Here is a 71,907-nt window from a genome sequence, read left to right as displayed (position 1 = left end):
TATGAGTATTCGACAGGATTAAAACCCGATGTGTTAAATTTTAAAGTTTGGAGGTGCAAAGCACATGTGCTTATCCCAAAGCCTTATAGGGATAAGTTAAGAACTAAATCATGGAATGCAAATTCATAAGATATGTTGAGAATGGAAGTGGTTATAGATTTTTTCATACTAAAAGAAAATTGATTGAAAGTAGGGATGATGTGTTCATTGAGACCACCAATATGACTACTCCCATAGAGGACATAAAACTCATTAAAGATATGCAAGATCAAATATCTGATACTATGGATATAGATATTGACTATAATATAGTTAATTCTCAATCTGATCCAACTCTTGAGAAAGATTTTAGTAATGAGTAGGATATAGAGATTGAGAATAGGGGGAGGAAAAGAAAAAGGGAACCAACTCATAAGTTAAGGGATTATTATGTTTTTAATCTTGACACTGAATCAAACATTACAAGTCTTAATAATGATCCTGAGGACTTCTTTAAAGCGATGAAGGTTAGTGATGCAAATCAATGGCTTGAAGCCATGCAAGAAGAGTTAAATTCAATAGCTAAAAATGATGTTTGGGAGTTAGTTGATCTCCCAAAAAGAAGGAAAGCCATTAGTTGCAAATGGGTCTTAAAGAAAAAACTCAAAGCAAATGGATCCCTAGATAAGTACAAAGCAAGATTGGTAGCAAAATGATTTACTCAAAAATTCGGAATAGACTTTGTGGATACTTATTCCCAATTGCTAAGTTTATATCTATTAGAATAATCATGTCTATTGTAGCTAAGATGAATCTTGAGCTACATCAATTAGATGTCAAAACGGCCTTTCTAAATGGAGATTTAAAGGAAGACATCTATATTATGCAACCTGAAGGATTTTAGGTTGAAGGATATGAAGACAAAGTTTGTAAATTGAAATGATCCCTATATGGTTTAAAGAAATCCTCTAAACAATGGTATTTGAAGTTCCACCAGGCTATCCTTGAAGTAGGATATGAGATAAGTCCACTAGATCATTGTGCTTATGTTTGTTAGTGCCAAGATAAGCTATATATTTTATCTCTATATGTAGATGATATACTTTTAGCTGAAAATTGTTTAGATATGATGGCAAAATGAAATCATATCTAGGATCCAAGTTTAAAATGAAGGACATGGGTGAAGCCACATATGTTTTTGGAATTAGAATTACTAGACATAGAGATTCTAAATTATTATACTTAGATCAAGTATCTTGAAAAGGTGCTCAAAAAATTTAATATGGATCAATGTAAAGCATTGAGCACACCTGTCTGCACTAGGCAAATATTAAGTAAAGATATGTGCCCACATACAAATGAGAATATTTCTGAAATGAGGAAAGTCCCCTATGCCCAAGCAATTGGCAGCCTCATGTATGCAATATGACAAGTACAAAGCCTAATATTTATTATGCGATAGGATTGGTAAGTCGTTATCAAGCCAATCCTGATAAGGCATGTTGGCAGGCGATCAAAAGAATTTTTAGATATTTGAAGGTCCTACAAAAATGAAGCTTTGCTTCAGTTTAAATAATCTAAATATCATCAGATATATAGATGCAGATTTTGCAGGTGATGTGAATAATAGAAAATCTATAAGTGGCAATGTATTTCTGTTCGATGGAACTACTGTTTCTTGGTTAAGTAAGAAATAAAGTTGTGTTGCTAAGCATACAATAGAGGCCGAATATATATCATGCAGTACTGCGGTAAGCACTGCGATTTGAATTAAATATTTTATAAATAGTTTGAAATTAGGTATACTTGATAAACCAGTCAATATTTTTTGTGATAACAAATCTGCCATTTCTTTGATAAAGTCTAGTGCAAACAATTCCAGGGGTAAACATATTGACATAAATTATCACTATATACAAGATATAATGGAAAGGGTTGAGATTAAAATCAATTATATCCCCTCAAGTGAGATGGTAGCCGACCCTATAACCAAGAGGTTGTCTCTGAAAAAATTCAGAGGGCATATGATTGCAATGGGATTAAGAACTACTTAGACATTGTAATGTCACATGGTTAAAAGGTATCTTTCATGAGAATTTTAAGGATGCTAAGACGAAAGATAAAGATGCGACTCTACTCTGATGAAAAAAACTTGAAATTGGTCAGATAAAAAGTAGAGGGCACTAGCAAGCAGGCTAGGGATTATTGGGAACTCATGAATGTAAATTTCACTTTGAGGCATCATGAGGTTAGACGAATAATTTCAAAGGCGCTAGTGTATATAAAGTCGTTGAGAAGGTGTATCAAGAAAATCCTCGGTATGGGTCTTAGAGGAAGTACTTGATCAAAAGTTCAGCATAGGTCGATACATTATAGATGTGTGTGGCTGAAGTCGTTGGTTGTATTGAGGGTGTGGACCTTAGCTAGGTTCCTTCGTAACGATATCGTTGCCGCTTAATTAAATTGAGTAAGTCAAAGTCACCAGAGTTGAGTTACGTAAGTGACAACATATGTGGATGGGTGCGGTCAAAATGGCTTAAGCATGCGCACATAAAGATCTTGTTACGTTTCTGACACCGATCTGTAAGTAATACAAATGAGAGTTAGTATTGAAAATTTATTTGGTACCAAAATTAATACTAACTAAAAGTTCACTGTAAAATATGATCAAGTGAGAGATGTTGGTATATGATCATATGTAAATATACCTCTCTGATAGTGGCTTCCCATGCAACGGATAAAAGTGTGACTCTTGGATTATAATTCCAAGAGTTGTCTATGAAGGAAAGAGACACAGCTATTCATTAATGGCTGTTTAATCCAAAAGTTGTGTCTACAAAGGGAAGGACATAACTATTCATTAATGATTGTTTAAGCTAATGGGCGTAACCCCTCGTAGACATCTTTTCAAATATTATAAATATATATTCATGACATTCAATTTTATCATAGTCTCTTCCTTCCTGTTTTTCTCTCATTGTATACGATTACAAGTCTCCGACAAATATTTCGTCATCTGTTTCATGAATGTTATAAATCATCAGTTCTACAATCCAGTAAGTTCCGACACTTCTACCGTAGGAAAAACCAGCTGCATCCCTGTCTCAGCGGTACATGACCCACGGCTTACTTGTAACATGAAACTGCGGTCGGACAAAATCCCAGCTCGATACTTTCATAGTTGTACTTCCAACATGCGGGGCCGGAAACCATATTGCCTATATTCTATGGTTCATCAAGCTTCTCCATCTGATCTGATGGGGGAGCGAATCCTTACCCATCGATGAATAGAATAGAAAAAATAATATTTATTTGCCCAAGACCGAGGGAGTGAGCGAGCCCTTGGCCCCGTTGGTGCCCCTCGGCCTGACGCCACCCATTACCATCGATGGGGACAGCCACGAGCGAGTGTGATCCACATATACGCACAGACAGAGAGAGAGAGAGAGGGAAAGGAACGGCAGGGAGTTGCATCATGTGAGATGGGGTGGCTTGCATCGTGTGAGATGGGATGGCTTGCGATGGACGCTTTTTTTTTTTTTTTCCCGAAGATTAATGTGACGTCACCTCCCGTTGGCAGCGGAAGGTCTTACTGGCGCCAGTACCATGCTTGGAACAGCTAATATTGTGTTGAATGGAGATTCAAGGACGCAGATCAATCGGATAACCAAACCAGCGACTCGGATTGAAGGTGCTCATCCTGTTCTGATATTTGGGGGATCAGTCCCACTCTTGTCCTATGCGAACGTATCCAGATCTACGGAGGAGGGAGGACATCCGCTGCACATATTTATGCCGTATTTGACTCGTGATCAAAATTAAAATCAAAATAAATTAAATTAAAAATTAAAATTATCTTATTCTTCGATGTGTCAGATCATGCATAAAATTTGAATACCGAATGTCGTGGGAATAGAAATTGAATTTTGAAATATTAAGATATTTTCATCTTTCTTACTTCAATCAGATAATTGGATCAATTTTGAAAGATTAAAATATTTTTCATCTTTCTTACTCCAATCAGACAATTGAAATTGAGTCTATCGTCTTTATCTTTATTTCCATCCAAGAGTCCAACTCGGGAAACCAAATTGTATTTCTTAAAATTATTTAAGATGGCCGCTCGATCGGAAAAATAATTGATATGGAACCTAATGATGATTCTCGGTCAAGCTATCGGGCTCTCCTCGGTCCGCACCCTTCCCCCTGCAAATTTCCCAAAGGCTGTTCGGCTCCAACAATTTTGACAGCCGTGTAAAAGCAGCCACAACATATCCGCAAGCCTTCATCATCATACTCCACCGCTCCAACTTGATTTTCTGAAGCAGGAATTCACCATACAAAGAAGTGTTCGTTCGGTACATGACAAGCAGTTTTAAGGGCACAAGTGCTTGTCCCTGCATCCAGTCCAAGCACGGCCGGTCAGCCGACCGAAGCCAGACAGCAAGAGCAACAGATTCTCCACTCTCTCTCTCTCTCTCTCTCTCTGTACAAAGAATTGGGGGTTAAACTTCTGGAACGCTGAAGAAGGGAAGAGAAGGAATCAGTAAGAACAGGCCATTCGGTGCAAGCGATCTTGGAGAATTCCGTTGTACAGGGCCACCCGGTTCGCCGGCATTCCCCGTCCCCGTCGGACCTCCTCCTCCGACCGCACCAACTCCGGTGGCAGGGTGGCGAGCTCCTCCTCCGCCTCCTCGTCGCTGCTGCCGCTGGTCTCCCCAAGGAGCTCCACCACCTGCGCCGCGAAGCGGACCTTCTTCTTCTTCTTGCTGCTCGCTCTCTCCCTTTTCCTCTCCTCTGCAGCACATCATCATAATTGATAATTGATAGTTAAACAATTGATACAAGAGAAGGGAGGAGGAATCTGGGCTTTCTTTTGGTCTTTAGAGCCAACTGAAAGGAAATTAAGAGTATAAAATGGGGGAAGAATCTAAGGAAGGAAAGAACCAGAGGAGATGCAGGAGCGAAGATTGCACTGCCGGGCCGGGAAGGGCCATTGCCGGCAGACGGCGAGGAGAACTACGGTGCCGGAGACCGCCATGGCTGTGGCCAAGGCCACCCCGTGAGGCCCCATCAGAGAAGACATTATTTTGCGTTTCTTCCCTCTTCCACTGGTTGCCGGTGGAGAAAGAAAGAATGGCATGTGGTGATGTCAAGATTATATATATATATATATATATATATATATATGGATGGAGGGACGTCAGCATGAGCTATTTCCGTTGGATGGATGTAGAGCGACGGGCGAGGAGGAATTACATCTATTAATTTATTGGCGTCAGCATCTGGATTTCTCGTTGCTTTCAAACCTCGGGCTTGGGTTTGGCACGGCAGTGAGGAATGTTGGGTGCGGTCAGCCACTTATTAGAGCGAAAGGAGGAGATGCAGACGCCACCGTTCATCTCTTTTCAGAGAACTTGTTAGATGGGACATATCCATTCTAAATCTAAATAGATTTATTTCACCGTAGGATGAAATTAGTAGATCGTGAATCTAGATAGATTCATTTTACCATAGGATAAAATTATTAGATGAATTTGTATCATTCCAAATCCATGATGGATCCGACACACCAAATAATTTTTCTGTGAACTAGCTAGCTAGCTAGCTAGCTGCGCATGTAGCTTCTTTCTCCAAATTGGTTTTGGAATCCAAGACTGCTTTCTATTCGTGCTAGAGAAATAGTCCAGATCGCCAATTTCTCTGGGAGCGCCATTCAGACAGCAGGCGATTCACCAACAAAATTAAGCATGCTTCAGCAAGAAAGAATAACACTTGCATTTGATATGTATCGTACTGGTGTCTCAAAAGCAGTTCTACTGTTGGAACAATGGTTCGATAATGATTTTAAAAAATTTGTCATAGCCCGTAGGTCGAAAATTGTACTCGTGCTAGTGAAAACTCTTGGCGAGAAGAATTCTAGTACAATTTTGTCACAACTTGCATCTGACCAACCGGCCATAGAGGACGAAAAAAGTGGCACACAAATCACGTTGGTTCTAGCGTGTAATGGCATTCCTTTCGCGATAAGGCATATATATATCATCGACTTGATCCTGACTGCTTACTGCCTATCCGTAATCGGCACAAATCCAATTTAATTGAATAAATACCCGTCTTTTATATGGATAGATCAGGTTGTGACATTGAACCTGCTGCTCTGATTGCCATGGGGCCAAATAAGAAAAGAAATAAAGGAAGAAAGAAAACGGGTTACGTGCCCACGCCACGCGGAGTTTCCGTCGCGAGGGTAGGTTGAGGCATTTGATGAGTGAGTAAAGCGACGGAGACTCTTCAAGAAAAGTGAGATAATGATATACCTGAATGGAAGCTGCCAAGCGCAAGGGTACTCGACATTGATTATTGTTAAGAATCTGGCAAAGAATATTCTGGGAACTTCCGGATAAGACCGGATTTATCTGCTCCACGACAGTTTTCTTTAACATTTTTGATACAAGATGGGGAAGAGAAGGGGCGGATGAAATAAGTGAATGGAATGGTCGGAGGCCACCTCATGGGGCCTGGTAAAGATTCTTCTCCCCCTCTTTAAATAACATATATACCTAGGCTGAGATTATAATAATAATTATTATAATAGGAATAATAATAATTATTATAATAGGATGAAAGGGCAGGGGTTGATCTCATCTCTCTTTATAATTAAAGCAAGTGGCCCCTCTCATTCTCTCTCCCTCTTTCCTAATACGACTTTTTGTGTCGCCCTTTCCGCGCATGGCATCGCTGAGAATTCATAATATAATATATGTTGATCATCGCTGAGAATTCAATGGTTTTAACCTTTTATAAAGGCAAAGGTGTTGGACTTGTCGCTGAGAGGTTGGCATCAAGGTCCTTGTATAATGAGAAATAGGTGTCGCTTTTGGACACTTGTCGTCTACGGACAATATCTTAGTAATAAAATATTTTTTTAGATAAATTACAGAGATATCCCTTCAACTTTAGCTCAATTTCACTGGTACCATCTATACTTTAAAAATTATCAATTGATCCTTCTAATCATCGATATATTCTAATATGGTCTAACCATTGATATATTCTAATATGATCTAATCATTTATTTTATCAATAAACAGCATTAGATTTCTCTCTCAATGGACAAAAATACATTTTATTCATGGATGGACTTAGAAGAGGAAGAATATAGAAGAAAAGATAGATGAAGAGGAAGGAGAAGATGGGAGAATGGTCACAGGTAAGGAATGGGTTAGAGAAGGAGGATAAGAAGGAGAAGAGGATGGAGAGGAAGAAAAGGAGAAAAAATGGATTATCGATAGAAAGAGATAGAGGTGGAAGAGACCGTGGTAAAGGAGATGGCTTATGGGCAGTTTGGAGGAAAAGAAGAATGAGGAGGTGAAATAGATAAGGAAGAAAAGGAGGTGGAGGGAGCCATCATGAAGGAAGAAAAATGAGTGAGGAGGAAGAGAAGGAGTAAGATTTTTTTATCGATGAGGAGTGGATTTAGAGGGAGCCATCTCAAGAGATAGGGCTCATGGGTTGGTTTGGAAAAAAAAGAGAATAAAAAGAAAGGAGAGGAAGAGAGAGAGGCCACCGGCAAAGAATATGGTGAAGGAGGAGGAAAGAAAGAAGAAGAAGATGGGGAGGAAGAAAATGAAGGAGGCAAAAATGAACGAAGATAGAGGAGGCTGCCATAAAGAGGGATAGTTTAAAGGATGAGAAGAAGAAGTGCATGAGAAGGAAGGGGAGAAAAAAAGAGGAGGAGAATGGATGGAGAAAGTGAAGAAGAAAGAAGAGGAGGAGAATGGGTGAAGAAAGAGAAGGAGAAGAAAGGAGGAGGGAGAAAGAGGAGGAAGGGAAGGAGGAGAAATGGGTGAAAAAGAAGAGGACGAGAAAGAAGAGGAGGAGGAAGGAAGAGGGAGAAAGAGAGATACCGGTCATAGAGGAGAGGATCAATCAGAGAAGAGGGAGGAGGAAGGAGATGAGTATTTTTATAATTTTAAAAAATTTTATTAACGGAGATAGACGATTGGATCATATTGGAACATATCGATAACTAGAAAGATCAATTTGATACTTTTTAAAGTACAGGAGTATATGTGAAATTAAGTTAAAGTTAAGAGGGTGTTCTTGTAATTTATCTTTTTTTTTTTATAATAAGTGGTAAAACTTTACTATTGCACTAAGTTGGCAGCCCAGAGATTCCCACCATACATGCAACAGTACACTACAGGAGATCGGCTTGGAAGGTTTTGTTTTTTAATCCTTTAGAATACCAACTTTGAAGTATTCCTTCCCTCGGGTTGGTGTCATAGTGTAAAAGATGTCATTATTAATCCCATATTGATTGTGAGTCAAAAGAGACTCTGATTTATATAAGAAGAGGCTATTCTTCCCACGTGAGGTATCTTTTGGATCGAAATCTAGTGAGACGAAACTATGAGGTCTATAGATCAGAACGAACAATATCTCATATACTGAGCATGAACTCTTGGCCGCAACAGCTAGTAACTTCACCTATATTGATGATCCCTTAAAAAATAAAAGAAACAAATCTTATTCTGACAATATTGAGAATAGAGAGTGTAGGGACTTTATTATGTCAAGCTATGAGGGATGCGAAGGGCCACTAGGTTGATGGTGACAAGGTTAGGTGGGAGATCTTGAGCTTCTTCGGGTCAAGATGGATGGCCAAATTAGGGGGTGATGGCCCTTTCACATCCCCTGCCCTAGCTAGCTAGTAGGATCTCACCTCTCTTTGATTGGGCCAATGTCAATAGGTGAGGTTCAAGGGGCAATCTGATCTATAGAAAAAGACTAAGTGCCCAATTAGGATGGTTTCTCTCCCCTCTTCTTTAGGCAGTATTGGGCCATTATGCGAGATGAGATTGTGGAGGCTATTCAGCTATTTTTTGTTATTGAGTTGATGCCAATGGCCTAAAAGAGGATTTCCATGGATGATATCTATTGCTCTTGTTTTGAAGCAGCAGGAGAGCTCAAAGTCGAGTCATTATAGATCGCTTAGCTTATACACTATCTTATACAAAGTTTGTGCTAAAATCCTAATGGATCGGATGAAGTTTGTTCTCCCTTGATTGGTAAGCCCAAGAGTAGAGAGCCTTTGTGGGTAGTCATAGTAACTCCAATAATGTATCGATCATCCAGAAGTTCATGTATAATTTGAGGAGAGCTCTAGCTCGATGGTGTCTCATGGCTATCAAGCTCAACATGAAGAGAGAGCTTATGATCGCATCTACCAGGAGTTCCTCTAGCACACCTTGAAGAGCTTCGAGTTTCATGGTCAGTGGATCAATTTGATCATAGGGTACATTTGTGCCCCATCCTTTGTCATCCTAGTCAACGGCACTCGATAGAGTTTGTTCAATTTACCGTTGGTCTGTGCCAAGATCTTTCCCTCTTCCCTTGTTCATTAATTATTTTTTTGCTCTTTCCCAAGATCTACAAACGGGGACCCTTGGATAGGCCTTAGACCCCTGCATGCTAGCCGTAGAGGGCCCACCCTATCTTACACCTACTCTTTGTAGATAATCATATTCTGGTGGGGTGGGCATCTATCTAAAATGCCAGTCTTCAGGAAGACTTTGAAGGAGTACTTTGCTATCTCGAGTAGAAGGTGAATCTTCTATAGTCAGTAGTTACTTTTAGTCTAAAAAACAAGGCTCAACATAGGCAGACTATCCAAGACCTACTGGGTGTAATGGAGCATGGGTATTTTGGTGCTATTTGGGCATATCCATGACAAGGTGGAAACTGAGGGATGAGGGTTGATAGGCCAGATTCCTATCTATGATAGGCAAGGTGACTCTTGTTAGATCAGTTCTTAGCTCCATTCCAATCTATCTGCTATCTAATACCATCCTGCCATGAACCTCCCTTAGTGAAACTTGAGCAGCTATACCGTAACTTCTTGTGGGGCTCGCACCAAAGAGGGGGAGGGGTGCACCTTTTGGCTTGGGACGTAGTGTGTCAACCGACCAGTGAGGGGGTCTTAGTCTACAGCCACTGCTGGTCAAATATAATGCCCTAATCATTCGACATGCTACTAGATTTCTTCTTCAACCTAATAGTCTTTGGTGTTCAACAATGAGGGCCAAGTACGGCTCATGAACCTTGGGTGCTGATATTATGGCTGGTAGAAATAGATCCTTTATGTGGAAGGAGATTTGCACTCGAGCTCAATATGTGATGCCTTGCATAAGATGGATGGTGGGAGATGGGCAGACAGTGGATTTGGTGCGTGATCTTTAGGTTACTAACTTCCCACTCAACCAGTGGCCGACACAGGTTTGTGGTCATTTCCAGCCTCGAGGGAGGGGTTGGAGCATTGACCTAGTGACCCATCTATTTAGAGATCAGTTGGCAAAGAGGTGTTACCCCAAGTGGTTCCTGTCTATGGGGCCTAGGATGTCAATGTTTGAAAGTCTTCCTATTTCTTAAGGCCAATTTTGGTAGGGATATTTTCGATGTGTACAAGATAGAGCCGACTGGAAGACTAGATGCAACCTAGATTTGGAGACTCACGGTAAATCCAAGAGTTAGTCTTTTTGTTTGAAAGATCACCTAGAGTCACCTCTCGATCAGGACGGTGCTGAGTGCCCATGGAATAGAGCTCCTGTCTTTCTGTTGCTCTTGCAATCAGAAGGATGAGATGATGGAGCACGTTCTCTTTCTTTGCCTAAGACTCTGAGGCATGTTTGGCATCTGTCCAATTTCTACCCAAGGATTGCCAACTCTAAATGACTGACTCGGGCCTTCCTTGAGACTCTACAATAAAGTAGAGACTAAGACCTCTAAGATGATCAGTATCCAAATGGCTTACATTGCTTATCACATTTAGTTGGTCTAGAATATGAGTGTCTTCGAGGTGAGCTGGCAGCCAGCTAGATTCACCCTAGAGAGAGCCTTATCTCAGGCTGCTGATATTGTTTACCCAATGCCCGATGGCTTGACTTTGAAAACTTGAAACACCTGGAACTCTCTGTACACTCTAATAGCGACTCCATAGGTGTTCATCACTTGGGAGTCCCTAACCCCAGGCTTCCTTAAGATCAATTTTGATAGCAATATGAGTGGTAAGAGTGGTGGAGTGAGGTTTGTGATCTAAGACTCGAACTCTAGACTTGTGGTGGTAGGATGGAACCATATTTTTGATATTACTATTTTAGGTGTTGAATTGCATGTAGCTTGGGCAGACATTCGCATGTGAGGCAGATACTAGAGGCCATCCGCTTGTTAGTTGAGGGAAACTTCACCTCTATAGTGGCCTAGATACAGATGCACATGAGGGCGACTATTATGCATCAACTCTCACAGGATATTGGAGATTGGTAGGAGAATGCACCTCTATAGACATCTGGTATGTCTACCGAATAGTGAATAGCACTGTCGATTGAGTGGCCACCTTCATCACTGAGCACTCAGGAGAGGTCTTTTGAGATAACACTGCTACTGTACCTATGGTGCTTCGAGATTTTTTTTTTTTATTATTACTTTGATTGTATTTATACTAGACATGTACGAGAGCTTCACTTTATCCAAAAAAAAGCCTACAAAACTTTTATTTGCATTTAGTCAACCACTTTAATATATTGGATGCAGGTCCAAATATCATTGTAAATAGAAATATATCACACGCCGTGATTATAGGAATTTAGGATTGTAAAGAATAAGCACTCTTTCATCAAGGCCATTTCTTGATATTTGCACGCAATCTACGTACATTATCTTTCTTGTACTGTCATTGGTGACTGAATTCCGCTCTCTAATTCCATTCAGGACACTTGTTGAGAATGGAAACAATTAGTTTATATAAGAAACAAAAGAGAAACAAAAATATGTAAACATTGAACTAGAGTTGTTAATGAGCCAAAAAAAAAAATTCATGTTTCGTCATATGCTATTGTTTCCTGGAAGCACCCACAACCAGATTATCTCAAAGTGAATTTTGATGTTTCTATTCAATCTAAATCTACCGGTGTTGGTTTTGTTATTCGAAATCAAATGGGTCGAGTATTATGTGCTGCATCTATTCCAATCAATACAGAGTCTGTTCCTATAGCTGAATTAGTAACTCTTTGGAATGGACTTAAAACAACTATATCTGTGTTTCGGAATGATAGAATCATATTGGAGAAAGATTCAAAGACAATAGTAACATGGTTTAGTGGTAAGGCATTTTCACAACATCCAGTATTAAGAAACAACAAGCATGTCCGTTCTATCTTGTCTAACTTCTTCTGCACCCACATGCTTCGAGAAGCTGATCAAGTGGCAGACTGTTGCAAGCTCAGGCAAGTCCAAAGGATTTGGTTGGAAGACTTTTCTCCCAATTTATCTCATGAGAAATACTTTGTGCATCACGTGCAGTGATTGGCTCATACATGGAGCCGAGCAAAAAAAAAAAAAATTTATATTTTTGCGCTGCTGCCCGTTCTCATGCATGAGCCAGTCACTGTGCGCACCACGTGCATTCCGCACCCCACGCGGTGCACAAAGAATTGAGATATATCAAAGTGGATGCAGGGGGCGTCCCTTTAATTCGGTTGTGATGAGTTTATCTCACTTTCCTATTGCCAAAAGATACATGAGTCCAACTTGGGCCAACCCCCGACAAAGTCAACCTGGCCCAGAAAAAGAGTGGCACGGCCCAGGGCTGGGCCCATTTGGAAGTATTGTTATGGCTACCCCGGCCTCTAATCACGCAGTGAGCAAACGGTGTACATGATCTTCCCTTCACCGGAAGGCAATAAGTGGTAGAAGAAAGCTAAACCTAGGCCAGCCCATCTCAAGCCATTAAGAATCCTGACCCCAGCCCTAAGTTGTTCTTAGGAAGCCAACCCCCACTACCCGCCATCGCCATGTTGTCGTCTGGCAGTGCCATGACTCGAAGAAGGGAAGGTCCGCGGCATCTGGGTTGTATCTCTGGTCGGAACACCCAGCACCTAGATCTTAAAGCTCTCCATACTCCATCGCCCATCCGACCGCACAGCTCTCAAAGCAACCAGGGGATGATCCAACGGTGGATCCGCGTCAAAGGAAGGTGACAAACCAACTCAATAGAAATGGTTTAGACGGCGCATGCATTTCAGAATCCCAGGGACTTCCACAAGACAAACCAAATCCGCAATTCCTTCCGGACGCAGACGCTAAGAAGAGACGCCCTTCGCAACGATCAAAAAATTCTTTTCTGCCATTTTCTTAATTGTACTCTCGCAGTACTTTAATCACCAAAAAAAAAAAAAAAAAAAAAAGGTAAACAAGAATGAAGAAATGCAGCCCCACCCACAAAATAACTAAAAACAAACAATTAAGAAAATCAATATTGCTCATTGATTGTAAGTATCATTAGAACTTACAGCTAAGCTTCCGCACACAAACCTGGAACATATTAAAGGGAGAGAACATATTCAAGGGAGACATGACAAGCTTTTTAATAAACGGTAGTTATAGCTCTCGTTATTTGGCAAAACTTTTATTCACATATTCCTCCAACTTACTCCTTCCTATCTATCAAGATTGTCAAAACCTAACAGTTTTGAGTTTGTATATTTTAATAATAGAACCAATTGACATTAATTAATGAAATTAGGTTCAGCTGCTATTAACTAATGTAATCAGATTCAGCTAAACTGTCTTGGATGATAATTCTAAAAAACAATGGCTTTATGTTTGAATTGCTATATATACAAAGGGAAATTAAGCCCACGGACAATCTGACATTCCAAATAGCAGCCTACAATGCTTTCCAGGTAACATTTCAGAGGAAAACATACATTTTATCAGCACCCTTTTTGCAAGGGTATCATGTGTGGAGTCGGCTGGCCCCTAATCAAGTTGGGGACAGAGAATTTTGTTACTTGAAATACATGTCAAAATAGCCTCTATGCACGTATTATACAGCAGTATTATTAAATATGCTCCTGGAAGCCAAATCATTGTGGATGAACTGATTTTGATCTCAACGGTTCCAGCAAGGCCGTTCACTGTAAGAACGAAACCAAAACACATAAGCTACAATGGCTAAGAAACTTGTGAATCAGAACTTGTTAAATTCAAAAAAATAGAATCCAATGGAAATACTCTCTGAAACATGATAAGCTCTCCATATTCAAATTATACAGCAAGGAATTTTCTTAAATTCAAAATAATACACTAGTCAGCTGCTACCGTAAGACTCCTAGTGGCATCAATGGGCAAGGTTGACCCGCCTAGTTCAAAATTGTTCCTACTACCATCAGTTCAAGCCAATGATCCACATCACGTAGCTGTGGGAGGGGATGATGACTTAGTAACCTATAGCAACCTGCAGTTGTCTTGCATCGACAGTAAACATTACCATACAGCATGTTCATTAATTAACAAATATGCGAGACATGGTTTGGCATCAACCCTATCAGTTCACTCCGAAATCATTTTCCTCATGATGGAAGTAAGAAAATTTTATCAGCATCATCATACACCTATCAAAATCATTATTACATGTCAAGGTTATTGTTCAGACATCAAGAACTAGTGTTTAACAGCCATAATAAAGCTCTCAAAAAACTATGATCAACAAAGAAAGCTAACTGGAACAGGGAGATGATTGTAGCTGAAGATGATCCACGAAAATCTCGATAACAATCTTACAGGGACTCCTGGCAAGGCTAACTACTCAACGGTTCTTCCTGTCACTAGCTACCGGCAGTGCACGCATCCTTTCAAAAATCTCCTAGCCAGGCAATTGGAGACTTGCAGTTACAATCTCAGATATATAAACTACAGGTCCATGACTGAAGTGACAAATTTTTAACATATTTTTAATATTAAAATAATACTCTTGTTCCATACAAGGTGCTTTTAATTATTCATGTCTACAAGGAGCAATATTTAGATGCTACAAGCAGTAAAGGAATGAATTCATGCATATCATTTATGCTAGCATCTCAAATTCTTAATCAAGATTTGCCTCCATCACTTTTTTTTTAATTAAATTCCCAAAATTGGAGAGAGGAAAGTCAGCTCCTGAAGACTCTGGAGAATGAGTTCAAAAACTCAATAAATTTAACATGCAGCAACTCCAGAAATAAAAATTGGCACAAGCATATGCTTGCCAAAACACAGCCATCGAATGAAATATGGATGCTATTATTTTGGCTTTATTGATTTCTCAGGGAAAATAAGAACTGTGACAAATTATTCAAGCACTCTCTTTGTATGCATGTGTGCGCGTGCGTGCGTGTGTGTCTGTGGTAGGGACTTGGGTGGGTGCAGATGGGTGTGGGTGTGGGTGTGGATGTGTCTGCACATGCGTGCATACATGTGATATGATGTGCACAACAAACAGAAAGAAAGCCAACATATTTGGATGGCTAACAAGCTGAACACAATTCCACCTCCCCACCGGCTTGGGTGTGGGTGTGTCTGCACAAGCATGCATACATGTGCTATGATGTGCACAACAAACAGAAAGAAGGCCAACATTTTTGGATGGCCAACAAGCTGAACACAATTTGACTTCCCCATCAGCATGGGAATGGAATCAAAATCAGACTACAAATTTCTAAAAACAAAAAATGTCAACCCTAATGTCTTCAGAGAATTTGCACGAAACAAGGGTAACTTTTATTTTTATCCCTCAACATATTTTGGCATCTACAGAAAATATCTCAACCCCTCTTAGGAAGATTGCCACATGTAAGTGTCTAATTCAATTGAAATAAAACTAAAGCTCGAATCTTTTAGAGACAAATTTTCAGATAAATTGCATAATTCAACTTCATGCACACCAGCAAGCATGATATGGAAAGATTTCTCCATGAACCTATCTTTGCATTTTCATCATTCAAATCTTTAGTCCCAAAGAGAACTAACATATTATAGTCAAGGAGATCAAGAATCTAAGTTCCTTAATTTCTTAATCCAAAAAGTTCCCATAAACAGTTGAGGAATGAAGTCCTCACACAAATACAATTCCCTCCATATACATTTTCCCATGTAGGATAATACAGGTTGAGTGTGTTGATTCACTCGATCCCTACCATCATAGCAACTTCTTTGCAACAGAAAGCACTGAAGTTGCTTTTGGAACATCATTTCTAGTGCCTCTTGTGCTCTTCAAAAAGGAATACATTAACAATCACTATGAAGCTTATAGATATGGTTTTCCCAAATCTATCAACAATGAAGACTCTTCGGAGGCAAAGCACAAATCTTGCATTTTCCATCCATTTAGAGCCAAAAAAAAAAAAAAAAGAACTACTAGAATCATGAAAGATATGTATGAAATTTTTGTAGAGATACATTTCTCCCAAGAATATTAAGTTTTGCCTTCCAATCTTCCAACCATTGATCGATTCTTTTCACATCATAAGCCTAATCACAAATACTAATATGGATGTGATGAACGTATCAAAAGGCTAGGGTGCCTGGATTCTACCTGGCTACATGGTGTTGGCATCACATTGGCAGATGTACTGGAATCTATACTTTATAATATTCTAGATCTTTCTAAACAAACATCCTGGATTTATATAGAAGAAAGTTAGAATTTTAAAACTCAAAACTTTCAAGAATTCTACTTAGTTCCAATCTCTAACGGTGTATTAATAAAGCCTACCAAGAAAAATGCTTCCAGAACTCTAGAGACATGGTTATATAACATACATGTCTTCATACTCCAGTCCATATGGATTAGTGTTTTGATTTTTGAATAAAGATTTTCCTTTTTCCTTTCGAATCTTTTTTTGTTTAACCCAAGTATTTTTCCATTTTGGCTTTTAGGTATTAATAGAAAATAAAGTTCTGCATACATGTACCAATACATGCATGCACACATGCATAAAGTGATTGTATCATATGATTTGGAAGTCCAAGAATAACACCTTTTGCACTATTTGCAAACATCAACACCCATGTCTACATTAAGAATACCCTAAAAAGTGAGACTCAAATTGCACCCAGAACCTTCAAATATGTTTGCATGAAAAACTAAAGAAGACCGCAGTCCACATTGACATGGCATATGGCATATTGCAACATGTTTACATGCATGAAATCAGATTATTGTGATGCTGAAAAGCTAATTAATGTGCAAGGGAAAGGGGGCAGATCTAAAGCACACACCAACGTTAAGGAATAGCTATGCTCTGAACATATATTTTTCATGTACAAAGCAAGGCTATATATGCACTGCTTCTAAAGCTGTAATATTTTTTTGTCTCCTCTCTCTTTTCCCTCTGCAGAAGTTCTAATTGTGATGCAGATTACTAACAAAGCACGACCTGAAGAACAATGATTCTAGAAAGAAATAAAACTTTGTCTATGTGATATAGATACACTTAAAACTTATATGTTGAGAAAAAATTAAGAAAAATATATAGTTATTAATATATCGGAGTGCCGCCGAGAAGAAAGGGGACATTACCTCGAAGTCCAATGTCAGGCCTTGAAGATAGCCCTGATATTATTTCCAAATAGCTTTGCAAATAGAGTTGCTAAAATGACCTTTACATCATATTCTGAAGGAAAAAATACCATCATATAACTGAAACAATCATATCACCTACTTAATCAGTAACCTTATCCTCGTTATCGTCATCATGAACTCTATAGTCAGCCATGTCAATAATAGCGGCTACAAGGCAAAATTATAAATTCCTTTAATCAAGAGAAAGGCTTTTTTTCATGGTCTCATAAACAAGATAAGTAATACTTGCAGATGGAACCACTTTGAGCAGATTTGGAAAAATTCCTTTATAGAATCCTGAAAAACCTTCATGCTGAAGGGTTCTCCAAAACACATCAGACATTCCTTGATATGCAGTGGTTGAGTAAGTGCGCTGGGCTTGCATTCTGCACATTGACAATGCAGTAAACCATTATGAAAATTCAGAGAGGAATGTCATAGTATTAACTATAAACACCAGATGCAAAAGCCACAATCAAAATACATAACTTTAACATGAATTACCTTGTTCTTATAACCTGCAAGGGATAAACGCATGTTGCTCCAAGAGCTCCTGAAATAGTACCACAACCCAGTTGCACGAGTGGGCCAGGTTCTACATAAAATGCAAAACTCTCAGAATATGACATCATTTCATAAAGGCATCAAGAAAGAGAAATGATATGTGATAAAAGCAGCATGAATAATAATATGTGGACAAACTTACCAGAGTCTTTAAGCATATATGTTTTAGACATATCTTTCAGGGTCTCATATGCCGCAAGATCTATACCAGCATATGGGATAATTCCAAGAAGAGATGGGATGAGGCCTCTATAGAAAGCTCGAGGCCCTTCATGCAGCCATATATCTTTTGACAATGTACCAAGATTAGGAACTTTTCCACCTTCACATGAGTAAGTCTGCAGTCGTGTTTTCACAAGATCCATGGGGTAAATTGCAGTTTGTGCCACAGCACCTGCTAAACCACCAGCAACAAGACGGCCAGAAGCACCAATGTTACTCTTATCTTCTCCTTTGGCTTTGACAATCAAATCTTTTAGCATCTCATATGTGTAAAACCTTATTGCACTTTCAGGTGCAACCTTCATAACATTTATGCCATTCCCCCTAAAAAATCCCAAGAAATGGCCCTCTCTCCATATGTCCTTTATTGCTGAAATAATGTGTGCACGTTTCGTCTGCACTTGCATAACCACTTTAAGACGATCAAGAGGAGCAGTAGCTGTACGAGAAGTTGCTCCAGCTACTCCTCCGGCAATCAAGTACTTGCTTGCATTCACATGCTTACTTATACCTTCAGGAATAACAGCCTGTTCACCTATATCAACAAGGCATACTCTCTCCCAGTACTGATAAATGTTCTCGATGGTTGCTTCATGGGGGTAAAGCAAAAGGAAATCTCTCCATTCTTCAAAAGTTATAATCCCATTGTTATCCTTATCAACATGCTCTACAAAACGAGCAAGCTCCTCATCATCAATTTCAATTCCTGCAAAAGGAAAACTGGCTTGGCTTATGAGATGAAATCCACAAACAAGAAGAAATATGTAAATAGGGACCCTTATTTTCTCTCCATATGTGTGTAAAGGTGAAACAAAAGATGAACTTGTTGACAGAAAATATAAAAGTGATCTTCTACTGCATAAAATGCAAAAGCATAGTGAAGCTAAATAATCTGCAAGCAAGATTGCTTGCTTCCCCTCTAAAAATAACTCTTCTTTGAGTACATAAACTCATCCATTTTTGCTCTCTACTAAAGTAACAAAAAAAGCAAAATAAGTAGATAATCTCGATGGGGCATATTTAAGCAAATGTATTCTAAATAATCATGATTGAGGGGATAACAGATATCCACCATATGATCCTTCCTCCTGAATAGACCACATGCATCATCCATGCCTGGCACTAAACAGTATAGCAAGTATTTCCAAGACAAGTAGGTTCATGTTTTGTTACTCCTGAAATGCCAATTAGGTCAAATCACATCCTATTGGCTGGAAAAATGCATTATTAAAGGAGAAGCCAACAGGAAGCAGGTTACTTCAATTAATGGTGTCTCTTGTTAGGATTTCCAGGTTCACAAACATACACAGCCAATAATAACAGTGGCACTCTTCATATGAAATACAACACCAGACCTAATTTAACACCCAAGAAATCTCATAAACTTAAAGGAAATCCACTGTGACTAAGCAACTCAAAATGAATAAAAATAACAAGCAAGAAAGTATTGGAAGTGCACATATTCATGTGGGAATGTCCTTAACTGAAAGTAGCGGAGCCTTTCATCACCTCCAGATTTCTTGCTCCTACACTTTCACACTTCAGTTCCCTATAATTTAGCTCATGCAGACGTGGTTGTTATATTAATTGTAGTTATGGCTAAAATAGATGAATATCGACTTTACCAGAAGTAAAAGGAGGAGAATAAAGAAAACATCCATGGGCCCTAAAACCCTATCTTTATAGGTAATCTTCTTGATAATTTGCAGCTATGAACAATAAGATAGCATCTAGAAGATTGCTAATTCTCTAGCTTCATTGACCACTCTAGCAAGATTCAAGCATATACATCAAGCCAACATCACATCACTGAAGGATTAGCCTTCAGCAGGGATTGAACGATTAAAAAAATAAAAATCTTGTTCACCTGAATGAGTTCTTTTAGAAGTTTCTCTTCATTCAGGCAATATATGCTGAGAAAGCTGTCTCAAAAAGTTAATCACAAATAACCCATTTCAGATGATATATTTGAATCCAGCACAGGATTTAAGATATATGATCATGTAAACCTTCTCCACAAATGCATTTGGACAGCATAATCTAAACTTACACCATCTAAGTCGAAATAAGCCACAATAGCATTCACCATGGATCCTCCTATGAAACCAATTACAAGGCAATACAATCATCTGCATACTGCATTTAAAGTGGAACTTTACATGCTAATCATACAAGAAAGACTTGGCATGGTTAAATTCATTTATTAACCACCATGACTGACCCAATTACCGAGTTTCACATGTGTACGTGCACACGTGAATTTGAATATGATGAATTAACATTTCTTCAGTGCTGAAACACTTGAATGAAAAGAACGTTCCTACTTTGTTCCCTCCCCTGTTTCATGTGACTAAGCAATGAAATTGCCATGGTTTCAACTGACACTCATATATTTGACCTCCAACTGTAGAAAAAAAAAATAATAACAATAAATCTTGATATGGTAGACACTGCCAGTTTTTATATATAATTATTCATAATCTGCCTCTAAAGTTATAATCTGTTTGGCTCATCGTGCTTACATTTCAACATGTTCATATTGTTACTTTATGGAAACAATGATGACCAATTTAGAGTACAGCAAATAGTCATATCACAGTATTTAACATAAAAGTGCCTGATGATTTGAATATCATCATACCCCATTTTATATATCAACATTTCGTACTTTTATATTACTGCATTCTGATTTGACTCTTTGGATTTAGAAGGTGCTTCCCATTGCATACGAGTATATCAAGGGGAAAAAAAGAAGTGTCCTCTGCAAGTTAGGAGGAGCACAGGGAAGAGCAGCACGGCCTAAAATCTTTGCAGTTGAGTTGAAGCCAGATGAGCATCATGAGTTTTAGTCTCCAGCATTTGCATTTGTTGGTCCCTAACCTTACTTTTGCTCGTGGTTTCAAGAATCCCAGAAAATTAATGAATGTGAAACCCTCCTCCTTTAAAGAAAGGTTAGAAATCAATCAACTGCCATGAAATTCCGATGTCCAGGTTATTCCTAGCTGGCCTTCATGATTCAAATCACTCCCTCTTCGTTTTTTTTTTTCCCCTATTTGGCTATTTTGTGTGCGTTTCTTGTTTAATCGCAGAGCGATAAGAGATGTCTTACCTGCCTTGACGAGCGCGTCCCAGAGCTCCTCCGGCAAAATGCATCCGTTGTGCTCGACATCGATGGCCTGGAAGATGCGGTAGAGCTCGAGCTCCTTGTCGTCCATGTAGCGGCGGAACTCCTGGTAGTCGACCCGGCCGTCCCGGTTGGCGTCGCAGACCTTGAGGAGATCCCTGGCGTACTTGTACTCGGCGGGGATGCGGAGCGCCGACAGGCCGGCCTCGATCTGGGCGTAGTCGAGGTGGCCGAGGCCCGCCGCGTCGAAGAAGTTGAAGAGACTCCGGATCCGGACCTCACGCTCTTCCTTGGTCTCGCGCAGGGCGAGAAGGACGTGGTCCATGGAGACGGGCCCCGGCTTCCGCACCGGGTTGCACCCACCGACCGACCGCCGCTGCTGCTGCTCGTCCTCGGCGGCCATCTTCGCGGGGAAGCCGACGTGCTGCTCCACCGCCGCCTGGCCCGCGCCCGACATCCTCCTTCTCAGGCCGATCCGAAACGGATGGTGGCCACCACCATCCCCCGATTCACCAAAATTCAGGGGGAACGAGACCTTGAGATCGAGACAAAGCAAACGATCACCAATTTAGGGGTTGGGGGAGCAATGAATCGGAACTCTATTCCTCGAGAGGACGATAAGGAGGTGGTGGGGTGGGTTCTTGTTCTTATTCTTCTTCCTTAGACCTAAGGAAGAAGCTTCAAGCAGAGGGATTTCCAACGGATTGGGGAGAAAGCGAGACAGGGCAGAGGGCGGGGAAGGGCTGGATGCGGAGATCCAACGGAGGAATCGGCCGGCGGTCAGCGGAAGGATAGAACCCGGTCGTCGTCGAAGGAGCGCGTTCCTGTGCTTATTTCTATTCTCCCCCCTCCACGAAATCACAAATATATAGATTTTTTTGGTTTTGGGGTGTCGGACGGGGGAGGTGGGGAGGAACTGAGAAAAGACAGGAGGAAGAAAAATAAAGAAAGGAAAGAAAAGAAAAAAAGAAGTAGGTTGGGCAACGGCATATTCCTCTGAGATTTCTGATGTAGCGTGAGTTATGCGGCCCCGGGAAAAGAGGGGAAAAAAAAAAAAAGGGCGCCACCACGTCCTTCGGACAAATAGAATAAAATAAAATAAATAAAAGCTCTCGAACTGATTTTACCGAATTTAATTTACATACAAACTGAGCTGCTTATTGAGAATTTGTAGGTCTCTGGAAGGCATTATACTTTGTCCAGGTCTGCTGGGGACGCTGGAATGTTCCTGGTGCATTAAGGTAATTTGAAGTGGTTGGAGGCAACAAGGTAGAATGAGCTAAGAAGTAAGAACCACCTTGACACAATGTTTATGAATCGTCTCTGATCAGGCATCTGTGGTTACTCTCTCTCTCTCTCTAATTTTTTTTTCTTTTTTAAGTAAAACCTCTCTCTCTCTCTTTAATTAAAACATAAAATATGTGCCTTTCCCGCTTTTTGCTTTTGCCATTGGATCCCTGTCGCCAACAAGAATCAAGCGTCCGCTTACCATCATTTCTGTAACTTTGAACGATTGCAAAGGTTGAAATGGAAGACCGGGAAGAATTGAACACACTTTTTGACCAAAGACCTGGAAATCTCTTGCTTAAGTCTTTTCAAACATGTGCTTTTTAATTGTATTAATTCCCCTTTTTTACTCTCTCTCTCTCTCTCTCTCTGTGATCGACATTCAACATGTAGCTCTAATACCCGATGGATAAAATGTGTTTTTTGCACAAATTTTGTCATGCGGAATCTTCCACGAACATCGACTTCCCACCTCTCTAGTTCTCTCACAACAGAAATCCTGACGTCTTTCGTCTCCTATTGGTTCGGGGAGACGCATTTCTCACATGTGAGATCATGAATCCCTCTTGCTTGGCCTGAAGCTTTTAATACATCCGCGCAAGATCTTCATATACGAATGAAGTGAGTAGAAATATGGCCAAATTCAACCCTAGCCCGCGCTCATACACTGGCAGCGGTACATGAAAGCATGTCAGGAAGACAACAATCAAACTAGTACAATAGTAATAACGCAACAAAGCGATTAAGCGGGAACAACACTCGTGATACATGTACCTACGGCAAGATGCAAGCTAGTAATAAATACGGAAGTAACAAGCATCCAGAGTTTTCTGATGGAACAGAAAATCAATAAACACCGCATACAAGATCTCGCAAAAGCATCAACTGAAAACTAGTCACCAAGTCGAGCACATCATATGGTTCCTTCACCCAGCGCGTGGCTGCTGTTATTGTAACAAAAAGAAACAAGAGAGGACACCGGACCGCTATATTTAGGTGGTGAGGATGGGAGGAAGGTAGTCCGCCTTGGTGCCCAGGACACGGGCCCGAGTATCGGGGAAAAACTCCATTCCTGGCAACTCTGTGATCACGCCATCACTGCTGACTCCGATCGGGTAGCTGAGCAGATGTCCCGGGAGGTCACGGTCGAGATTATCACTCGAGTAGAGGTCCCAGTACTTATCAGCAATCCTGTTCACCTTCTGCACGCACTCCACACTCTCCGGGTGGAGGAAGGCGTCATCAAGCATCCCAAGGTGCTCGTACCAAAGAGCCATCCGGAAACCGTGGATCCGTCCCCTCGCTAGTCCCCTGGTAGACAGATAGAAAGGCTGGTACGCACCCATGGCAATCTCAGAGTCCCGGGCTCCATCCATGGACCTCTGATTGATGTTGGCTGACCCAATGATAATATACTCATCATCAACTGAAACAACAAGTTCAAAATAATCAGCAACTCAAGAATGAGCAAATGGTGACGAGCTCATATTCCAACAGTATCCAGAAAGAACCAGATCCGATTAAAAATGGAAGCCTCAGGGCTTGAAAAAAGAAAATTGCATCTCTACTAAAAGATGAAATGATTCTGAATCAAAAATACTTGTATGCCATAAAATAAACCTTCTGAAAGGAGCTGGCACCATAATAACTTGTAGCTATGACTATAATCATGCAACACAGTTTCTACTGCTTGCTGGAAGAGGTGAATCTGTGTGAGAAACATTATTCCTCTGATTTTCTGTTGCTCGATGTTAGCAAATGAACTTGCTAGTTCTATATGAATTACATGAAGAACATGTCTTTTGGGCTACTCTATGGTTACTCCACACGCTATCATATCAGCATAGACTCTAAATAAAAAAATCACAGGAAAAGCTTAAGTTTTAATAAGGAGAGAGAAAAAGATCTCAAAATTATCTTATCAACATGCAAGGAATAATTGAAAGTTCATAACTTGAAATTCCCAATGATTATATTATCACAACTTCAACTCAGCTTAGAACACATTTTGGACCGTGCAGAAGATAATTTACGGTTAGCATGTCTCTTACATTCTCCAAGTAACGGCAAGCCCCTTGAGACATGGAATTGCAAATATGCACAGGTTCACAGTTCACACCCTTCCTCTCAGTCTATAAACTGCCTTCTTAATTTCACTTATTTAACAGCTAAAATTTCTTCCTTAAAAAGCTAATTTTCTTTTTAAAAAAAATAGCTTTCAATTTTTTCGGGGCTATAGGAAAGACAAATCTTCTAAATTAAATATCTCCAGATGCAGCCCTACAATACTTCCTACAAACTCCTTTGTTTGGTTTGCAACATCCCTAGAAAAACTATATACTGCAGTTCCTAGCATCAATGGATTTCAAGTTCAGATTTCCAACTGTTGCATGGCCCAGGCTACCATGCCTCAGCTGGTTCGAAAATAAATGGCCATTCCACCAAAGTCATAAGAGTTTTAAGTAGCCAGTCAAAACAAAAGTAAAATGAGAATATTAATTCGAAAGCAGAATAAAAATTAAAAACAAATTTTGAGCAGTTGTGGACAAATAAGTACCAATCATCATCTTCGTATGAACGTAAATCATGAACCGCCTGGCCTGCTGAGCCCTGCTATAGTCAGTGTCCGCTTCAGGTTGCTCCTCAGGTTCATATTCTCCACCCTTCTTCACCTCCCGATTACCTAAGCAAAAGAAGGTGAGGTAGTCCTTAGGGTTTGCTTCAATCCCCTTCGCCTGGAGGGCTAGAATGATGTCAGTATACATCATTTCCATTGTCCTTCGTTGCCAATCCAAGATTGCCTGGACTGATCCACTTTCTGGAACACCCTCTGGCCACATAGGCACAACAACATAAACAGTAAACCTCTCCCCAGCTTCAATCTTGCTAACAATCTTCAATGACAGCTCCTTGGGAATCAGGTGTAATGCCCCAACTTCCTCAGGCTTGATGTCATCTGCCCTCCAACCAAAAGAGCTGCCAAGAAAGTACTGGTTCTCAATATAAATAAAGTTCTTTGCCCTACGGATGGCATTAATGTAAGCATCCTGAATGCTTCTGTCAATGATGTTATCTTTTCCGCTGACAAGCCCAGCTCTAGCAGCATCCTCTGGAGTCTCAGGGAAGCCAAAAGCAGCGCCACCATCAATGGATCTGAATAGCTGAACATTCCATGTTTCTCTATCCTCTGGGAACATGACAGGAGAAGGTGGAATGACAATGTCAGCCAGATCCCTAAGCTGCACCAGAAGATCTTTACCCCCTTGCTTCCTCCATCTCTGCTCAAAATTGTACAACACATCCCAAGCAATAGGTCCTTCTAGCCGTGAATGAATGTCATGCCAAGGTTCTCTAGGTCCACCTTTCTTGATTGATGCATCAGCGAAATTTGGCTGATGGAAATCATCATGATGAGCTGTGTCCAAGGTCCTGAAAAGAGAATGAAACTGTGTATCATATCTTCCGTCACAAAGGTCAATGCCTCCAACAAAGCTCACAATTCTCCGCTGCTGAGAACTCTTATTAGGCATCTCATGGTCTACAACAACAATCTTCTGATGATGAGTGAACATGGTGGAAATCTGCAGGTCCTGAACGAAGCTCCCTCCATCATCAGGATTCCGGGGACACAAAACACAGTGCACATCCGTGTCCTGAAAATAGTTAGCAGTTTCCTCATCATGGGTGGCCATCAGACCATCTTTCTTTAGCAACCCCACTGAGGTCCTATCATCCCAAACAAGCATAAGCACTCGAACACCTTCACTAGCCTTCCTCTTGAGTAGCTCTCCAAGGGTAACATCTCCACCTGGTTTTTGCCTCTTGGCATCCCTCACCAAGGTGATTTCAGTGTATACCGACCATCCAGTGATATAAATCAGATGTTGGGCATTGCTGATTGCATCAAATATGTCCTCCCAGCATCTATGCGGCTCATAGTATTTCCCATCAGCAAGAGGAATTTTGGGAATGAAGTTGTCAGGGACATGTGCATCTTGGTAAAGTGTTACTTTGCAACCCTGTCTTTGAGAGAAAAAGGTATACGGAACACCAGGGTATTTTGCACTCCGGATACCCCTTGCCCAGTTGCGATCTTTTGAAATATCAAAATATTGAACTTTCACATGAATCCTGGCTCCTCCATCAAGAGGATTCCGGTCTTCATCACAAATTTCAATCCATCTATCCACTTCCTCACCATTTAGGATCTCCGTGACAGGCAAGTAAGCCCTTCCTATCAGAGACGCCCCAATAGGATTGTCAAACTTGACAGTGAAGATGACATTGGCAGACATGTGGGCACAGTAGATGTGAAAAGACTCATACCAACGTGGGTTGACAGGTTCCTTGGTTATCAATCTGGTTCGCCCAACTCGGGCCTTTTCTAAATCAATTGTTGCATAGAGTTTGGAAGACCCCTTGCCAAGACCAATGGTGTCTTCTATTCCTTCAACAAGCTATGAACAAGGACCCAGTAATGCAGACACAAATCAAAAGCATAGTGGATGAAACCATGATAAACAGAAAAATGAAACTAAACCATCAGCTGAAGATCGTAAGGTAGTGGGGGGCATCGTGTATTTGTAATGAAACAAGAAACTTGCAGATGATGCTTTCCAAGCATGTAAAGTAATATTTAGAGCATTTGACAACTATCTTTAAAAATGAGATGAAGAGTCATGAAAGTTCTTCGGTATGAAAAAGTATTGGCAAATAAACCAGCAGCTTCAATCAAAAAAGCAAGCAATTATAAGAATTTTCTTTATATTTTGGTGTATATACATAAATACAAGAGATTCAGCCTCCATGACAAGAATATATTTTTTTTCTCCCTGTTAAGAAAAAGCATATAGAAATTCAACCATTTTGATGAGTAAAAAAAGGTGTTCGCAACAGCATTTGCCTTTCGAGCTCAACATCTTCCAATACTGAAAACATAAATCAACTCCAAGTTATACAAAAGGCATATGTAACTTCAATTCTCTATATTCATTCACAATATAATGCAGAGACAAACTGTTGATCTCTCATCTCCTTTTATTATCCAGTTATAAGGTTAAAATGGAAAAGAGAGGTCCTTATCTCTATAGCATCAAGGACAGGGATAAAGCAAGCACACCTACATTTGGGATCACAAAAAGAATGAAAAAAAAAATTGAGCTATGTTACTTTCCCTGAACTTGATACGATTACGAAGCCTTTGATCTGTGATAAGGACTTTTAGTTTAATAAAGGTGCAGCATTTATTAGAGTGTTGACAGCATTTAAAGTAGAAAAGTTATAAACAAAGGTTCTGTTTGGTTAGTTGGGTAGCTTCTTCATTTGCTCCTGTGAATATCTACTTCTTGTCATCATATAACACCCATGACAGACGTCTGAACATGGTCAATGAACGCCCAAATCACAAAATATGATGGCCACTCAAAAATCTTCAGCAAAAGGAAGCTCAATCATAACCAAAGCGCTTGTCACACAGTAAGCTGTTAGAAGAGCTTTCTACAAAATCGATAGCATTTTCTATAAAAATTCAACCTTTCGATGCTGGTTCGCTTTAGACTTGCCTATTAAAACAAGGTTGTAACAGTCTACTCATATAATCGCTCTGATACTGTACAAGAAATGCAATCCCCGAAACACAGCATTCATTAAAGTAGAAATAAAGGCACGATTGGTGATATTAGATTAATAACTGCCAAATAAGCTTAAAACATATCATGAATTATGTGTCCACTCTCAACAGATGAGAAGGAAATGTCAGAGACACGTCGTAAAAGCAAAGATGGATGATGCAAAACAGATTAAAAGGACAATTAACGGTGAGAATAACAATCTACCTGGCGGATAAATTTGGGAGCACCGCCAGAAGCTCTGTTTGGATTGGAGAGCGAGTTTGCCTCAAAGATGGTAACATGCAGCGTTCCGTGGAGTAAAATCTGGGCCATTTTTTACCTGGGTACTGCTAAATGGGAAATAAGAGAAGAAGAAAAGAAATTCTGATTAGACCGAGATAGATCTAAGCCAAATCCATGTTGATGGGATCAAAACCACTAAACAGAAGAGCTTGATGCAACGAAGAGCGTATAACTTTGTTAAAACAATCACAAAAATTCATAAGTTAGCACTCGATCTGATCAGAATAACCGAAAAAAAGCTAGATCACATAGCAAGTCGAGTCCCAAAACCCGGCTTTAATTTCTAGGAGTTGCAAGACGAACTGGAGATCTGGACTCGGAAAAATAAACGGCGGACTTTAAGCATTAAAAAAGAAAAAGAAAAGAAAAATAATAGATCCAAACTCGGAAATCGAGCCATATATTTTAACAGTTTGCCTATATATGTATCCTTGGCTAGCAAGAATCGTGGGGGTGGGGTTGGGATAGAAAGGAATTTACGGCACTAAGAAAAAATCGAATGGAAGAGCGAATCTTGATCTACCAGTGAACTGAGAAACGAAAACAAAGGCAGATGATCATCCGGTCAGAGACTTACTGATGGATTGCGGAGTTTCAGAGAATTAATCTCCCGACGGAATCACTCGCGCACTCTCTGGTGGTGGCAGTGATTTGAGAGAGAAGGGAGAGGTCTCCGAGAAAAAAAAAACAAAGTCAAGACAGAGAAAGGGATAAGCATGGAGAGATCCGAAAGGGGAGCGCAAGAGTCCGGAGAGAACGGGGGGAGGGGCATCTATACATAAGAAGAAAAGAAAAGGGCAGGGAGAAGTGACATACATATAATTAGAAGGATACCGAAAAATTTATATATACTACTAATCACACGATCGGCACCGCCAAACCAAAAGACGTTCCATGGTATATCTCTTCTTCCGTTCCTTACCTGGATCCTGATCAAATCAAATCAATCAATCTTACGGATAAATATCCATACGTATATTTGTTTGCTTCCAGAGGGAGCGATTTTTTTTTGGTAACACTAGAGAGAGCGAATAAGGGAAGCATGAACCTGGTATGAATCGTCACCGCTCGTTTCGATCAGAGCGCACACACTTTCCCGCACGTGCTACATAGACGAATAAATACGAAGGCAGTTGCCGGTCACGGCAATCTGACGCGACGGTCTTTTCGATCATCCTGGGACCAAATAGGCCGATGCTTTCGCTTCGTGTTTAGGCTTCATTGGTACGTCCCATTTCTTAATGACCACGTACCCCTTCCTCCCAGTCATGGATTTTTAATTTCTTTTTCTCCTCCCCTAGATTCTCTCGATCATGATGCGTCGGCAAGCAGGATAGGACAGGTTGCATCAGTGTGTCTATCAATAAATGACACTTGCACCTTTCGTCGTACTAGGGTGGTCCCTTTAACAAAAGTTACTTCAGTATAGATAATACCACTTGTTCGCCGATCAGATAGAATTGCTTATTAACTAAACTCTTGAATTCCACTAATAAATATGATTATTTCTTATATACCACTTTCACTGGTATAAGCATAGCTAAAAAGTTTAAGACAAGCGAAAATTACTTTTTAAATAATGATATATTTATACCTAATAAAATAAATCTCTAATTGATCGATCCAGTTGTCCAATATATCTACATCAACAATTTCAAAATTTTGATTTGAAATTCAACTTTGAAAGATTAAAAAAAATAATTATCTATCCACTGATTGCTTATCCTCCTGATATAGAAAACAACTTTGCTATAAAAATTATTGATATTTGAGTTGAAAACACCATTAATTAAGATACGGATATAATAAATTCGATAATCTTCTTAACCAATTGTATGAGATATTCTTTCGTCTCATCATCTATTAAAGTTGAAGCAATAGCGAGACCTATTTTTATTACTCGATGAAGTTTAAGAATCGATAACCTTTCTCCTAATTGATAATATATCTAAACTATAAACTCAGGCCCCGAGGGATATAGAGGGTGAAATTCTATTGCTAGCCCGATTGAATTAGAGATAGAGAAATATTTTCTTCAACTCGTCCAACTCAATTCTTAAGAAAAATAGAATAATAGAGAAATTGATGAAAGTAAAATCTTGATCTTTTTTTTTTTTCCCATTAAGGAATCATAAAACTAAGTTATCAAACTCTTAATTGTACTAGTTCTAAATTTTTTTAATCAATCATCATTCAGACTCTCCTAAAGGTATTATAATTATTGCAAAATACAAACCAATCAGCATAAGTACAAAGTTCTCATGCATGCACAGTATGCATAATAGTCCGAGTTGTCCAACTATTTACACAAATCTTTTGACCATTTTATGGTCCATCTGTCATCTAAAAGCAACCCAGTGAATGAGATTATGAGACGGGAGTCAAATGATGAGCTATTTCTAATAGATAATCTAAGTCGGTTTCAGGGTAATGTTGGAGTAGTTTCAAATTTGATGTGAAGTCACCTTTCAAAAGCTCACGTCTCACACAGACCAGCATGGCGCAGCAGACTCTCAGCAGCATCTCCTGCACCACTCAAAAGTGCACCTATCAAAATATTACTTGACAGATCTGCATCATGCATTATATAGCAGTGCAGGGTAAATATTCTTTAGAACACCAACAAGGTCTATCATCCAAAAAAACCAGCAATGTCATAGAAAGCACATCAGGCGAAAGGCCAGATAAAGCTACCTGCACACCCAAGGGATTGCTGAGGAGGCAATCCCATATCCTCATGATACAATGAAACTCAAATTCCTGAGTTAATAGCAAGGTGATCCACCTGAATGCATAGAACTGGGGGTTCACCTGCATCATGGAGTGAATCAAACCTGGCTTTGTGAGAGATTGTAAGATTCCTATGAGAGGACAAATGGAAACATCAGTTTGCTTTTAGTCCATTGGTTTATGATACTAGTCCTGTATGCTATCATGAAGTTTATTGATTGTCTTATGCTATACCATTTGTACACGTCAATTTATTTTCTGGTGCAAAAAAAAATTGACGTGTACTTCAGAATCACATGATTTATTATGAAATAATGATATTACAAATTTGCAGGCACTTCACAAAAATTAATAAGAAACCTGCAGTCAGTCAGATTTATTAAACCACAGTTATGCCAGCATGGTCCAATGGCCTATAATCACAAACTATTTACTAGATTAACAAGGACAAGGGGACTGTTAGTAGCTAATAGTATATGTGAGCAGCTACTAAGATGCCTATTTATGTAGCAATCAAAGGACCATCCCCCTTGAGGACCATGGAAGAGTCAAGGAACCATCCTCTGTGAATATGTTAATGCAAAAGACAACCTCCATCGGTGCATCTATAAGAATATGTTTATATTCTGACCGAGAGGGTCAAGAGAAAATCAAGCCGCACAAAACGGATAATCTGAAATGCGAGAAGAAAGGAAATCTTTGATGGACTGGGAAGGTAAGAAACCAATTCACCATAATTGATTTTGGAGGATCAAGAGAAAATCAGGCTGTACAAAATGGGTAATCTGAAAATCTTAGGTGGATTGGGAAGGCAAGAAACCAATTCATCATAAATGATGGATCTAAATAATTTTTCATAAGTTTTGAATCCAAAATTATCTAAGAGATTCTACTTTTGTATTTTGAATCCAAAATTATCCAAGAGATTCTACTTTTGTAACCACCTGGTCCTAGTCTATAAAAAGGGAGGCGCGAGAAGAAATAAAGATCATCAATAGTCTTTCTTCTTTACTAGCTCTCCCTCTCTCTCTCTCCTTTTCCTCTAGAAAAAAAATATATATCATGCATCAAATTGATCCTCGAACATAGACGGATCATGTGATATCAGAGCGTAGATCCCACCCGTGGATGGTGAAGACGAGATCAGTCTACAAATCCACCAGCGAGCCACTCCAAGTGGGGAAATTCGACCACGCACTAGGAAGAAGCAACACCAAGAAAAACTCCATGAGCGACCAAAATACTTCATCCCATTCGGAGGGCTTGGTCGCCCTAGTCTCGGAGTTATCTCAGAAGATGGAGACCGTGTTGGAATGGATCGCTGCTTAAGTTAATCCAACATCAGCATCAAAGGATAATTGTGAGGCCAGCTCATCCGAGGGCGAAGAACAGTCCAGGACCAAAGAGGATAGTCATGGGAAGAAGAGATCCATGGAGGAGAATATTCGACCGTTCAAGGTCGAAGCTTGCATCAACATCCCGATCTTTGATGGCTCCATCGATGCGGAGAAACTTGATGCGTGGATTGATCCACTTGAGACTTATTTTAACCTCTATAGTTATACTAGCGAGGAGAAGGTATCATTTGCTCATTTAAAACTTTCTAATCATGCTCTTGTGTGGTGGAATTCTTGTATGAAGGCCTCTGATACCGACAAGTTGACATGGGGACTCTTCAAGCGACTCATATGCCAAGAATTCTACCCCATAGGATATTTGGAGGAGCATTGGAGATGATGGCACCATCTATGCCAGAAGAAGGATCAATCTGTGCAAGAGTACGCAACGGAATTCCGTCAACAAGCGATGGCACTTGACATCTCTTTGGAGGATCAAGCGATATTGACTAAATTCACATTCAGACTGCATGTGTCCATCAACAACAAACTTATCCTTTTCAAGGTTAGCAACCTTTCGAGCGCTAGCAACATGACGACAGCAATCGAGAGGAAGAACAAGCCCCATGGAGAAAGGACCATGAGGGAGAACAAAGGAGGCTTTTCAAGTTCAAGAAAGAAAAAGAAACAACAAGATGGTGGCACGTTTCTTAAATTGGCTCTAAAAAGTATTGTAGCCATTGCAAAATCCCAGGTCATAGTCAAGATAAGTGCTAGAAGGTTCACCCCGAGGTCTTCCTAAAGAAATGGCAAAAAGGCAACCCTGTGAAGAAAAGAACTAGATTGGCAGTTGAGGGGGATTCGACCAAACTTGGCGCGGTTGAGTCGGCAGACCCGAGTCTATCACTAATGGCCAGGCCGAAGGTTATAGACTCGAGTCCGCCCCCTACATCCAACAACGTAGAAGTGTTATTCTCTATCAAGATTCCCGTCAAACATGATGTAATCCGAGCCATAATCGACACGGGGAGTCAAAAGAACCTTATCTCGGCAAGCCTTGTCCTACGGCTCGAGTTGGAAACAATGCCGCATCCTAACCCCTATCCTCTCAATTGGATTCAAAAGAATGTGGAGTATATAATTGATCGGCAATGCAAGGTATGATTTGCTATTATGAGTCAATTTATTAATGAAATTTTGTGTAAGGCGTACCCTTAGATGTATCCCAAATCATCCTGGAAAGTCCATATTTGTGGGAGCAGGATGCCATCTACCATCGGTGCGCCCATCAGTACCAACTTATCAAGGATGGAAAGAAATCTGTGATCGAGGGCGAGAAGACTCAACCCAAAGTGGACATGGTGCCCATTGGTCAGGTCAAGAGGATGAACACCTGCCAAGGGTTCGTCATCATGCTCATCCATCCTATCAAGGTGGACGTGTGAGCTCAAGTGTGACGCTCCCGAGCCTTGGGAATAGGTGAAAAAAAGCCAAGATAGTAATGTTTCTGCAGATTAGTCAACTCAGACTGAGACTAAATCGACTAAATCGCAGGTGAGTCGATCCAGTCTCAATCTGAGTCGACTATGTCTCAAAGGATGCACCAGACAGAAAGCTGCATTTGGAAAGTTTCAGGCCAGCACACTGGTGAGTCGACTCAGTGCCATTTTGAGTCAACTCAGTCGCAGGTGAGCCGACTCAGCCTAAGATTGAGCCAACTCAGTTATTAGGCAAAAGCTGTATGAAATTCTATTTGGGTCTAAAATCGGATTTGATCCTAGGGACTTAAGGCCTTGGTTTGTAAGGCCATAATGGGCTAATCTATGGATTGGACTGGGATTTAGGCCAATGGGTGAGTACATAGGAGACATAGGTATACATGGGCTCCAAGAGTGCATCACATTGGATTAGCCATGAGAGTTTTTGGATTGGATCACATTAACCCTGTACCATATATACATTGTATTGTGTATGTGATGGAACGAATCTGAATACAAGTCATTTTCTCCCTAATCTTCTCTCTCTCTTCCTCTCTCGCTCTCCTTCTCTTCTCTGAGCCCTAGGGCTTTCTAGAATTTGATAGATCTGCAGTCAACGATTTTCTTGGATCCTTGTTGCTAGTTCCGCAATCAAGACACAACAAGGGAAGATCCCAACATCTGGTATCAAAGCCCTGGAGTTAGATCTAGTGGAGGAAAGATCAAAGTCGCATCTGGATTGTGATAAGGTGCTGAACAGATTTGCCCTAGAACACTGTTTACATTGTTTTGTGGGTGTTTCTTGAAATCTATGTGGGATGGCATTGAGTACCATTAAGGCAGACTTTGGGAAGTTCAATGGCAAGGATAATTTCAACCTTTGGCAGTAAAGGATGAAAGATCTATTAGTACAGAACAGGATCTACAAGGTCTTGATTCGAAAAAGATCGAAAAAGATCTCTATTGAAGACTGAGAGGAGTTGGAGGAGATAGCATTTAGCACAATCAAAATATGCCTCGCTGATGAAGTCCTACTTGAAATAAGCACAGAAACCACACCGAAGGGGCTTTGGAAGAAGCTAGAGAATACTTATATGGATAAAAATATGACAAACAAGCTGTGGTTTAAGAAACAAATGTATAGTTTGCGGATGTCTGAAGGAGGAGACCTGATTGCCCACATCCAAAAATTCAATCAAGTTTGCTCGGAGGTCATGAGCCTTGATATGAAGATCGATGAGGATGATAGAGCTCTCCTATTGTTGTGTTCGTTGCCGGTTTCTTATGATGGTCTCATTACTACATTGGTGTATGAAAAAGAGATCCAACTTCGAAGAAGTGGTTGGGATTCTCAAGTCTAATGAGCAGCGAGAGAGGCTATGTAAAAGAAGCCCAAGTTCAGAGATACTTACTGTTAATGAGAGGCAAGGAAGGCCTAAGAAGAGAACTCAAGATAAGTCACAGAGTAGATCAAAGTCTCGAGAGAATCAGAAGGGCTGAAAATGCTATAAGTATCATCAGCCTGGTCATCTGAGAAGAAATTGCCTACTAAAAAATGAGAAGGGAAAGGGCTCTTCCAAGGGTGGATTGACCAGCGAGAGTGGTGCTCTATCATCTGAGGATAGTAGAGATGACATACTCATTGCATCAGATGAGAACACAAAGTTTGATAGCCATTGGATACTAGATTCAACATGTTTCCACCATTACACTGCATATTAGGATTGATTTGCATCTTATGAAAAATCCGATGGAGGGAGTGTGAGTCTTGGAGATTATCATCCATGTTGAGTTGCTGGTGTTGGTACTGTCAGGGTGAAAATGTATAATAGAGTCATACAAACACTCACAAATGTCAAGCATGTGCCGGAGCTGAAGAAGAACCTGATATCCCCTGGTTACTTGGAGAAACAAGGGTATGCTTTCAGTTGTCAGCCAGGCAGTGGGTGTTTAAAGATTTCCAAAGATGCTTTGGTGGTGATGAAAGAGAGAAGACTGAGCAACAATCTGTATAGGATGGAGGTCTCAATGGTTATAGATAGTGCGGAGGTGTCTGCGACAGCACAGGAGGATAGTTTGCCTACCAGATATGGCACTATCGTATGAGTCACTTGAGTGACAGAGGGCTCACGGAATTGAGTAGGAAGGATCTGATTCCAGCACTCAAAAAGGAGAGAGATGACCTATGTGAGCCTTACATCTATGGCAAACAACATAGAGTAAGGTTCGCTAGTAGCACCAAGCGAAGTGAAGCTATTTTGGAGCTTGTTCACTCGAATATATGGAGATTGGCACTTGTTTTAGCTCAAGGTGGAGCTAGATATTTTATCACCTTCATAGATGACTTCTCTGGGAGGGTATGGGTGCATCTAATCAGAGAAAAGTCAAAAGTATTTATCCGATTTTTAAAGTCTGGAGAGTTGAGGTGAAGAAAGAGATAGGACAGTCAATGAAGTGTCTGAGATCTGATAATGGAGAGTACACAAGCCTGGAGTTCAAGAGATACTGTGAGGAAAATGGGATTAAATACCATTACACAGTGAAGATGATCCCTCAGTAGAACGGTGTTGTAGAGAAAATGAACCGGACACTGATGGAAAAGACCAGGAGCTTGAGGCTGCAGGCATCGCTACCCAAGTTTTTTAGGGGTAATGCTCTAACTTTTGCTTGTTTTCTTGTTAACAGGTCTCCCTATAGAAAACTCAATGAAGGACTTCCAGAGGCAGATTGGAGTGAGAAGAAGGTGGAGCTTGACCATCTGAAAGTATTCGACTGTCCAGCTTATGCTTTGGTGGAGGAAGCCGAAAGGAGCAAGTTAGATCCGAAGTCATAGAAAATGATCTTCATCAGGTTTTCACAAGATGTGAAGAGTTACTTGCTATGGGATCCACATTCCCAGAAATGTGTCATCAACAGAAATGTGGTTTTTAATGAGAAGAGCATTTTGAAGAAACCGAAAGGTACGGATGGAGCTGAAAAGTCAGTAGAGAATAGCATAGAGCAGAACTCGCATATGGGTGATTTGCCATCAACGTCAATCTCGGATTGTGTTCAGTTTGAGGTGGAGATGGGCAGGCATGGTTACACACCTATAGAGGATCAACGAGAAGAGCAATCCATCCAGAAGGAAGTGCAGAGGCAGCCACAGGCAGTAGACTTGTAGGACAGCATAAGGGAAGTAGCACTGCACAAGCTGAAATGCAATGTTCGCAAACTGATGTGATATGACATTGATGAGACCATTTCTTATGCCCTCATCACTGCCAATGGAGATCCAGAGATCTTTGAGGAGACCATAGAGAGTTCGGATTGAAAGTCATGGATGTAGGCCATGATGGAGAAAATGAAGTCCCTCAGAAAGAATCGGACATGGCAATTGATGGATCTATCGAAAGATGCTCGACCCATTGGCTCTAAATAGATTTTTATCAGAAAAAAGACATCTTCAGAGCAAGATGGAGTGAGATACAAGGCTAGGCTTGGAGTCAAAGGGTACTCACAGAGAAAAGGTATTGATTATTCAGAGGTTTTCTCTCCAGTTGTTCGGCATACGTCCATCGGGGTGCTTTTGAGCATAGTTGCTGCTCAAAATCTGAAGCTAGAGCAGATGGACATTAAGACGGCATTCCTCCATGAAAATTTAGAGAAGAATATTTATATGGAGCAACCGTGAGGGTTTACAGAGCCTGACTCAGAGAGAAAGGTTTGTTTGTTAAAAAAATCACTGTACAGATTGAAGCAGTCTTCGAAACAATGGTACAAGTGATTTGACATCTATATAAGGAGCATTGGCCTTTCCAGGTGTGATCATGATCCATGTGTGTGTATGTTAGATCTCTGGAGGATAGATCTAGGATGTATTTACTCTTGTATGTAGATGACATGCTGATAGCACACAAGAGTAAGGAAGTTGTGTAGGAGTTGAAGGCAGCTTTGTCTCGAGAGTTTGAGATGAAGGACTTGGCACCTGCGAGAAAAATCTTAAGTATGGAGATCATCAGAGATAGAACCAAAAGGCTACTATATTTATCTTAAGGAGGCTACATAAAGGTCTTGGAGAGGTTTGGAACAAAGGAGGCCAAACCAGCAGAGCTACCACTTGTCGGGCACTACAGACTCTCGAAGATCATATCACCACAGACTGAGGTGGAGGCTCAGGAGATGGAGAGAGTTCCATATGTCTCTGGTGTGGGGAGCATTATGTACTCCATAATGTGTTGTAGGTCAGATTTAGCCCATAAGGTGAGTCAGGTGAGCAAATTTATGGCATAGCCTAGCAGGAAGCACTGACGAGCACTGAAGGATATCTTCAGGTACTTGGCAGGTTCAGTTGGAGTTGGCATCTGCTATGGTCAGTGAGGAGGTGCGGAGGGATACTCCGACATATCCAAGGAGGCTCGAAGGCAGATAGAGGAGTTTGTAGATACAAATTTTGGTGGAGATATGGACACTCGACGTTCGACGATAAATTTTGTATTCAGCTTGTATGAAAGTCTTGTCTCGTGGAAATCTTACATATAGCCTATTACGGCCTTGTCCACCATCGAAGCGAAGTATATTGGCATCACAGAGATAGCGAAGAAGGCCCTATGGCTGAAGGGCTTGGCACTAAAGATGGGCTTCCCATAAGATGCATTGTGACAGCTAGAGTGCTTTGTTGTTAGCACAGAACTTTATTTATCATGCGAGAATGAAGCACATCAACATCAGATGCCACCGGATTAAAAAGCTCATGGAGGATGGCGAGGTGGAGTTGGTGAAAGTTCACATCAAGAAAAATCTAGCTGATGCACTTACGAAGGTACTTCCGCGAGACATCTTACAGTATTGTGTGGGACTGATGGATTTGCTGGACAGGACTAAGTTCACAAGGACTTAGGAGCACCAAGATGGAGATTGTGAGCTCAAGTGTGGTGCTTCCAAGCCTTGAGAACAGATAAAAAAGACCAAGGGGTCAAGGGAGCAAGCCAACAGAAGTTTCAACCAAGATAGCAGTATTTCTGCAGGTTAGTTGACTCAAACTAAGACTGGATCGACTAAGTTGCAGGTGAATCGACCTAGTCTCTGTCAGGATCGAGAGGATGCATCAGATAAAAAACTGCATTTCGAAAGTTTTAGGCCGGTACACTGGTGAGTCGACTCGGTGCCATTTTGAGTCGACTCAATCGTAGATGAGTTGACTCAGACTCGGTTATCGGGCAGAAGCTGCATGGGATTCTGTTTGGCTCTAGGATCAGATTGGATCCTAGGGTCTGACTGAGCCGACTCAATTATCGGGCAGAAGCTGCACGGGATTCTGTTTGGCTCTAGGATCGGATTGGATCTTAGGGACTTAAGGCCTTGATTTGTAAAGTCTTAATGGGCTAATCTATGGATTGGACTGGGATTTAGTCCAATGGGTGAGTGCATGAGAGACATGGGTGTACATGGGCTCGAGGAGTGCATCACATTGGATTAGCCATGGGAGTTTGTGGGTTGGATCACATTGATCCCATATATATATACATTGTATTATGTATGTGATGGAACGAATATGAATACAAGCTATTGTCTCCCTAATCTTCTCTCTTTCTCTTCCTCTCTTGCTCTCCTTCTCTTCTCTAAGCCCTAGGGCTTTTTAGGATTTGATAGATCTGCTGTCAACGATTTTTTCAGACCCTTGTTGCTGATTTCGCGATCAAGATATAATAAGGGAAGATCCCAACAGGATGCTCTCATCTGCACCCTTGCAGCAACTTGTGAAAAGAAGGATGAGAAGATACTACGACTGATTGGCCGATACTCAGATCTCTTCTTAGAGGTGTCCAGGTTACCACCACGAAGAGCGGTAGAGCATGAAATTCAACTTATCTTTGATGCTCCACTACTGAATCTGAGCATGTATCGGAATTCGGTGATGGAGAACGAAGAGATCCGACGTCAAGTGACCGAGTTGGTAGAGAATGGAGTCATTCAACCAAGTAGCTCTCCTTGTGGATCACTGATGATGGTACCAAAGAAAGATGGTGGTTGGCGTATGTGCATCGACTACCAAGCGCTCAAAAAACTCACGATGAAAAATCGATACCCACTATCGTGCATCGATGATCTACTAGATCAATTAAAACATGCAACTATCTTCACCAAATTAGATCTGAAGTCAGGTTACCACCAAGTCCGCATTAAAGAGGATACATGGAAGACGGCATTCAAGATGCGGCAAGGGCTATTTGAGTGGCTGGTAATGCCATTCGGACTATGCAGCGCCCCAACCACCTTCATGCACCTGATGAACGACATTCTTCGGGCATACATTGATAATTTTATTATCGTTTACCTCGATGACATCCTCATCTATAGCCAATCTTGAGAAGAACACCTTGGGGTGTTCGATCTCTTGGTGAAGCATCAACTCAAGCTCAATCCCGAGAAGTGCGAGTTTGGGAAGCAAACTCTCATCTACCTTGGATTTGTCATGGGAGGAGGTGAAATTCAAATCGACCCGGACAAGGTCAAGGTGATCACAGATTGGCCAAGACCGAAGGCGATCACAGAAGTACGAAGTTTCATGGGAGCTTGCCAATATGTCCAAAAGTTCATCCGGAACTTCTCAATCCTAGCCGCACCACTATATGCTCTGACAAAGGCAAACCAAAAATTTGAATGGACTCAAAAACATGAGGACACATTTATTTTATTGAAGAGAAAGATCAGCAAGATGCCTGTCTTAGCCTTGCTAAACCTGCAACGACCGTTCGAGTTGGAAGCTGATGCATTAGGATATGCCATGGGAGCGGTCTTGATGCAAAATGGTCGTCACGTGGCTTACTACTCGGAGATGTTTCAAGGAGCTCAAAAGAATTACCCAACTTATGATAAAGAATTGCTTGCCTTACATCAAACTGTGAAGCATTAGCGTACCTACATCCTTGGGAAGGAAACAATAGTCCACTCCGACCACTGACCACTCCAGTATCTTCAAACTCAATCAAAACTACAGCAAGCACGTCACATGAAGTGGATGACCTATCTTCAATAATTCAATTAGGTGATCAAGTGCAAGAAAGGAGCATTGAACAAAGTTGCTGACATGCTATCACGACCGTTGATTGTAATCCTTTGTTTGTCTACTTTAATGCAAGTACAGTTTGTCCATAAGGAGTATGCCGAGATGTACAAAGAGGATCCCAACTTTAAGGGTCTGCTGAAGGAGCTAGAAGCAATACTCCCTCAGTATATTCTCAGCATGAGCGACTTCTCTATAAGGATGGACAATTATGTGTGCCAAAAATGGCAGATCGCGTCCTTTGGATAAGAGAGGCGCATACATCCAAAGTAGCGAGCTATGAAGTATGGGTACTCCTATTTCAGATGTATACCAGCATCGGATATATTTTTAGTGCAGATACATTTTCGGTACAGCACCGATACTCCTATCTCTGCATTCTTGAGATTGCAAGTTTGTCCCTTGATGAAACAGATGTGGAGAAGAAGCTTTTTGCTGATGATGCAAAGAATGAAGCAACTGAAACTATTATCACTTAATTATCAAGACTTACTATTTTGATTTCTTCTACTTATTTAGACTGCTAGTTTTTTTTTCTTTTCATTAATTACAAGTGTTTATTTTTTATGATGATATTTATAAATTTAGTTGAGATTTAAGAACTTAATTTTATTAATATTCGAATATTATATATATAATTTAATTTTTTCATATATTTTTATTAATATTATAATATTATATATATTCAAATATTAATAAAAATATAAAATATCTAGCCATACACGTATCGTAGTTTTTTCAATTTTTGCCGTATCGACGTATCCGTACCATAAAGTATCCAACCGCATACCGATATCTATGCTTCCTAGGTAGCAAGACACTTTGGCATAACCAAGACTCTTCAGAATCTGCAAAGATATGTGTCCTAACCAAGGATGCAACAAGATGTGGCTCGTTTCGTGAGGGGATGTGCCTTACATAGCACCTCCAAGCCTTCCAATCGCAAATTAGGCCTCTACATGCTATTACCAATTCCAACAAGACCTTGAGAGAGTTTTTTCATAGATTTTATTGGTGGATTACCCAAAACGAGAAGAGATCACAATTACCTTTTCATGATCGTAGATCGATTTTCTAAGATGGTGGAGCTTGTGCCATGCAAGAAGTCGATCACAGGAGAGGAAGCCGCATGACTTTTTTTCAACATGTGTGAATACATTTTGGTCTTCCTTCATCAATTGTCTCCGATAGAGAGCCGATTTTTTAGTAACTTTTGGAGATCTTTATGGAACATGATGGACACTCAGCTACAAAAGAGCAACGCCTTTCATCCACAAACTGACGGCTAAACAGAGGTGGTGAACCACACTATGGTACATCTCTTGAGAGGTTACAACTCAAGACATCCAAAGACATGGGATGAGAATCTTCCCTATCTACAATTTGCTTTCAATCGGATGGTGCACGGATCTACATTAAGATCTCCTTTCGAGGTATGCCTTGGGTGCCTACTGCAGAGTCCATTTGATATGCATTTTGCTATGAACTCCACTCCAAAGCATGCCAAAGAAGAAGACCAAATCTTTCAGGCCAAGAAGTTCCTGAAAAGTATTCAAATAGTACATACCGAAATCAAGACAACTTCAAAAGACCCAAAAGAGGTACAAGAAGAGACATGACCGGCATCGAACAAAAGGCAATTTTCAAGTTGGTGATCTTATGTGGTTACACTTGGGGAAAGAAAGACTCAAAGGAGAAAGCCGAAAACTCAAACCAATCTACTATGGATCCTTCAAAATTCTCAAGCGAATTGGAGATAATGCCTATCAACTGCATTTACCAGTCTACATGAAAATGTATTCGGTGGTAAATGTTAAGAATCTCAAGTTTTTGAACCTTCCATGCTCAACGAAGAACTTGGAGAAATCCTACCTTCAGTGGAGGATCTTGTGTCTAATCAAGAGAAGCCACTTGAGGAAGATACCTTAGTGGAGACGAAGACCATTACAACACGAAAAGATGTAAGAATTTCTTATCAGATCGGATGCAAGGGACAAAGACCAAGCACTTCAAGATGGTTCACTAAGGAAGCTGGTGAGACCAAGTTTCCTCATCTCAAGTTTTGAAGATTCAAAGAGACTTGAATCCCCTAAATGGGGAAGCCTTGATCCGAGAGAATCAAAAGAAAATCAAGCCGCACAAAATGGATAACCCGAAATGTGAGAAGAAAGAAAATCTTGGATGGATTGGGAAGGTAACAAACCAATTCACCATAACTAATCTAGAAGGATCAAGAGAAAATCAGACTGCACAAAATGGGTAAGCTGAAATGCAAGAAGAAAGAAAATCTTGGGTGGATTGGGAAGGCAAGAAACCAATTCACCATAAATGATGGATCTAAATAATTTTCCATAAATTTTGAATCCAAAATTATCCAAGAGATTCTACTTTTGTATTTTGAATCCAAAATTATCCAAGAGATTCTACTTTTGTAACTGTCTGTTCCTAGCCTATAAAAGGGAAGGCACAAGAAGAAATAAAGATCATCAATAGTCTTTCTTCTTTACTAGCTCTCCCTCTCTCTATCCTTTTCCTCTAGAAAAAAATATATACATCATGCATCAAATTGGTCCTCAAACATAGATGGATCATATTCTCCATTAGTCAAGGCATGAGCATTCGAAACGATCTTTTGTTTTCTTTTGTTATTTTGTTTTTTTTTTTTTTTTTGGGGGGGGGGGCGACGTGATAGATTGAAAGCAAAATATCCAAATATTATTTAGGCAAACAGAAAATATTACACTATCTTCTATCAAAATCAAGGATAAAGAAATGTCATACTACAAAATGCAACATTAAAAAAAATACACAATAAAACAAGAGGCATTTTTTGTTGGGTTCTCATAAAATGAGCACAAAAAAAGCACCATTGAAGGATGAATTTTATTATACAAAAAAAAAATGCATTATCCAAGTATTAAATAATAGCATGGAATTACTTTTGTCATCTACACTTAAAACATAAGAAAACCAACAAACTATAAAACACTATATGGCTAGCATCTTGATGAACAATTCTTGTAAACAACCACAAATAACGAATCATCATTTTGGCTACCGGGGGTGAGAATTGTATAAGTAAAACCAATTGAAGTCAATAAAGAGTGATCAACATCAACATTTACCCTCTATAGTGTGTACTATGATGACAAACTGAATGCAACCATGATTTTCCCAACTTTCTTACCAAAAGAGCAGCATAAAAGGGAGTAAAAACCGTATGTAGTCAACAAGAGAGTTAGATATATTTGTAATCTGTGCTTCCTTTTGACTGATTGATCAATTTGAACATTAACTCTGGATACTGTAATTGTAGATTAAACGTAATCATGTTTTTCGAGTTGCTTTACCAAGGGAGAAGCATGAGAGAACAGATGGAAATAATCAAATGCAAGGCCTCAGTAAAAGCTAGAAATAGGCTTGTAATAATAGGCCCACAACTTATTAATTCGTGCAGTTACCACTAGTAAAAAAAGAATCAAAGAAGAGTCCAATAACAAGCTTGGAAATGGATCCCTAATGAAAAGCAGGGTATCTTTAACAGACATTGGAAATGCTAAACATAAAAAAGATGAAGCTGATCACATAGAAACAAGTTAAATACCTATTTCGGTCTCAATGCATCTTCAGAAGATCCTAACTTTATTCTCTACAATCTATGCAGTTGTCTTGAGATGATATAATGGAAACATGAATCCATGGACTTTGACAAAATTCATATTCAGGTGAATCTTCTCTCTCTCTCTCTATATATATATATAGAGAGAGAGAGAGCCAGGCTAGAATCAAGTCGACCAAATCTGGACTCAGATCCAGTCAGGTCAGAACTCTATAATAGGGGTCCTATATCAATGATCCAAGCCGTTAAATATGATTTACTACCTCAAAATTGCTTGCACTCAAAATCATATAATTTGGAGATCCCTAGCCTATGCATCAAATAGTCAAAAATTAGACAGTACAAAAAAATTTGAATTAGATGTATTTTTTTATTACTTGATGCATAGACTAAAAGTCTTCAAATCATATGATTTTTGGTGTGCAAGCAGTTTTAAGGTAGCAGATCACATCCAACTACTTGAATCATTGATGTAAAATCCCCATTGTCTAGTTTTGACCTGATCGGTTCTGAGCCCAAATCCAGTTGACCTTATCCAAGTTTGCTTCTATATATATATATATATATATATATATATATATATATATATATATATATATATATATATATATATATATAACAAACCTACTCTGGCCTCCCATGCAAGCAAAAAATTACAAGGAAAAATGTCAATTAGCAAAGAAAACAGGGAAAATAAACAACGAGCTAAAGAATCAAATATATAGACACATGCACACAAGCACATACACCAAGCTGTTTAATGTATCAGTATATGAAAATTCATGAATGCGGTTCCATCAACCAACCTTTGAGTTCTCAAGATGCCGCCATAGCTCCTCATCATTACCTTTTAAGAGTTCAGACAAACGTGAAAGTGTAGAGTGAATTCCCACAGAGCTATTATCTAATTGTTGACAGAAATGGTCCACAGAATCACTCATCACTCGAACAAAACAGGAAAAGCTATCTGCTTCTGCATTTGACTGGAAAATAGAGAAATATAACAAACAATAAAATCCAGTTACAGGCCTTAAATGCAATATAAGGTTAAAGAAAAAAAATAAACTGTGACTTTCTAGGTTTTTTGGGAAATTGTCAATTGGCATAACCAATTCGCAAGCATAGATATCATTGGAATTTCTCAAAGGAGTCAGTTATTAATAACTCTTGCTAATGAGTGACTTTAACAGATCAATTAATGAGTATGCCAGCTGGGAACAAATTTTCCCACTGGAGAGCCAAATTTTAGCAGAAAGGTGAATTCATGAATTGCATGCTTTGTCCAGATCTAAGCAATTTTACCTAGTGTCATCAATATGAACTGTATTAAGAAAAGTTCAAAATTCATATAATTTCCTAGTCTTCCATCAGTTTGACAACACCACCTCTCCATGCATGCGATGCAGGCTGATTTGATTGCAATGTTGCTAGCCAGCCTGCTATTGTACACATGATTGGCTTGTGCAATCTTATCCCCTGACCTTCCACATATACCTAGACATTGTAGCCCATGGTCTCTCCATCCCCATTCCACCAAAACCACACACGCATTCTCCAAAGCATCATCTTAGGCAGAGCAAGATAAAGACAAAAAAAAGGAATATCCAATCCTGTTCCCTGAACATCCACCTTATGATGTAGGGCAGTCAAGGTGATGGACCTTTTAGTGTTTAGGATGAAATAGTTCTTATAGGCAAGGTTCACAATCTCGATACTGGATTCCATACTGATACCATCTTAGCACAACATTGGCGCCCCGATACGGAAGGTTTGTTCAACATACCGATACTCAATATGCCCTTGTACCATGTATCTATTTGGTATCGGTACGGTCGCTAGACCCAGTACGGACCGGCACAGCATACCATGATTACAAGGACTGGCTGGAATTTCTGTTCAGACCTAACGGCCTATAGCGGGGCTCTATAAGGCCTAATAAAGCAAGGCTAAAGCCTCTATATTGCTGGAATTTTGGGCTTAAACTTGAGTTTTGGTCCAAAGGGAACTGCAAAGTACAAATTTTAATGCAAAATTGATAAAGGATGCAGACAGATATAAAGAATATGAAACTAAGGGTCAAATAAGGAGCAAGAGAGTCAGGATGTGCTTAGGAGTAGATCTAATGGCTCGTCGCCCATTCAGAAATCAGATCTGGATTTTTCATATCAACTGAACTACCAAGCTTAGATTTCTATAAGAAAGAGACATCGATTAAAAAAAATCCTCATGAAGTTTTAGTATCTGGGCTTTAGAGATCAACTGTCATAGATTATACAATTAGAAATTTGAGCGAGTGATTTATAGCATATCTATGCAATTGAAATTATGGATTAATCGAACAAATAGTTAAGGATTGACAAAAGTAAATTCAGATTTGATGGACTCAACCCAAGACCTGGGAATCATGCCTAGGATTTGAAGGCCTCACACCTCTGTTACGGAATTAATGAAAAAGAACCAAAATAAAATTCAATCATCCATCCACATTCTGGATAAAGTCCCATTAGACAGCTTGATTCCCATATTTAAAGAAATAGAAAACCCGAAGATCTTTTAGACTTCCTAAAATACCTCTCACTACATGTGGCTACAATTCATGATGGACAGTTCTACAAGCAATATTGCTACAATAACTTGCTCATCAAGCTATCGAATTTAAATTTAACATTTTTTTAATCTCAGCCCTTGAATTTAAATGACCTGTTAACTACTATAAACAAATTAAAATAAAAGTAAAATACAGAATTGACAACTAAAACTTGTCCAGGAGAAATCTCAAAGTCCTGTAGCTCTCCCCTATAATGCATCATGAATGATCCCTGTTGGGGAATCCCCACCGACCGACTTACGGCCGACTCCGACGGCCGACCGACCGGCTGGCCGACCCCGACGGACGACTCCGACTGGCCGACCCCGACGGACGACTCCGACGGCCGACCGACCGACCGGCCGACCGACCGACCGACCGACTGGCCGACCCCGACGGACGACTCCGACTGGCCGACCCCGACGGCCGACTCCGACGGACGACTCCGACTGGCCGACCCCGACGGACGACTCCGACTGGCCGACCCCGACGGACGACTCCGACTGGCCGACCGACCGACTGGCCGACCGACCGACCGACCGACTGGCCGACCCCGACGGCCGACTCCGACTGGCCGACCGACCGACTGGCCGACCAACCGACCGACCGACCCGACCGACCAGGAAGTCTGATGGCCGACTCACTCGCCGACCAATGGAGGGGCCCGACACCACTCAGCTGGCTACCGACTTTGGATCGGTCGGCTCCTCCAACCACCATACAGCCGCCAGACGTTGTCAGCTCTGACACGGACATGCGGCGCAGTTACCTAGGGGCATTGTCCCGCCGAGAGCGGGGTCAACCCTGGTGATTGGACGGCCACACGGCGACATGACGTTTTCACGGCGACTCTGACAGTCCACAGTGAGTTGACAGGTCCTCACTTGTCCGCGCCATTAATGACGGCGCCATACTGTGCTCCACTATATAAACCGGGGAAGGCAACAGTGCAAGGGATCGATCCGCCCGTCTCCCCCACATACGCAGGCTCGCTCCTCCCCCTCACTCTCACTTTCTCAGAGCTCTCTGTCTGCATTTCACTGTTGCCCAGTCACCTCTCTGACTTGACCGTCGGAGGGTCCCCGACCGGAGCCGCCTCCGGTCAGTGCGGACTTCCTTTTGCAGGTGCACGCTCCCCGGCGATCGGGCGACGAGGCGATTGGCCGCAACAGATTGGCGCGCCAGGAAGGGGTACAGCATGACAAAGACAAGAGCTCAACGATCGAGAGTCACTGGGTCGGCCAGGCGCTCTTCCCGTCGGGAAGAGGCCTCTCCACCACCACCGACGGCGGAGCCTAGCTCTCCGCGCCCTGCAGTGACCACGGAGGCCCAGATTGCGGCCATCGTACGGCAGATGACCGTACTGACCGACGCAGTCAAAAGCCTCCAGCAGCAACCGGCGGCCCGACCTATGCCTTCCAGGAGCAGCCGCCGACGGCCGACGGAGAGGAGGAGGGACGACCACGACCACGGAGAGGAGGAGGGACGACCACGACGCGACGACCGACGGTCCCAGCGACCCTCTCCTTCCCCGTTGGAACGGGCAAGGAAGGAGAAGCGGCCGCGCACACCGTCGGCCTCTCTCTCAGAATCTTCCGGAGGCTCCACCCCTGGGGTCTCCCAGCATCGACGAGCGGACGACTACGAGCGACGGTTAGAGAAAATCGACCGTCGACTCGCCCAACTGCAGACGGACGGCCAGAAGTCTTCGAACGACGTCGACTTCCAGACCGCCCAACCTCTCTCTCGACTGGTCCTCGACGAGCCGATTCTCAGTCGGTTCAAGATGCCGCACGTGGAGCCCTACGACGGCTCCACCGATCCAGTCGACCACCTCGAGAGCTACAAAGCTCTCATGACGATTCAAGGGGCAACCGACGCTCTTTACTGCATCGGCTTCCCCGCCACGCTCCGCAAGGCTTCCAGGGCTTGGTACTCCGATTTTCGATCGGGCAGTATCCATTCCTTCGTGCAGCTCGAGCATTCGTTCGTGGTCCATTTCAGCACTAGCCGAAAGCCGCCGCGAACGTCGGACAGCCTTTTCTCCCTCAAGCAGGGAGAAAACGAGACGCTCCGACACTTCGTGGCGCGATTCAACGCGGCCACGCTCGAGGTCCGGGACCTCAACGAAGACATGGCTGTTTCGGCCATGAAGCGGGGCCTGAGGGCGTCCCGATTCACCTACTCCCTGGACAAAACCCTCCCCCGAACATACGCCGAATTGCTGGAGCGCGCGTACAAGTACATACGCGCGGACGAAGGAGCTTCCGACCGGCGCCTGACTTAAGGCACGGGCTGAAAAGAAAAATGGAAGAAAGGTCGGGCCCATGCTGAACCCAGCAGGCCCCCGACCGATAGTCGGGTCTCGCCACCCCGACGTATCCAAAAGTCATCCCGGCAGCAGACTCCAAGGCTGACACGCCCCTGGTATGACTCCTACACTCCTTTCTCCGCTCCTCGTGCGCAGATCCTAATGGAGATCGAGGGGGAAGAATACCTGCGACGGCCTCGGCCTCTGAAGGCAAAAGGCTCCGACCGACACGGCCGATCGTCGATCGTCGAATCAACGGCTCGATCATCGATCGTCGAACCGACGGCCTCGACCTCTGAAGGCAAAAGGCTCCGACCAACACGGCCGATCGTCGATCGCCGAATCAACGGCTCGATCACCGATCGCCGAACCGACGGCCTCGGCCTCTGAAGGCAAAAGCTCCGACCAACACGGCCGATCGTCGATCGCCGAATCAACGGCTCGATCACCGATCGCCGAACCGATGGCCTCGGCCTCTGAAGGCAAAAGGCTCCGACCGACACGGCCGATCGTCGATCGCCGAATCAACGGCTCGATCACCGATCGCCGAACCGACGGCCTCGGCCTCTGAAGGCAAAAGGCTCCGACCGACACGGTCGATCGTCGATCGCCGAATCAACGGCTCGATCACCTATCGCCGAACCGACGGCCTCGGCCTCTGAAGGCAAAGGGCTTCGACTAATGCGGCTGGCTAACTTGCCGACTTAGCTTCGACTAAGAAATGCAAAATGCCAAGACGACCGCAGTCGCATTCGCGACATACCGATCTGGTCACGACCGATCGAAGGATATTCGGCTTGCCACCGTTTAGCATAAATCCCGATGCATACGTCCGATCAAGGGCTGGACAATGGATATTCGACTTGCCATCGTCATCCTATCCGAATACGTCGGATGCTACTCGACTATCAGATTCTGCAGAATGATCGTGTCGACGAGCAACGTTCGGAGGTTGGCCGACCTCCGACCCGACGTGCATGCTCGACCTACAGTCGGGACGACCGATATTGGATCGTTCGTTGATGTGATCGCCAGAGTCGGGGCAGGAAAAGACGGAACACCACTCCTTTCGTCCGAAGCCGTCGCCCACGTGTTCACGCGAGCCAACACGACATCGGGCTCAGGAGTGGAGGGGGGCAACTGTTGGGGAATCCCCACCGACCGACTTACGGCCGACTCCGACGGCCGACCGACCGGCTGGCCGACCCCGACGGACGACTCCGACTGGCCGACCCCGACGGACGACTCCGACGGCCGACCGACCGACCGACCGACTGGCCGACCCCGACGGACGACTCCGACTGGCCGACCCCGACGGACGACTCCGACTGGCCGACCCCGACGGCCGACTCCGACTGGCCGACCGACCGACCGACCGACCGACTGGCCGACCCCGACGGCCGACTCCGACTGGCCGACCGACCGACTGGCCGACCAACCGACCGACCGACTGGCCGACCGACCAGGAAGTCTGATGGCCGACTCACTCGCCGACCAATGGAGGGGCCCGACACCACTCAGCTGGCTACCGACTTTGGGTCGGTCGGCTCCTCCAACCACCGTACAGCCGCCAGACGTTGTCAGCTCTGACACGGACATGCGGCGCAGTTACCTAGGGGCATTGTCCCGCCGAGAGCGGGGTCAACCCTGGTGATTGGACGGCCACACGGCGACATGACGTTTTCACGGCGACTCTGACAGTCCACAGTGAGTTGACAGGTCCTCACTTGTCCGCGCCATTAATGACGGCGCCATACTGTGCTCCACTATATAAACCGGAGAAGGCAACAGTGCAAGGGATGGATCCGCTCCGTCTCTCCCACAAACGCAGGCTCGCCCCTCTCTCTCTCTCTCAGAGCTCTCTGTCTACATTTCACTGTTGCCCAGTCACCTCTCTGACTTGACCGTCGGAGGGTCCCCGCCGGAGCCGCCTCCGGTCAGTGCGGACTTCTTTTGCAGGTGCACGCTTCTCGGCGATCGGGCGACGAGGCGATTGGCCGCAATAATCCCCAATCCCCCATCACCTTAGCTGGCAAGAAGATAGGATGTCTTCCATCTATTTACAAGCAATTCATCTAACGAGAGGTAGAATCTTATCTTCACTTAGCTGTAACTGCTTACACCAATTTCCTGCCCTTAAGCTGTTGGAGTTACCAACTGATTTACAACCAATATACATTTAGAGGAGAACAAAAACAAGAACTTCAATGAATTTATACAAAATGATTCATATGAGTGTGCACTGATCTCAACTTTATTTTTTTAAATAAAAACCATAAAGCTAAAAGCAAGCAAGTGCAAAGTTATCTTACAGCATTTTGCTCATTGGGATCTGTGCTGAATACATAGTACAGTGGAGCTAACACCTCATTCATTCCTTGTACGTAACCAATTGCTGGGTTCAGTTTTGCAAACAGAAGAAGAATGTTCCTCATTGCTTTCTGTCATTATAATGTAACTCTGTATAACTTAATCAATATCTAATAGACCAATAAGCCTGCAAAATGGAACAAGAAGCAGTTTACCATAACCTACCTGGTTTCTTTTGCTATGTGAGATATCCCCAGAGAAAAATTTGATATCAGGATGTGTGCGCTCAAGATCACGATCAATCTGCTCCACAATCTCTCCATCCTAAGAAAGAGAAATGTTTGATTCTATTAGCGGTCCAGATGTCTAAACTATGAGTCCACCATAGGAATTTATAGTTTTCCATTTCACCTTGAAATATTGATGCCAAATGCTATCATTACCAAGACTTAAAGGATGGTCACCATTAAAAATCTCTTGCCGACTTAGCTGCCCATCAACACCCATTATCCTACTATTCTTGCTTGCAGATAATGTTTCATCCTCCTTTCTCAAGTATTCTGACTGCCTAAATTTAATTTTAAATTAATTAGATGATAGCAAAGGATCTGATTGCCCTTAGAATATTAGAGATGATGAAGTTAAGCTCAGATGGGAATGGGCTTTACAAAGAAACGACAACAAAAAGAAAGAATTGGTGGATTTTAGGCACACACAGGATTGACAAGCAGCTCTTCTTTCAGTTCAGCATATCTTAATCTGTTGCTAGCCAACTCTCCCTCCCATGCATCTATCTCAGCAGGTAGATAACCCAATAAGAGCTGATTCCTCGCAAAAATCAAAAGGAAATTCAGTCAACAAAACATTAGACTTCATCAACTTTTTATATCCACAAGTAGCATCTCTAAGCGAACAGGCATGGCAAACAATATTAATTGTAACTAAGCATTAAGCATGACAAGTGACTCTGGTTTAGTGGGAGTACAGGGTCCAGGGAATTGCTTGTTTATGCGGCCAAAGAATCCTTGTTTACTAGCCAAATTGCTTTACAAATGAGTGGCTGCTGCGGACACCGGAGTGGCAATTTGTGATATAAAAGCTTGCAGAAAAAAAAAATGGCAAATTTGGCTGTGTGAATTCCAGTCATTTCCTTCTATATGAACGGGAGATGCAAAAGTTTTCAGAGAAGGAAATTATTCTATCTCAACTTACGTGCTTCCGGGTTCCCATAAAAAGAGACGCAGGCAAAAGTTTATTGCTTGAATACTAATTTAGGTGATCCTCCCATCCTGTAGTACTAATGCGATTCTTTTTAACAAAATATATGAATTTTCATGTTTCTAGAAGTCTGAATTAGAACGTTGAATTGGACCACCTTCAGCTTTATAAATCTGGCAAGCCATTGACCGTACCTCGGCATGTTATCAAACAAATGAGAGCAATCGAATGCTTTTCCAATGTTTCAGAAGCTGTCATTTTTAACGTGTATAGAATTATTTACTAAAAACAAGAAAGACATTTTGCATGATCTATCTATAGCAGAGAATGAAAGAAGTCAACCTTCCACACAGTGGCACGCAACTCTCCATTGAGATGACCACAGCAAGCGATTTGTTGCAATGCCTCCAAATTTATAACCTTGCGAGAAAGCTGTAAAAAGAATTTAAACTAGAAAACAATATTTAACTCCTAGTGGTATCGATATCAGCAGGAAGAAAAAAGAAGGTAGATAATATAGAATCCAAAAAAAAAACATCCCTTCAATTTTTCCTTTTAAGAGGTCATTAAAAGGATTCCGATGGTTCCAGTAAACCCAACAAGATAGAATCCTTCAATTTATCAGGTAAGAGAAAATCTTGAAACTGTTCCACTGGTTCCAAGAAACGCAATAATACTTGCATCTTTCAAACTTTCTTTTTTTTTAAAAAGAAAAGCACATATCCGAGAGAAGCCAACCAAAAGAAAGTCTTCATGAGATCCTAAACGATCGCAATGGTTCCCACGAACCAAACAACACGAGAAAAACAATAAGATTCTAAGTCTTCTTTTTTTTTTTTTTGGTAACAATAAGATTCTATGTCTTCTTTGCAAAAGAAAAGGAATGAAAGAAAAATAAAAGAATGTATCAAAACGCAAGGAAAAGAAGAAGATGGAGAAATTGGGGGAAAAAAAACTGCAACAGCAAGGATATACAATCATCAAAGAAATTCTTTTCTTATTCGGTACCTCGAATTCCAACTCCGTCGTCGTCGTGTCGTCGTCCGAGACTTCCCTTCGCCTACCCCTGCCCCTACCGATTCTTCTGCAGCGGGTCATCGATCCTGACGACTCCTCGTGGCGTTGGACAGCCGGTCCTCTACCGGCGACCTGAAACATCTCGAGCTCCTCCTCCTCCTTCTCAAAGAGCTTGAGATGGAGCTTGCCTCCTTGAAGAAGCATGGGGGCGTCGGCGCGGATGAGAGGAGAGGATTTTAGTTTGGATCCCCATGAAAGAAAGAAATCGGAGGTGGAGATGACCCAGAAGGGAAACGATAGAGGGAGAGAACGGCAGGTTTGAATGGTAGGAGTAGACTAGTGTCTCGAATGGTGGTAGAGTGTGATCCTCGAAAGAAAAGGCGCGGTACTTGTGGGCTGTCGCATAAGATTCCGGTGGGCTAATCTCGGGCCGTCGCCAGGAGGCGGCACCAGCTTAGCAGGCCCAGACCACCGTCGCGTAGTCCCTGGCCAGCCTCGTTTTATAGTTGAGTAATTCTTTATGCACCGCCAATAGTGGCACACCATCCAATAACATTGAGACATATAATATATTTAAATAGAATAAATATTATTTATTTTTATTTTTTTTAATTTTTAATAATAAAAATATTTTTTTTCTATATAACAAAAAAAAATAGTATTATTACTTCTTAATACCTTGTATGACTTTTCAAAATGATATATATGACTTTCTGTATATTTATAATATTTTGAATATATATATATATATATATATATATATATATATATAATAATTTTTTATAAATATATATGACATCCAGAATAATAAATATGACATCCTATAAATATATATGACTTTCTGTGAGTATATATAATATTCTGAATAATATATATGACTTCTTGTGAATATATATGATATCCCAAATAATATATATGACTTCCTAACGTCTTATATGATATCAAAAAATCATATATATTGTTCGAAATATCATATAAGGCCTTAGAAAGCCATATATATTGTTCGGGATGTCATATATATTTATAAAAAGTCATATAAGACGTTAAGAAGCCATATGTATTATTAAGGACGTTATATATATTCATAGGAAGTCATATATATTATTCAGAATGTCATATATACTCACAGAAAGTCATATAAGATGTTAGAAAGCTATATATATTATTCAGGATATCATATATATTCACAGGATATCATATATATTCATAAAAAGTCATATAAGGCATTAGGAAGTCATATATGTTGTTCAGAATATTATATATATTGTTTAGGATATCATATATATTCATAGGAAGTCATACAAGGCATTAGGAAGCCATATATATTATTCAGGATGTCATAAATATATAGGTAGTTATTTATATGGTTCAGGGCATCATATATATTTATGGAAAGTCATACAACATGTAGGAAGTAATAATAATATTCTTTCTTTGTTGTATAGAAAAAAAATATTTTTCTCATTGAAAATTATGAAAAAAAAAAAAGCTAAGTGACATTCAATATCCGTTCCATCTAAATATGCTACGTGTCCTAATATTATTGGACGGTGTACTACTATTGCATAGTATACAGTGCACAATTATAAACTTTTATAGACCTAAAATAATACCCTGCCCGCTACTCCAGCCGAGCCGTGCATGCATCTCTTTTTAGGAGATGTTTGGTTCACAATCGAATTAGAAAGGAAATAAAAATCGGAATGACTTGGAATCGGAATGGCCAAATCTCCCAAAATATTTGGTTCGTACTGAAATCAAAATCAGAATCGGAATCGAAATTGAAATAAAAATTTGAATCCATAAAAGAGAGTAGGAATTGAGTTCTATATAGATTGAGCCATTCCCATTTCACTCTAGAATCAGAATCAGAACGAGATTCCTCCCAATCAAACAGTTGGAATGAAAGTCATCCATTTTGATTTCGATTTCAGACATTTACTCCTCTCAATCAAATACTTTCTTAATATTTTCTCAACCATTATGTGCAAGGAAAGCAAACTTGAATATTATCAGTAATAGTAATGGGAACAATAATTAGCAATAGCGAGTTTTAAGTGGGAGGGAATCAGGAATGATGAACTTGATCTCCCCGGCACTCGTGCCCCTCTCAAGCAAATCTATCACTTTGTATTATTCACCCCCTCCGTACCAGGCAACTCCCCACAACGTGAGGGATTAGGATGGGAAATTAGGAATACACGAATCATGCGTCATAACGAACAGAAGCTAATATTTACCAATGGGGCATGAATAAATCATGCACGCCAATTTTAAATTTAAATTTAATCCATACATTTAATATTTTTTTTTAACATCACAAATGACATTATGTTTTCAACTGTTTAAGTGAGTTTTAGCTGAGATGGATCTATAGCCAACAATCAGACATGTTCTCCGACCCCTTTAATCAACCTGGAGGGGGGGGTGTTTGGTTGGGATAATTAAGGCCTGGAATGGAAATCAGATTAGATAACTCCCATTCCAACTGTTTGGTTGGAGGGAGTTCTATTTCGATTTCTATTTCAGAGAAGAATGAAAATAGTCTATTCCTCCTGTAACTGAATCCGGACTCATCCAATGGGAGTCAAATAACATTCCAGTGGAATGAGATTAAAAACAAAAAATCTCATCCCGAGCGCCACCATAGCACTGGCATTGCTTCGCATCTTCCCGTTCGACCCGAAAATTTTTCTCGCTTGAGGCATCCAACGATGATGATGCCGTCGGTGGAGAGGAGGGCTGTCCGACGATGGAGGGGAGGCAGCATCAGGGGTGGCACGAAACTTGAGGCGGAGGCTGGGGATGGAGATGCTGAAGGGATATGTGGCAGGGGGGCGATCAGAGCCCGCGAGGTAGTGATAGAGAGCAGTCCCTCCTCATTCGCAAGCCCATCCTTGCCTCCGACTGCTGGCAAGACCGACGACACTGACGGCCCCCATACATCCATTCTCACAGATCGAGCAGCTCCGATCGAATTTGGAGGCTAGAGCAGCGGCAGTGGTAGAGGGAAGAGAAGGAGACCACACCGAGCGTTCGCTTCCACACTAGCGATTGGAGAGAGGGAGTCAGGTCCGAATCAAGGGAGGATTAGGACAGAGAGGGAGCAAGGGTTTCTTGAAACATGGTAGGGTTTAGGGGGAGACATGGTTGGTTTGGAGGGAGTTTAGGGTTTGAGACCGTCGTGAAAGGACCTTGAGATATGTGGTTTGGATGAGAGAGAGAGGAGGAGGAGGAGATTTGTTTTGATCTCTTGATGTTAAGAGAGAGTCGAGAAGCGGATAATAAATGGAACAAAAATAAAAAAGCAGTTTTGATTAAAGAAACCTTTTTGAACGAATTACGGTTCAGGGCTAGTTTTTTTATTTTTATAAAATAATATTTTTATGATAAAATAATATTTGTTATCTATATTTTTTAACGATAAATTTTAAAAAAAATTTAAAGATATTATTATTATGTTTAATTTTTATTTAACATCAATTTTTAAAATAATTAATTTTTAAAAATTTTAATTAAAAATAAAAATAAAAATTTGACTGTATATGAATCAAACAACAACAATATGACTCATCCACTCCGATTTCGATTCCAATCACAAATCAAATACTTTGGATGATTTGATCATTTCGATTCTGATTCCAATCTATTCCCATTCTGATTCTGGTTCTGATTTCAATTGTGAACCAAATACCCCCTTGTATTATTACAATCAAATCACAAAGCATATTCCATGGCTTCATAACTATTTCTATTTAGTCTGTTCATTCAAGATGAGTCCAACATTTTAGCATTTTGTAATGTAGCAACTTGTCTTTTTTTTTTGATTTTTTTTGTGAGAGCAGCCCAGTAAGTTAGAGTACAAAAGTTCATGTAGGGCTGATGGAATACTATCATCCTATCGCTAAGCCCAGTTTCCAGAATGCTCTGCAACACATGATGCGATTTAATTTGCTGCATTGTTCGTCTTCTGATAAACATACCGCACCACCACTGCAGCGTAGAGGCGAAGCCTAGTCCAGATGTCAGAGAGAAGATGATGGGCTTCTAGTTGCCTCTTGCTATCACAGATTCATCCAATAATGGTGGCAGAGTCATCCTCGATGAAAATTCTTCCTGCCTACAGCTCTTATCTGGCAAAGATGATGCCAGTCCAAACAGCATGAAGCTCAGCTCCCATAATTGAAGGCTCGAAGAGATGGGAACCTCCAACTGCCAACAGCCTAACATCCAGGCTTCGGATGATAAATCTCGTACCTTTTCTCCCATCTCTGACACTACCATCAAAGTTTATCTTGGCAAATCCCAAAGGAGGGGCCTCCTAGCAGATGAAAATGACCCTCTAGATCACTGTAGGAGCAGCAAAGGAGTTCCAGTGAACGGGGGTATCAAGGGATGGGCTAGCAGCATCAAAATGATTATACTCCGTAGCCAAGCAGATCGCTCTCTCCAACATCGATGTGCAGGAACCACCTCGCCCTCGAAAACTAGGCTATTTCTGAAAAATCAAATCTGATAGCCAATGTAAGCCAATCTACCCCTCCAAATAGAGGTCATCCTGCCAGCTGCACTTTAACGGATCGTACTCAAGAAAAACACCAGCTAATCGCCCTCAGTCATCTCTAAAGGCTGGTTGTCGGCTTTCCTCTAAATTAATCTCGCCCTCGGACAGCATGGGATGGCATGCTCTGTTGACTCATCCTCTAGCCCATGGATCATACAAGAAACTAGCAACTCCATGCCTCTATCTTTGAAAAGCATACACGTCGGAAGCCAGTCCCATGCAAGCTTTTAGAGAAAGAGTCTCGCTCTGGGATGGATGGGTACTCTCCAAATTCAAACAGCCTCGATCCTCCTAACCGACACCAGCCTATACATCTCAGAAAGATCCCTCAAGAAAATCCTAGGGCAGCAAGATCGACCCTGCACCCTCATATCCTGGCTACAGAAAATTAGGACAAGAGTGGTGAGGATCCAATTAGCAAGCAGACCACCAAATAATCTGATGATCTCCTGTACTGTCCAACCCCTACCATCGGTGTTGAGTAGATTGCAAACAAGCAAATGATCATCCATCTCACTGCTAATGTAGGTCAGCCATCGAAAAAAATGAAGGCTGGAGATCCAAGCTTTCAGGCTCACGACCATCGAAGTCCCATCCCCAATCAACCATCTGACCTAAGCCAACATAGCAGGCCTGCGAATACAAATCTCCATCCAGAGGAAAGAGCAACCATGGGGGGCCTCGATCTGGGACTCCTAGCTTCATATCCCATATTGGGCCTTCATCATCCTACTCCAAAAACAATCTGACTGGATAAAAAATTTGATGGCAAGCATGGAAATGATAGCCTCCCTCCTGACTACCAGGGACTAAATCTCCAAACTACCATTCCCCATAGGCTGGCAAACCGCCTCCCAGGACAGTAGGTAGATCCCATGCCTATCGTTTCTTGAGCCCCACAAAATATTTTGAAACTGCTACTCCAATCCTCTGAGATTTGAAATCGGGACAATCGTGTTGGCCAAAAGATACATCGGGATAGAACCGAGCATTGATCTCACAAGAGTCATCTTGTCCATCATAGAAAGGGTGTTGGCTTGTCAACCCTCGAGTCGATCCTAAACCCACTACTCCAAAGGTCTACAGTCAGCCCTCCGGAGATGCCGACCATGATAGAAATGTCCAGATAGATCAAGGTTCGATCAATTTCGAGATCCCCAACCATTCTCGAATCACCTCTTCATTTGGATCTTTATCTTGGTGCTGAAGATGACTGCAGACTTCTGTAAGTTCACAAACTAGCCGATATTTGATAGTAAGCCTAAATAATAGATGCAAAATATGTTACATTCCGCACCGAGGCCTGCCCAATGAAGAGACAATCATCTGCAAAGAGAAGGTGCGAGAGCTGCCGCACCCTAAGAGTAGGCCAGTAGGGCTCCAACACCGACACCTGGACTGTTGCCCTCAACATCCGAGATAAAACATCAGCACACAAAATAAATAGATAAGGGAAGAGTAGGCAACCTTAATGAAGCCAGATGGTCAACTGAAAGAATTTCGATGGGGCACCATTAATCAAGATAGAAAAGTTAAGAGTCTCCATGCAATCCATGGTCCAGTCAATCCATCTCTCCTAGAATCCAAACTTTCAAAGTCTCCATCTGAGAAACTGCCAGCTCATTCGATTATACGCTTGCTCCATATCCAGCTTAAACTCCATGAGGCTCTGACGGATGGGAGCATACTGCAAATTATGCATAAACTCTTGGATAAGACATTATCGATGATGTTTCGATCATTGATAAAAGCACCCTACTTCAGGCAAATTAGACAAGGCATAATTGACTTCAGACGATCGATCAAGATCCTGGCACACATCTTGTAAAGAGTGATATAGAGATTGATCGATATAAAATGCCCAAGAGTCGATGCATCCTTTGCTTTGGGATAAAGATGATCAGAGTCTTCTTCCACTCTTCTAGAATGCCTGTGGACTCGAATACTGTCTGCACCACTTCCACCACCTCTTCTTTGACAATAGACCAATACCGATGAAAAAAGAGTGGGAAAAACCATCTGGTCCTGAGACTTTATCCTCTCCGAGAGATCAAAAGCACCCCGCACCTCTTTGACTGGCACTGGACATGTTAGAGCCTCATTCTCCATATCAGAGATACGGGTCACGGGCTGAGCCCCTAAAGGAGCAAATCACTACCAAGGACGTCCTTCAGCAAGATTTGAGGAACTAAAAAATCTGCTCCCTGATCTCCTCACTATCATCCATAATTCTATCGTCGCTCTCTCTCAACTGCCTAGTATGGTTGATAGATCTCCTGATCATAGTGGACTAATGAAAAAATCTAATATTTCGATCACCCTTCCTGATCCACTGAACCCTAGACTTCTGCCTCCATACGTCTCCTATTGTCGCAGTAAAGAGTGGTGCACCAAAAGCTTATAACAAAGCTCTCTTAAATCAGGCTCCTGAAGACTCCCTCCTGATCCTCCCTCAACTACAACACTATAATGTCCACCTCTACCCCCTCGAGGTGCCTAAAAATATCACCAACCTCCATGCATTCCATCACAGAAACCTGCACCTTGCTAACTCCAACCTTCGGGTCATCCGGTGCTTCGCATCCTCATAAATCGGCAACCTCCACACCTCTCGAACCAGATCCTATGATTTAGGATAGAAAGTCTAAAACTTCTCAAATCTGAAAGGGGCCCTGAGCAAGCGAAGTTCATCTGTCGAGATGAGAATTGGGCAATAATTCGATGCGATCCTCAGAAGATACAAAATTTGGTGCTCCGAGAAGTGCTAGACCCACTCCGCAGTGGCAAGTGCTCAATCTATCCTCTCCCAGATTCAAGCCATCCTTTATCGATTATTGCATCAAGTGAATCTGAGATCCGAGTAGTCGAGATCAATCAAACTCACATTGTCGATAAAGTCTCTAAACTCTCTAAAATCAATGCTATCCCCAAACTGCCTGCCTCCCCTCTTCTTATGGGACTTCACGATGCAATTGAAATCCTCGACGATAAGAAAAGGCAAGCCATGCAAGATCAATCTAGAAATTTCAGACCACAGTACCCTCCACTCTCTATATTCAGTACTCGCATAGACTCCAAAAAGTAGTCAAGATCTACTAGTATAGTCGAGATGACTAAGGCCACCTGCTGTTTGCATCTATGGAAGACATCCATCCTGATCGAGCCACGATGCTACATCATCAGGATATCCTCAGACAGTCCTTTAGACTCCATTGCATATGTGCTCCATGCCATTAGAACCTGACATCTAGCTTTGGCTGAACTCACCTCAGAAAGATAGGTCTCAAGCAAGACACGACATCAGAACCATGCTGCTATACCAACCAACCGAAAGTTGATCAGAATGAGGCATTCCCCACCCCATAGGTGTTCCAAATTAGTAATCTCATGATGAAGACTCATAGGGAGTGGGGACCATGCCTATGCCCCTCATCCTGAGAGCCCACCTCAGTCCCAACAGCCATCGAATCCATCGACGATGGGCACTCTCCCTCCTTCTGGATTGCTTGCCGCAATCTTGTGACAGCAACCTCATGGATAGGATCCTGACTCCCCACCGATGCATCCATGTGAGCGAGGTCCACTCCTCTGAGAGGCACCAAGTCCCTTTCCATTCCAGGCTCCATCCCCTACTCAGCTCCACACTCCACCATTAGGCCCCCTGAAGCAGAGTCCTCCTCCTCCATTTGAATTGAAGCCTCCCCCTTCTTCCTGAAAGTCCTTGTCGAGAAGAAAAGACCCCAAGGCCATTAATGCCAGCTATCACCTCCACGTGGGTCTTCGAGGGGGCTATAACCGAGCCTCTTCCTTTCTTCTTTGAGGAACCTTTCTTAGGCCCCTCAAGACCCAAATTCTTGCCATTGGACTTGAAAGATGCCTGACCCGCATCAAAATTCAAGAGTTGGGCATGCTTGGGCTAGGTTGAGTGTTAGAAAATATGCCTCGAATTCGACCCACAAGAGCGAAAATCCAGATATAGAGAAGTTCATATCGAAGAGCACATCACGAGGAGCCCAGAGATGTGGAGCGGTGGGGTCTGCAGTATATGGAGTAGCGGGGCCTATAGCACGCAGGCCAGAAGGTAGGCCAAGTGGGCCTGCAGCACGCGACCCAGCCTAGGCCAGTGCACGGGCCAGTCTAGGTGCATGCAGACATGCGCAAGCCAGCCTCAGGCGAGGCCCAGCGGGTGTGCACGTGGCCTATCAGACTTCATGCGGTCTATGCCTCGCGCATGGGCCAATGGCATTTCACACCATGTTTCACACTGTGTGTGGTGGACCGATGCATTTTCGAAGGCGGTTCTCGTAGTCCATGAGAAATTCTATGGACTAGGGTGCGATCGGACAATGGTAAAGGCTTGCTGGTGGTGATCTAGGAAGCTTGATCGGGTGTGATCAAGCATGATCCGATGGTTGGAGACGCAAGCGATGAAGATCCGATCGTTGGGAGGTATCTGGAGTTCGATTTGGAGTCTCATTTTTGATCTGAGCTAGGTTTTGGGGCAATAAGCAGCCTTGTGGGCATAGAACCGGATAGAGAGAGTAGTAGAGAGAGCCGTGAGCAATGGCATCAGTGCATGGGAGGCTCGTACAGCCATCAAGAGGAGTCCGACAGATTTTCGAGTGTGCATAGCGGGCAGAGCAGATCCTGCAGAGTACTAACAGGAGATCGAAAGCAGAGCAGAGCATCAAGTAGAATAGCTGCAGAAAGACACGATGTAGCAGTACGCTCCATAGGAAACATCTAGGAGCATCAAGGATCCTGATATTGATAGGTCTATGAGAGGGTCTCCTTAAGAGATTTTGAGAGAGCTTTTGTGAGGATAGCTTCTAATTGTGAGAGAGTTGTGTATGGAGAGTTGAGAGTGGGTGTTCTTTTTTATAATTTTTTTTTCTTATAGTGAAGCTTGCATGCCCCGTGGAGGTAGCATTTGGACTGTTCTACGTATTTGATTGTGTATTTTCTGTATTATTTTCTGTTCTACATACTTGATTGTGTATTTTTTATATTATTTTTTTCTTTCTTCCTACTGCGTTGCGAGTGGTATCGAAAAGGTTCTGTAGTAGTGGTGTCCTAGCCAGATATTCCTAACAAGTGGTATCAGAGTAAGATGATACGAGCATGAGGTTGCGACTATGGTGAGCAAGATTGAAGATAGAGAAGACAAGCGCAATCAAGGTGGAGATCGATCGTGGAGGGTTGATCGATGTTTTTTTGTGCAAGAAAGAGCCGTCTACAAAGAAGATGCCAGTGAAAATCCAGTGCGAGGTGGAGCTCTAGGTGGAGATGGATCGGGCACAGGATGGGAGACTCAGAAGAAGGATATGCAACATCATCAGGAAGCTACCCCGAGCAGATCTCAGGTCAAGAGGTGTATGGCATATAATAGAGATGGGATCGAACAGTCTGGCTTAACTCTCATGTTTGTCCATCCATGAGTAGTAGGCGATATCCCCAAGACATGGAGACGAAAAGATTCAAAAACTCTCAAAGTCAGGTGGAGGCTGAATTTTGAGTCGAGGTAAAAATTGTTAAGAAATACATCTCGAATTCGATCCATAGGAGCCAAAATCTAGATACAAAAAAGTTCAGATCAAAGAGCACGTCGCGAGGAGCTCAGAGGCATGGAGCAGTAGGGCCTGCAGTGCATCGAGCAATGGGGCCCACAGTGCTCAGAAGGAAGGCCAAGTGGGCTTACAGCACGCGGCCCGACCCATGCTAGCATGTGGGCCCACCCAGGTGTGTGTCGATGCATGCAGGCTGGCCACAGGCGTGCGGCCAGACGAGCGCGTGGCCCAATGCAGGAGCACACAGGCTAGTTGCAGGTGAGGCCCAGCAGGCGTGTGTGGGGCACACAGCCCATCAGACTTCACGTGGTCTATGCCTCGTGCATGGACCAGTGGTGTTTCACACCATGTTTCACGTGGTGTATGGTGGATCGGTGCATTTTCGGAGGCAGTTCTCACAGTCCATGGGAAATTCTATGGATCGAGGTGCAATCAAACGATGACAGAGGCTTATTGGAGATGATCTGGGAAGCTTGATCGGGTGTGATCAAGCACGATCTGATGACTGGATATGCAAGTGATGAAGATCCAATGGTTGGGAGGCATCTAGAGTTCGATTCAGAGTCTTGTTTTCGATTTGTACTAGGTTTTGGGGCTATAAGCAGCCTTGTGGACACAGAACCAAATAGAGAGAGCGACAAAGAGTCGTGAGCAGAGGCATTAGTTCATGGGAGGCTCGTGCAGCCACCGTAAGAAGTCCGACAAAGCTCTGAGTGTGCGCAATAGGCAAAACAAATTCTGCAGAGCACCGACAGGATATCAGGGATAGAGCAGAGCATCAGACAGAGCAGCTGTGGAGAGGCACGATATTGCGGTTCGCTCCACGAGAAGCATCCACGGACGTTGAGGCCCCTGATACTGGCAGGCCTTTGAGAGGATCTCCTTGGAGGATTTTAAGAGAGCTTTTATGAGGGTAGCTTCTAGTTATGAGAGAGTTGTGTACAGAGAGTTGAGAGTTAGAGTTCTTCTCTTATAATTTTTTCTTTTTCATAGTGAAGCTTGCATGCTCCATGGAGACAGTGCTTAGACTGTTCCACATACTTTATTGTGTGTTCTCTGTATTATTTTTTTCTTTCTTTCAGCTGTGATGCGAGTGGTATCGAAAAGATCCTGTGGTAGTAGTATCCTGACCAGACATTCCCAAATTGACCCCACACCCGTCTTCATGGCCCTCCCACCATCAGCATGGCCCACACCCTTGCATCAGCCCAGCGACAGCCCACACACTGCCCCCGTCAAAGGTCCGAACTGGTTGCTGCTTGGGCTCAGGCCTGCAATTGCCTCCGCACGCATCTCCACAGTCCCCTCTCCAGATCCGATCATTGGATCAAGTGTAGATCTAATCGAAAATCGCCGTCACATGATTTTGGTGGGCTGGATCCAGCCGTCGGATCTAGCCACCGAGTTGGCCCAATTCGAGTCCATATTGGCTATTGCCGGTCCGTATTGACTTGTCTTTGAATCAGGCCGAGTTGACCCAGCCGCCATCTTCCTCAAGCCGCCCTAAGTCTCCGTCTCTAACTACCACCAACAGATAGCCACCATCCATCGTCCCAAGTGCGGCCCTTCCATGGTAAGTACCCCATCCATCCTCTCAGCTCGAGGTTTCATTGGCAAGATCCCATAGCCTCCCCTAGCCCGGCACACCTCCTCCGGTAGGTGAAAGCGACCATAGTAGAAGCAAAACCCCTCGAGATTCTTATAGACGAATCTCTGTCAGAAAATGCCGACCAACCCCTTGACAAGTACCCCCTCAATGGTCGGGATAGATCGACCTTCACGCATGCTCGAGTGAAGCCAAGGTGAGGTAGCTCCGCTGTGCATTCATTCACCATAGTCAGATCTCCGGCCAGGTGAAGCACCTCCCAAAAGTCACAGAAGTCGGACCCAAAGGAGGGCCATTCTAATGGCCCCCTCCTCCGGAAAGAACCCCTGCCGCCACAGCTCCATAGCCAAGACCTGTCCGATAACCACCCATGGCCACTGGAGTATCAGATCCCTATCCCCAGCCTCCTTAAACCGGAAGAAAATGAAGTCCTTCTCCAGCCCGTACACCACCACCTTGCCCTTCAACCCCATCCGAAGCCAAAATTCCTTAGCCACCAACTCTGGCACCACCCACTGACCCAAACTCTTTGCAACCACCGTTGTGGCCGCCCAATGCTCCATGCTCTCCCTTAAGACCTCCTTCGAAAGTGCGGCAACCTCTGGGAACCATTGGACCAGATTTTTCACCTCCTTCATTATCGGCTCCAGTGAGATCCACACCGTTCGACCTTGCACCACTCTCTGCCAACTCGATTCCAATCGATCGCCTGCATTTGAAGCCGTAGGGTGGTCTCCTATCATACTCGGCATCCCCTCCAACGCACACTGTACGCTTCGGGCCGAACAGATCACCAACGATCCTATAAATCAAGATCGAAATACAAATCTCAAAGCACATCGAAAAAAGCCCTGTAACGGTCACCATTTAAAACCTTTCTCCTTCTCCTTCAGGTGAATGCCCCGCCATTGCGGGTTGTCTTTTGTTATCCATCATTGGACCATGAAGCACATGATCAGAAACATATTTTTCTTCTATCTTGATTTGTGACAAAAGCATGCCGTTTGCCATGGCTAGGATCCCAGAGGATTTGCACTCCATGTAAAATTACATTAATCTAAATGCCTCTTTATCATATTCTCTTGATAATCACTATTGATGTGTGCATATTAGATAGATTAATGGTAAGCAGTGACTGTGATGAAAATAGCACGGGATGCATATTAAAGAGCATCCATATCAGACTGCAGCGACCATCAGCTTGCTATGCACATTACACAGCATGGATAGAGTTAATCACTATAATTATCCTCCAATCATTGCAGACCTTATTAGGAAGAAACCATTGCAAAGTACAAAAATAGAAAGAGAAAATTAAAAAAAAAATAAAAAACATAGGCCTGATACTGGAGCTAAGCCACCAAGGAAGTTTGAATGACGATGCGTTAATCGTTGACCAGGGTTTTGGTGCGATGAACAATGATTGATAGTGAAAGCTCCACGCATGAATCTCGTATGCATGATACTGCCTGTATGAACATTTGATAAATGATGCTTGCTCGATGTTTATTCTTATCCACATATATATACATTACATTAAAGTTGAAGCTATTGGGGGTCATGTGTCAAGCTATGATAGCTCTTTTTTTTTTCTTCGAATCCTTCATAAACTACAGTAGTATTTTTTTTTCTTTCAAATCCTTTGAGTCCTTGCGGACGCCCAACTCCTCGTGCTTTCCTTGCCATCACCTCCTTATCTGTCTGCATCGTCATCGTCGACATCATTGCTTTCTTCTTCGAATCTTTGGTTTTCACCTTCTTCTTCATCATCATCGGCATTCTCCCTCCGATCTCTCTCAAGAACTATTCTTCCAATAAATCTCTAAAAAAGAGAAAGAAATGAAAAGAAAAAGAAGCGAAGGAAAAAATATCAATCTACATCGAAAAAGATCTTGCTTTTTAATTTTTCATCTTTCTTTTGTTTTTATTAATTATTTTCTATGTTCCCCTCAGGTTTTACTCTATTTATCCTTCCTCAAGAGTGTCAATCGTGGGAGACTCAGTCGGAGCGGCCGAATAAGGAAGTTTAGTTCGTGATCACCTGCATTTTTCATTCTTAGGAGTCACAATGGATTGAGAGGCTTGGGTTGGCAGAATAGGGAAGTTTAGACGATGGCAAAGCTTTTGTGTTGGGAGTTATATATGAGTTTAAAGGATATAAATACATTATCAATTGTATTGAGTTATATATATGAGAGTTTAAAGGATATAAATGTATTACCGATCAATTTAAAAATAAATGTGAAGTGTGCTCTATTAGTCATGGTAGTTAGGTTAACTAAAGATCTAGAATGTATGTGTGCGTATGTGTATCGACAAGCTAGAATCGGATTGATCGGATTTAGATTCAGATCCAATCAGATCAAAACTCTATAATAAGGATCATACATCAATGATTTAACCCATTGAATATAATCTACTACCTCAAAACTATTTATACATAAAAAATCATATAATTTGGAGACCCCTAATCCATGCATTAAGTAGTTAAAAATTGGATAATCTAAATAAAATTAAATTAAATATATTTTTTCATCACTTAATGTATAAGCTTGGGGTCTTCAAATCATATAATTTTTTTGCGTATAAGAAGTTTTGAGGTAGTAGATCACATTCAATAATTTAGATCATCGGTGTAGAATCTCCATTATTCAGTGTTAACTTGATCAGATATGAGTGCAAATCCGATCGATCTTATCCAAGTTTGCCCTTATATATATATATAATCGAATAATGGGTATTTGAGGGAAAATCTCAAATCTATTTCAAATTTGAATAGATTTTAATTTTAAATTTTAAATCCATCTCAAACTCAATAGTGCATTGCTAAACAAATTTTATTAGAGCTCGAGATGGGTTGGATATCCCAAAAAATCAGTTTGACTGCGATCCTTAAGCTCATTACAACATTAGATGTAGGATTGGCCCATTATATTTTGGGCCCATGTTGTATTTTTTTTAACATGATATTTTTAAATTTTTTAGATGAATTTTAAGAATTTATGTCCAAACATATAAAATATTTGGATTTATTATATATGAATGAAAAAAATATTAAAAGATTAAAAAAATAAAGTTGATTATATTAATTGGATGATACTAATTCATTAAAAAAAAGAGTTTTTTAAGATTAATTTTAAGATACTATATTTAAATTTATTACATATGGTCCAAAACAGATCTAAAGACTAATATGAATAAAGTTGATAATTTCTATTATATGAAATTTTAATATATATATATATATATATATATATGTATGTATGTATGTATGTATGTATGTATTTGGTTTAGAAAATTGATAATCAGAAAAATAAATTTAAAATTATGGATTATATTTACTGACTAATTTTAAGATTTAATAGTTAATAATAAATAATCTATTTATGGGCATAGATCTATTCGAGATATGTTGGGCCAGACTAGTTTAGTATTATCCTATATAGATTAAGTTGGAAATATTAGTGGCTAAGGTTAGATTAAAATACAGAGTTTGTTTAATTTTTCGTATTGAGTTTGGATATATCATTGCTTCAACTAAAAGTTGGTTTAGGATTTGATTGATAATATTTCAGATATGAAATAATATTTCATTATATCCCATAATTTGCATATACAAAAAAATTTAAATTATTTAATTATTTTTAAGAGATAAAAATTTATATGCAAGGTAAATTTAAAATCAATTGATACTTTTTATGGTTAGTGGTATAAAACATATTACAATTGAAAGGTGGTAATAAAGATTTATGGTGATACTTTTTGATGCTATCAATACAGTAAAAATAATAAGCCCCCTATATCATGGTAAACTTACAATATTTTTTTTTAAGACTACATTTTATTTACTAAAAATATATATGTTATTTTTTTATTAAAATAGCTTTAATGTGTCCATTGTTTTGACGTGTAAATTAAACAGCACATAAAATTGATATGGTGATTTTTATAATTTTTGAGAAATTAGTTCAGTAACTAATTGATATCTTAATACTTAATTTTGTTACGGACACAACATATGATAAATCTAGTCTATCAGTTTTGTCAAAAACATCTTCAACAATATTTATGCATTTTGGATTACTTTTGGTTCACAAAGTATTGATGATAGCCTATATAATTTCAAGGTTACTAACAAATTTTCAAAAAATGAATTTTGATTTGATAATTTGCTAAAAAGTTTCGACTTCAAACTTTTTAATCTCAGATTCAATAAGAACCTATAATTTCAACTTCTGAAAAATAGATCAATATTGAACTTTTTTAAGAAACACTTTATACAAAATCACCGAGCACTATCCGATAACATATCTTAATTATTAATCTTTTCCTCTTTTCTCTTTTATTTTTTCAGAGATAATTTAAGTTTAAATATTATAATTTATTTTTTCAACCATTTTGATTCATGTTTTGTTATGAAACTCAATTCACTAAATTTTAATAATTTATTTTTGATATTTATTTTTTCAATTTAAATGAAGAGATTATAATAGATGAAGATTAATATGAATATAAATTTATTAGTTAATAAAAATAATATATATTATATCATATAAAAAATTTATATATTAAAAAATATTTTATATCTTTTTTTTATTTAAATTAAATTTCACCGTGAAGCAGGGATCACAAATTAGTCATACATAATAGCTCAACCGATATATCTTACAATATCTTGATGAATTTATTTTCGCAAGTACCCTCAAGAGAAACAGAGGGCATATAGGCTATTGGGAGAGTCGAGAGGAGAGCAAATTGATGCGATTTCAACATTCCTCTCCCCTTTCTTTTTTTTTTGGGCAATTTTACACCTGGTACAATCTTTCCCAGCTGGCCGGGGGTTTTCTCCGGCGCTTATCCTACCTCTCCGAGAAAAAAAGGTAAAAAAATGAAAATACTATTACAGTATTTTAAGATTATTTTTTTTATTTTTAATTTAATTGTAGATAGATGGGTTAGAAAGGTCTGAATTTTATAAAAAAATTTTTAGATAAACTTAACCTACCACACGTGCTATAAATAAAATTGGTGAAAAATATCACAACCGCATATAATAATTTATTTAATGATTAAACAGTATTGTATTGAAATGGTTATATAATTAAATACTAATATCTTGAAATAATAATAAAAATTTTTAAAATAAAATATTAATATAATATTTTTTATTAATTTTATCTATAATGTGTATGATAGTCCGAGTTTATCTAAAAATTTAAAAATATTTTATGCATCGTAGATGGTGCAGCATCGTATCGGTGATAATTGATCAACATATGGTATTAAAAAAAAAAAAATTAACATCATATCTCGATTCCGTACATAAGCTAATCATCGCAGGTGCACGGTGCACACCGCCCTGGTGCACAAAGCATTTCTCCTAAAAATTTTTTAGTTTCACGGGCCATGGGCCAGCGAGAGGTTCGGCGGAGCGAGTTATGAAATGAGCAGACCACTAATTAAAGGCCAACCAAACGCCGCAACGGTTCTCGCTTTTTCATGCAGCCAATGAGGTGCAATCGCAGTAAATGGCGTCATGTGGCCTTGACATCAGCCGCCGCGGTCCTCCTTTTGCTGAATCCTGCTTTCGCTCAATTGGTCTGGTCCGACCCACCCAATAAAAAAAAAAGAGTTGGACCCCCAATGCCTGCATCTGCCATTAACCTAGGGCAATCATCCCCTGTTAAGAGAGTAAATTTTCGTTGCAATATCACCGTTATAATAAACCATGATACCATATCATCATGGTAACAAATCAATCAATAATCAAAAATAAATGAAATACAGAAAAATAGTATGAAATATTATCCATGAAAATTGATGAAATACAAAAAAATTGATGAAATATAAAAATTTTCGTTGATTTATTATAGATTTGATATGGTATCACCGTTGCAACTAATATTTTTTCCTGTTGAGGGTTGAATCCCATCTGCTTTGTCTACTGCTTATGACCGGCCCCTACTTTCGCCCAGCGGACATTGGAA

The 71,907-nt window shown here is 41.3% G+C and overlaps 4 protein-coding genes across 14 annotated transcripts; all 4 read right to left on the bottom strand.

Annotated features, from left to right (window-relative positions):
• Nucleotides 1-4,267: 4,267 nt before the first annotated feature.
• Nucleotides 4,268-5,135, bottom strand: LOC105033974 (uncharacterized). The gene is made up of 2 exons (XM_010908970.4): nt 4,927-5,135; nt 4,268-4,776 (listed from the first exon to the last, which is right to left on the bottom strand). Exons 1-2 carry the CDS (start codon nt 5,120-5,122, stop codon nt 4,523-4,525), a joined length of 450 nt encoding a protein of 149 aa, XP_010907272.1. The 5' UTR covers nt 5,123-5,135; the 3' UTR covers nt 4,268-4,522.
• An 8,502-nt stretch (nt 5,136-13,637) lies between these two features.
• Nucleotides 13,638-22,277, bottom strand: LOC105033973 (calcium-dependent mitochondrial ATP-magnesium/phosphate carrier protein 2). 2 transcript variants are annotated; one of them, XM_073254992.1, is made up of 5 exons: nt 21,318-22,277; nt 18,129-18,914; nt 17,927-18,017; nt 17,381-17,808; nt 13,638-13,958 (listed from the first exon to the last, which is right to left on the bottom strand). In XM_073254992.1, the coding sequence occupies exons 1-4, from the start codon at nt 21,787-21,789 to the stop codon at nt 17,616-17,618; spliced, it is 1,542 nt and encodes a 513-aa protein (XP_073111093.1). In that variant the 5' UTR covers nt 21,790-22,277; the 3' UTR covers nt 13,638-13,958; nt 17,381-17,615. The 2 variants fall into 2 exon arrangements, with proteins under 2 accessions (XP_073111093.1, XP_073111094.1); XM_073254993.1 differs by having other exon boundaries at nt 18,129-18,928; nt 21,318-21,583.
• Nucleotides 22,278-23,339: 1,062 nt separating this feature from the next.
• LOC105033970 (phospholipase D alpha 1) lies at nt 23,340-29,340 on the bottom strand. Of its 2 annotated transcripts, none has more exons than XM_010908967.4 (4): nt 29,109-29,340; nt 28,454-28,575; nt 25,177-27,076; nt 23,340-24,045 (listed from the first exon to the last, which is right to left on the bottom strand). In XM_010908967.4, exons 2-4 carry the CDS (start codon nt 28,559-28,561, stop codon nt 23,612-23,614), a joined length of 2,442 nt encoding a protein of 813 aa, XP_010907269.1. In that variant the 5' UTR covers nt 28,562-28,575; nt 29,109-29,340; the 3' UTR covers nt 23,340-23,611. The 2 variants fall into 2 exon arrangements, with proteins under 2 accessions (XP_010907269.1, XP_010907270.1); XM_010908968.4 differs by having other exon boundaries at nt 28,454-28,578; nt 29,109-29,330.
• Nucleotides 29,341-30,727: 1,387 nt separating this feature from the next.
• LOC105033969 (uncharacterized) lies at nt 30,728-54,528 on the bottom strand. Of its 9 annotated transcripts, none has more exons than XM_073254985.1 (9): nt 54,175-54,526; nt 53,509-53,616; nt 52,665-52,769; nt 52,360-52,512; nt 52,174-52,272; nt 51,951-52,079; nt 45,547-45,723; nt 31,226-31,342; nt 30,728-31,057 (listed from the first exon to the last, which is right to left on the bottom strand). In XM_073254985.1, exons 1-9 carry the CDS (start codon nt 54,385-54,387, stop codon nt 30,899-30,901), a joined length of 1,260 nt encoding a protein of 419 aa, XP_073111086.1. In that variant the 5' UTR covers nt 54,388-54,526; the 3' UTR covers nt 30,728-30,898. The 9 variants fall into 9 exon arrangements, 8 of the variants coding, with proteins under 8 accessions (XP_073111086.1, XP_010907263.3, XP_073111090.1 ...); XM_010908961.4 differs by having other exon boundaries at nt 53,509-53,598; nt 54,175-54,524; XR_012140336.1 differs by having other exon boundaries at nt 30,922-31,057; nt 45,588-45,723; nt 54,175-54,528.
• Between the last annotated feature and the right edge of the window lie 17,379 nt (nt 54,529-71,907).

Source organism: Elaeis guineensis, chromosome 3 (genome assembly GCF_000442705.2).
Source record: "Elaeis guineensis isolate ETL-2024a chromosome 3, EG11, whole genome shotgun sequence".
Classification (NCBI taxonomy): domain Eukaryota; kingdom Viridiplantae; phylum Streptophyta; class Magnoliopsida; order Arecales; family Arecaceae; genus Elaeis; species Elaeis guineensis.
This window is presented reverse-complemented; position numbering and strand designations above follow the sequence as displayed.

Coding starts and splice junctions, on each gene's coding strand:
- LOC105033970 (XM_010908967.4), bottom strand. CDS start 28,561: ATGGCCCAGATTTTACTCCACGGAACGCTGCATGTTACCATCTTTGAG. Junction 27,077..28,453: donor CTCCCAAATTTATCCGCCAG/GTAGATTGTTAT, acceptor CCTTGTTCATAG/CTTGTTGAAGGAATAGAAGA. Junction 24,046..25,176: donor TCATACGAAGATGATGATTG/GTACTTATTTGT, acceptor TTGTTGTTTCAG/TTGATGATGAGTATATTATC.
- LOC105033974 (XM_010908970.4), bottom strand. CDS start 5,122: ATGCCATTCTTTCTTTCTCCACCGGCAACCAGTGGAAGAGGGAAGAAA. Junction 4,777..4,926: donor TCGCTCCTGCATCTCCTCTG/GTTCTTTCCTTC, acceptor GATGTGCTGCAG/AGGAGAGGAAAAGGGAGAGA.
- LOC105033973 (XM_073254992.1), bottom strand. CDS start 21,789: ATGTCGGGCGCGGGCCAGGCGGCGGTGGAGCAGCACGTCGGCTTCCCC. Junction 18,915..21,317: donor GGACGCGCTCGTCAAGGCAG/GTAAGACATCTC, acceptor TTCCTTTTGCAG/GAATTGAAATTGATGATGAG. Junction 18,018..18,128: donor ATATATGCTTAAAGACTCTG/GTAAGTTTGTCC, acceptor CATTTTATGTAG/AACCTGGCCCACTCGTGCAA.
- LOC105033969 (XM_073254985.1), bottom strand. CDS start 54,387: ATGCTTCTTCAAGGAGGCAAGCTCCATCTCAAGCTCTTTGAGAAGGAG. Junction 52,770..53,508: donor TGCGTGCCACTGTGTGGAAG/GTTGACTTCTTT, acceptor GCGAGGAATCAG/CTCTTATTGGGTTATCTACC. Junction 31,058..31,225: donor GCAATCCCTTGGGTGTGCAG/GTAGCTTTATCT, acceptor TGAGTGGTGCAG/GAGATGCTGCTGAGAGTCTG.